Raw genomic sequence first — 60,948 nt, 5'->3', positions numbered from 1 at the left:
AAAAATGACTTACTCAAGATGTCCTGAGTTAAAGGATTGATAGCAACAAGGAATAGCATTTTTTTCTCCTTTTCATAATGATTATTTTCCATGGTATCTCCTTTTCATAATGGTTTGATATGGTACGTGGTGGTAAGATTTAATCTATTCCTTTTAACATGGATTTCTTTTCATACTGGTTTGTCGTTGTATACACAGGCTCTGTTTAATTTCTCTTTTTTGACAATCGTTTTCTTTTCGTAATAGCTTGCGATGGTAGTGGTACAGTTTAATTTCTCATTTCCTCGATTGTTTGCTATGAGAGTAGTATTGTTTAACGCATTAAGAGAATGCCTCTACTTATGAACATATGCCTCTTGAAAATGTATTTGAAAACTAGCTATACAGTATTTTTTTTAAAAAAATGCCTACATGGTGTTTTTTTATACCGATATCGAATTCGATCGTTCATGTTTTCGCGGAGAAATTAATACGTAAGATTGTTTCCTAATTTTTTTTATTTTTGAATAACTATCTATTAATTTGGACCACACAGGAAAATAAAAGCACATACAATGACGCATATATATATACCTCCTAGGTCTTACAAATCAATTTTGTATGTACTAATGTACGTATATATACATGTATGATTGGGTGCACACATATTCTCGATCGCCGGCCGATCGACGGCGACCGGTGCATATGTTCCCAACCGCCCTCCGCCGCGGGTTGCGGTTGTGGAGGAGGCGAGCTCCACGTCTCGCATGGCCGTCCACAATTAACCCGCCATGGTTTCAACTCTTTCTCGATCTGCCCTGATCCCAAACCTACAAAGAACAAAAAAAAAAAAAAAAGATGCATATTCTTCCAAGCACTCCCAAGCTGGGCTAGCTCATCATCTTCTCCATGATACCTAGCTAGCTCATATATAGTCCTCATGGCCCTAGCTTCTTGCATCCTCACCTAGCTAGCTACTCAAGCCTAGCTAGGAGCTTCAGTTCTGAATCTCTCTCTTCTGTCCATGCATGCAGATATGTATGAGCACAACACACACAGTCGTGATTAAGGAGTAAATTAATTGGCTCGAGGGAGAGAGAAGCATATATATAGCTAGACACAGCTGATTGTTATATTTATGTATATATATATATACAGTAATTACTGGATTATAGTTAACTGTATATATATGCATGTGAGTTAATTACCAGCTGGTTTCAGTCACTGATCACCCATAAGGTAGAACTGGCTGTGGTGTCAACGCTGCCTCTGCTGGCTGGTTGTTGATTAATCTCTCTCGATCGTGTACATAGTAAGTCTTCTCTTCGATGATATCACATGCATGCATGTATGTATGTATAAAGCTAATATCATACGTACAGTACTCTTTACATGCACTGAGATCGATATGATAGGGTGATTATGTATATATACCTTTTTGGAATACAGTACAAACGCATGCAAACGTTCGTATAACACGGACACTCAAGAGTGATTATATTATTAATTGCTTGTGTTTGCGCAGTTTCGCCTGGGTAGCTAGCTAGCTGCATATATATACGGCTGCTTCAATTAATTATTCCTGAATATATGTGCAGACAAAGGCTAATGAATTCCCTAATATTGCGTTGAATTGGAAGTGTCCATATATAATATACAAATATCTCTGTCCTATTGCTAACTGCAATTAATTAGCATAGCTGAATTTAGTGCTACTTCTTGTTAACATAGTATATCTGGGACTGCATGCATGCATGCATGTGCATGAGCATCCCATACTCGATATACATATAGTTCATTGATCTTGTTAATTATCAGTATTTAATAAAGCATTCTTTTGCAAATAAGTATAAATCTTAAAGAGCTAGTCATATTAGTTAGTTATAGCTCACACATCTCTTAAAACAAGTTTAATAGTAGAGCTAACCATGTACTAGCTATAATTTATCTAGAAATATCAATTGTTAGAGTTAACATGCATAATATATGAGTTATAAGGTTGGTTATATTTTTATCTTCTCTCCTTCTCACTTATCTAGCTAACTTTTGCATGAGAGTCAAGATATTATTTATCTCCTCCAAAAAAAATGTGTTTATAGTTAGCTTATCATGTTATTTTCTTCTAATTAGGTTATAAATGGATCACCAAGAACTGTGGCCTTTTGGCCTCAGTGTTCTGGTCATTGATAACAACTACTCAAACTTGTCGTCCATGGAAGATTTACTTCTGAAGTGCAGTTACAAGGGTACGTAATAATATTTCTACAACAGAATAATTAGCAAAAACGCGAGCTTAGCTAGCTTCTCACATAATGAATATATCGATCCATATAGATCGACTATACAGAATGCGTTGTGAGTTTTTGTATTTGTTTACTGATTATCCGGTTAAGACAGATCTACACAGATTTACCGATGCGTGTTGTCACATATTTTGTTAGACATAAACTCGTGTTGTATCTTTAGAATTAATATCAACCTGGCTAGCTAATATGCATGACTTGAGATGCATGCCATCTATATATGTGTTACTTATACTGACCTAAAAATGGTTTAAAGAACAAATATACAGGATAATAATTAACTTAATGCACATATTGATCATTAATTTGATAGTGTTTAAATTCATTCAATTTCACATTTTTTTTCCATTGTATATATGCTTACCTAACCAAAAATTACTCTACCTTGGCATAGCAAACAATCAGATGGAAGAGTTAGAATATGTTACGAATACATATATATAACAGAATTTATGTTAATCTGCTGTCACATAAAATGTGTATGCATGATTCTTATTTAAAAACAAATTTAGTAATGTGTTTTAATTAACAAGTACATGAAATATAGTCACTGAAGTCCGTTATTTGCCTTGAAGTTTTAGTTACTATATGATTTGATTAGTCCCAAATATTAAAATAAGACATGAGACTAATTGTATATACCTTAAAATGTTTAATTAATTTTCCCCACTTAATTTGTCAAACTGGACTCCAGGTCCAAGTTTTAGAGATAAAATAAGTAAAACTAAAATGATATTGCTCTCATATTTGAAATGAATTAAAACTTAAAACAAACACTGTTTGTGTGTATACATCAAGAACTATTCCAAAGAAATAGTTATGTAGTAATATTTCCAAATACACATGAAGTTACATATATTTTACGAGCATGTTTACCATGCATCCTAAAGTATTTTCAGGCACTTATTCTCAAAATTTTAGTACATTGAGCTAGGTATATAAGTACATAAAGGTACTAGCTAGCTAGCTCCCAATACTTTTTCAGTGATGATAAATATTCTCATGTAAAATATAGTTAATTAACGTAAAAAAATGATATGCTTATTTCTCTTACATGCAGATACTCCATATCAGCTTTTCTTTTTTCCTGATGTACCTTGTATCCTATCCTATAGAATATTTATTCTTGTTGAAACCTCTCCTTTAATTTCCCTATGACACGTGTCCCTGGCCACCCATACAGTTCCTCGTTTTTCACCGTCGATCAACAGCATTACATCCTGGCCGTCCATCTCCACTCATAGTTGCACGTGTCCCTCCATCTTGACCTAGCCGCCAGATGGTACCCTGCAACTCTCCTTTGATGTGATGATGTCCAACCTACATCAAATTTCGAACAAAGCGCATGTGATTTAGAGCAAGTTTAATACTAGAGCAGGTATAATAGTAGGCTATATGCTATCTGTAAATATACTTTAAAGAGATAAGAGAAGAGAGAAGAGTAGTGAACTACTAATTTGTAGCTAGCTACAGCACGGGTTCTAAGACGCATGGTGTGTGTGATATGTGGGATCATATATTAATGCTTTATAGGTACCTATTGTATAAATTGTCTATTAGATTGACTAAGATGAATTGGAGCTAGTAGTTTTGGCTATACTATTGAACTTGCTCGTATAGCCAACTACTAGCTCCAATTCATTTATAGTCAATCTAATAACCAATTCATATGATAGCTACCTACAAAACATATATTACTATATCGCACCCGTTATACACACATGGTATCTTGGAGTCCGTGCTATAGCTGACTATAAATCTGTAGCTCACTGCTATTCTCTCTCCTCTCTTATCTTTTTAAAATATGTTTATAGCTGGCTTATAGTCTGCTATTGTACCCGCTTTTAGTAATTTTATCTTTTTATTTATCATTATGCATGTGATTTTTAATATATATTCTGCGGCACAGCGTGGGGTGCTAACAAGCTAGTATCTATTATAGTTACAACCTATAAGAATGTCAGAGAAGCTATGTCCTTCATTTTGGACAATCCGCAAAGAGTTGACCTCATAATCAGCGATGTGTTCTTTCCTACTGAAGATGGTTTGCTCATTCTGCAAGAAGTAACATCCAAGTTTGGCATACCTACAGTGAGTAAGTAATTTTTTCCTTCATATATACTGCATCCAAAAAAATAATTTCTGGGTTTTCTGCGTCGAGCGTTTGATCATCCGTCTTATTTAAAAAAATATTAAAAAATACAAAATATTAGTCACATGTAAAGTTATATTCATGTGTTATCGTGTAATATCAATAAAATGTTAACCATAAAAAAATTTAAATAAGACAAAGAATCAAACATCCTATCTAAAAATTGAAAAATTGATTTATTTTTGACGGAGGTTGCACATTTTCTCTTAGCTTTTGAGGATTACGCCTCAGCTTATATATGCATTTCTGCTCGAGGGATTGGGTCAAGTCAAATATTCATTGCTAGTAATTAAGCTAGCTATACCCTATTATATTCATTCACAAGGAACTTGTTATAATTTTTATATAAATTTAACGATCCTTGATAAAATACCGATAGATATTAAATTTTACACTAAATATTTTAATTTCTTAGATACATAGTAAATTTCACACTATAAAACATGCAACTCCTCATATAATTTGATAATTTCATGGAGTATAAAGATAACATTTTTTCCAACAGTTATGGCTTCAAGCAGAGACACAAGTACAGTGATGAAATATGTCGCAAACGGCGCTTCCGATTTCCTGCTAAAACCGGTGAGAATCGAGGAGCTGAGCAACATCTGGCAGCATGTGTTCCGGAAGCAAATGCGGGAGCTCATCAACAAGAACAGCAATCATATGGTAATAACAGCTGGGAATAATCCTGATGAACAGCACTATCCTCCGCTGCTGACAGCAATGGCGGCGTCTTCTGCTACTGATCCAGCTACCACAAGAACGGCCAGTGAAGGCTCGACGCCACTAGAAAATGAGGTCAGAGACGACGACATGGAGCACAGCAATGGCGAGATCACAGACATAAGAGGCCTCAGAGAGTGTAGGCTGAGCTGGACCGCGCAGCTGCATCGTCAGTTCATTGCAGCAGTGAAACACCTTGGAGAAGACAGTGAGTGATCGAGATCGATATATATGATATGATGAAATTGAGCTTTGTTTTTCGGTTACATTAATTTGTTACATGTGCATTAGTTTTTTGCAATATGCATGTATTTCCTTGTCATTTTACTGTGTAGCAGTGTATTTATGTATATACTTGTTTGTTTGCAGAGGCAGTTCCAAAGAAGATACTGGGGATAATGAATGTCAAACATTTGACAAGAGAGCAAGTTGCCAGTCATCTGCAGGTAATTTCAGTGGCTCATTTTACTCCTGTCCGGCCCAGATTCAGTCTTGTGGTTGTAACATGTGTACTCTGCATAAACTTAATTAATTACAAGCTAGCATATAGAATTACGTGATTTCTGACGGTCAGATGTGTCCACGTTGGCACTACAGCCTATCCTGTGAGGGAGAACTAATCATTTTTGTCGTTAGAACTTGTCTCCTGTGAGGGAAGATCCGTATATGGTTCCACACGGTCAGCTCAGGGCCGACAGGGTTAATATTTTTCGTCAGATAAAGTTCCTTTTCTGAATGTGAATTTCCATACGAATAAATTAAGTTCAAACTGTAGGATCGTAAATGGACTTTACCACCCAAAAAACTAGCCATTGAGGTGAGAGGCTTCCCTACTTATATCTTAATTATTCAACGCAAACTAATCTATTGATACAGAAACAAAAAATAAGAAATTCTGCTGCAAACGCAACTACACATTTCGTAGCTGGTTTTTCTTTCCCTTCATGCGTATACATATCAATTTTGACATTCCAAGATGACAACAAATAGATTAAAACCTATATATCATGTTTATTTTGTTAGATTTCTTTATAATGATTTAGGCCACATGCAAAATCGATACAATTGCAAATACCGTCGGGAGTTTAAACCACTTTACAATGTATAACATATATATATGCCCTAAATTTGTTGTAATACGGTTGAACAAATTCTATAGCCATATAGAACCTGACATTCAAACCGGTGCAGAAATACAGGATGCGCCAGAAGAAATCGATTCCAACAGCGAGCAGATCGAAGTGCTTCGATCAAGATGGGTGCATGGAAATCACGGACTACTCGTTACCAAAAGATGACCTCTCGAGTGGCTCAGAGTGTATGCTCGAAGAACGGAAGGACTATCCATCTGAAGATTTGCAAGATCTGCAATGGGATTCAGACAAGCAGGAATATGGACCATGCCTTTGGAATTTCTAGGTAGAATGCATGGTCCCATCATGACTGATGAGCTAAACAACAATTTCTATCTCGACTAGCTGAATGCACACGTGTGTTGATACAGATAAAAAGTAATATACTAGGAGTATATATTACCTAAAATGAATAAAAATATATTTTCTATGAAATGTGTTTTCCATAGTTTTTTTTATAGAGGGGATATTCAACTTAATTTAATTTTATATGTGGCCATCCATTTAGAATTTTATTGTTTTGAATAGCAAGAAGTTGAATGAGTAGTTTACAAAATTTATTATGGAGTGGGTAGAATTGCATATTCAACGCAATCACTAATTTTTTTATATGAGTATAGATATAACCAAGGTTTGCAATTTTGGATTGAGATTTCTGAAATTTCGAAAATTTCGGATTGATATTTCCGGTATTCGAAAATTTCGGTCCCCCGGTAGAAAATTAGAAACCGAAAGTTAAAACCCTGGATATAACATGGAAAGATCATATTGAGTTATCGACAAACATCCGTCGTCTAAATCAATGTCCATATCCCCAACTATAGCAGCATATAGGGCTAGCTACCAAAGTGAAATGAATTAATGTTAAGGTAAACCATCCGTGAGCATGATCTCCATAAAACATAAACTCTTACCAGTTACCACCTGCATACAGACACACACAACAGACACATGTGGATTATAGCTGATCACCTCTCGATCCCATCTTATGATCTTGTGTCTCTCTACATGTAGACATGTCTCGGTAAAAAAAAGACCCCCAAAAACTAGTTTTTTTCTTTTCGATACCGTTGTTTCTGCCGTTTCAAATGGAACTCGGTCGTATGAATCTGACACACACAAGCTGCAAATTAACAAATTTGGAAGAAGTGTTTTGGAGCTTAATTAGTTTTGTTCGATTAATTAATGGATTAGCTGATGGAGATGTGTGTGTAATTAGGTCATGCGAGAAGCCAAAAGTTCTTGTGTGTCTTGGTGTTGAGCAGGTAGCCGGCGTTCTGCCCCTTCTTCTGCACGCTCACGCACACGCACTTGCTGTGCTCGATCAAGAACTCCGCCGTGCTGTCGTGCCCTCGGCTCGACCCGCTCGCGCTCTTCAACCTGCAAGATCAAGATCATCACCACACCAACACGACGATGCGTGCGTGAGATGATCTAGCATCGCCGGCCATCAATGGCGCCGGACGCGTATACGTAGTTACGTACCCGAGGAAGGAGGAGACGCGGCGGTGGCCGATGACGAGGAGCTCGACGCCGCGGCGCTGGGACTCGGCGAGGATGGTCTGCGCCTTGGCCTCCCGGCCCTCGGTGGCGGGCTCGACGCGCACGGCGCGGACGCGGGTGGGCGGGTGCCGCGCCCTGCACGCGGCGCTCATCGTCTCCATGAAATCCGCGTCGCCCGCGGCGGCGCCGAGGAGCGCCGTGAGCGGGGACCCGGCGCTTCCCCCGGAGCCCGTGCGGGACGGCCCGGCGCCCGCGGCGTTCGGGGGCATGTTCACGTGGAGGAGCAGGATGCCGTCCCCCTCGGCGATGGCGTGGGAGAGCGCCCACTCCATCGCCGCCGTCGACTCGCGGCCCGGGTCAGCGATGATCATCACCAGCCGCGGTTTCGCCGGCGCCGACGTCGACCCGCCGGGGCTCCCCCGCCCGAGGTCGATGAACGCCATGCCGGCGATGCTGCGCTGCGGCTGGCCGACGTCGCTGCCGCATGCACGCACGCACGCAGCTTCGCCGGCCGAGCAGCCTAGCCTAATGGGGGAGGTTGGCGCGCGTTTGCCAAGTTTGGGACGGGAGGGGTGGAGAAGACGAGGGGAGAGAGAGGAGGGAGAGGCTTGCAGCAGGCGCGTGCATGGCGTCGCGTGGTGCGGCCATAGAGATGAATTGAACCCTACTTGAGATTGGTTGTGTTTGGGCCTAAGGAAGCAATTTTTTAGCACATAGTTGGATATCCGTCCATTGCTTGCATGGTATCTACATAGTCATAAAAAAATATAAAAAAATTTGACAAGATAGATAAATATGAGTTATATCACTTTATAAATATACAAGTTTAAATTCAACTTCTACAAGTTATAACAAAAATAACAAAAACAATTATGAATATGTGTATATTTGGTTTCAGTTTTGTTTTTTTTTTTTGCTACAACTTGTAGAAGTTGAATTTAAACTTGCGTGTTTGTGGAATGATATAACTCATATTAATCTATCTTGATAATTTTTCATATTTTTTATAACTATTTACATAGCATACAAACACACGAATTATCCACACGTATGCTAAAAACTATTTCCCTGATGCCTAAAGAGACCCAAACCGGCCCAACATATAAAAATGTCCGATAATGTGAAGACTATACTGGAGAAACAAATGCAAGTGACTTTGTAAAACTATAATTACCAAATGATCCAAGATTATATTGTGATTAGCAAAATCTAAATTATTAGCCTTCCAATTAATTCCCTCGCGCGTCGGCACCAACCGAACAACGCCACATGCATGCATGCATGCATGCGCGGAGCACGTCACACATCACACACCGCAGTTACACGTGCGGCTTGTCGCCGACGAGCCTAGCCACCGCCCTCTGCCGGCGCCTCGCCGCCTCCGCCGTGGCGTCGATCTCCAGCGCGGCGCTGAGGTTGAGCGGCGAGACGTAGTCGAGCGAGCCCCTCATGAACTGGCTGACGATGATGCGGTTGGCCTTCTCCGTGGGGTGGTAGGCGTCCCAGAAGACGTAGGCATCGCGGTCGGCGCAGAGGTTGGACGCCGCCGTGCACAGCCCGAGGCCATTGTTGGGGCCCTGGCCGCAGCACGCGTCCCTCGCCGTCGCGAACCCGTACGCCGCCGGGTCGCTGATGAAGTCGAAGTGGACGCGGAACGAGTTGGCGGCGATGAACGTGCCGGGCCGCCCCACGCGGGCGTTCATCTCCGCCAGCGCCCGCGACAGCTGCGGGTTGAACAGCTCCGACGCGCGCATCAGCTGCGGCGCGCACCCGCCGTCCCGGCTCCGCAGCGCGCGCTCCGCCGGCGCGCAGCCCAGCGGCCCCGTCCCCGTCACCAGCACCCTCCTCGCCCCCATGTCGTACAGCCTCTGCGCGCCATGGACGAACACGTAGTGATCTTAGCTTAGCTTAGCTTGTCTGGATGAGGAAGAAGACGCACACAGCGAGCGGCGAGAGGGAGAAGACGAAGTGCTTGCCTGGAGGATTTTCTTGTACTCGGAGATGAGGTAGCGGACGTAGTCGGGGAGGGTGAACTGGCGGGAGCGGAGGGAGAAGGGGACGAGGTAGTAGTTGTTCACGAAGTCGTTGCCGCCGAGGGTGATGAGCACGAGCGCGCCGTTCACGATCCGCCGCGCCCTCGCCGCGCCGACGAGCGCCCGCAGCCTGTCCTGGTACTCGCCGAAGAACTGCAGCTGCCTGCTCATCCTCACGATGTTCACCTGCATGCAAGACACACACACATCACCCCGCCCGCCATGAATGGATGCGTTGCAAGCTCATCGATCGAGATCAAGAGGACCATGAAGCCCCCATTCGATCTGCACGTACGAACTGGATGCCGGTGTCGTTGAGGATGCCGACGCCGGCGGAGGCGAAGTTGGCGCCGACGAGCAGCTTGGAGCCGCGGAGGCTGGGGCTGAGGTACGGGAGCGTCGGCTCGGCGCCGAGGTGCTCGCTGATGATGTCCGGGATGTTGAGGCCGTTGGAGAAGCGGCCGGTGGCGCGGTGCGTCGGGTGGTCGATGCCGTACGGCGGCATGTCGGCGCGCGCGCTCGTCAGGAGGTAGTTGTTGTTGCCGTTGTCCACCAGCGAGTCGCCGAACACGAAGAACGCCCTCGCGCCCTCCGCCGGCGACGCCATGACGACCATCACCACCCCTACCACCACCGCCATTGCCGCCATCAAACACCTCATCCTTCTCCTCTCCTCTCGATCGATCGCGCTCGTCGTTCTTGCAGAGATCGATCAAGATGATGAACTCGTCGAGGTGTATATATAGGCTGGCACTGGCATGCTCGTGATGGTGCACGCAAATCTAGTGAAGAAGTACAGATGGGCATGGGCCAGCGACTGACATGAATGATCGATGGATGATCAATCAATCGCGTCGCATTGGAATTAATCAGGCCACAATCTTAGATGAGAGAGCCACATGATCAATTGGGGGTTACGTGTGTGTGATTAGGATTAACTCGACTGTCTACGTACTCTGCATCAAAAGCTGCCGGTTTGGATCTGTCTGTCTTTCCCTTTCAAGGCTATATATCATCATTAGGGTCAGCATTAAGGTTTGGTTTTCATGGGTCTATCTATCGTCAGTGAGCAATTTTACGGTAATTAAGTAGGTACCGAGAGATACCAAATGAGATTTGCTCCGGTCTAACAAAAAGTATCTCAAGGTACCAAATTATTTCCCACCGTTAGATCTAGCTGAGTAGGATGTGCACGGTTAGATCCAACGATCAGAAACAATTTGATACCACGAGGTATCAGTACCTCAAGGTATTTTTTGTTATTTTTTGTTGGACTGAAGCAAATCTTAAAAATTTTAGTGTAAAATTTGGTATCTTCCAGTACCTAGGTACCAAGAAGTACTAAATATTTACACTAAAATTTTAGTACCTTCTGATACATTCTCAGGAACTGTAAAATTGCTCATCGTCAGTTTCACTGTGAAAGTGCAGTTCAGTGTCATTTGGTAAATTGGTGAATACTGAATTCTAAAAGTTACTTCCTCCGTCACATAATACAACCATTTTGGTCACGAGGATTAAGAAAATAGGTGTGTATGATTAGAGAAAGGTTTTAATTGGTTAAGAGAAGAATGTAGATGATAAAATTAAATGAATAATTGTTGTCATCGGTTGAAATGATGAGGTGAGTGGAGAAATGACTTTATTCTGAAACGAATAGAGTTATAGAAATAACTTTATTTTTGGGATGGATGAGCAGTAATTCACAATGCAATGCAAGTAGTAACACAGACTTTCAGTTTCTGGTTTGGTGCATGTAAAAATAATGTTTATTACAGACTCACAGTTCAGAGAACTTAGGAGGCTTAATCTAGCTTTTACTCAAGTGATTCATTATGGATCTTATGAAAAAGACAGCCTTTTGGTCCTAAAGTTCACACTTTTTTCCTATTATTTCGAAGCAAGTTCTTCCCCATAAACCATCCCGCAAGTCATTTTCCTACTGCTTTTCTTGGCATACATATGTTATGATCTTTTTCAACTGATCTTTGCTTATTCCATTGTTTAAAATCATTTTCCTTGTTTAGACGATGACTAAATCGTTTTCTTGTCATTCCGACCGATAATAGATGAAATCAAGCGTGTAGAACAACTAGAAATCCTGGCGTAAAACAAGCAGCGATAGATCAGAACAGATTTTTTTTTCTAAATAAAAGCACAACAGAAGTACAATACCTACCTAAAAAGTTCAGAACTTTACTTAAGTACAGAACCCTACCTGAAAGTTAGTTCTGAACTTAGGCCCTGTTTAGTTTCCAATTTTTTTTCTAAAAACATTACATCAAATCTTTAGACACCTAAATAAAACATTAAATATACATGAATATTAAAACTAAATACACAGTTATGGGGAAAATTCTGAGACGAATCTTTTAAGCCTAATTAGGACATGATTAGCCATAAGTGCTACAGTAACCAACATGTGCTAATGACGGATTAATTAGACTCAAAAAATTCGTCTCTCGGTTTCCAGGCGGAATCTAAAATTTGTTTTTTCATTCATGTCCAAAAACTTCTTCCGATATCCGGTCAAATATTGGATGTGATGTTTTTGTAAAAAAAATTTAGCGACTAAACGCTGCCTTAATATGATCAGGTAAAGAAATCTACCAATTGCAACGCACATTCTCACAAAGATCCACGAAGCACAGGCACAGCTAGCTACCTCGGGAGCTTCATTTATGGAGTGTCCTTGCTGTAGACAGTATCCGGCACATAGGCAGTACTACACTACACATCGGATTGCAATTGCAGTTGCAAAATGCCAACCGATTAACACGGTGCTGAGACTGCATTAATCATGCAGGCAATGGCAGTATGATCGTCCGATCTACAGGACGCTGCAGCTGCATGCCTCACCACTCACCAACCATGAATGAGACAGCGTCTGGATTTTGATAGCGTTGGTCAGTGGTCACTAGCTAGATTTCCTCTCCTGTTTTGTGCAGAGTTAAATGCAGTGGATGAGATCTAACCTGTATACAAATTAAGCTGGGTCTTTTGTTTGTCCGTGGATTCTGAAGGCTAAACTATCAGTTGAGCCTTGCAAGTAGTTTTGTACTTGCAGTTCTTTTCTTTGGCAGCGACACATCCAGTGCAGACAGCAGGAGAGTTGCAGGTTAATTTTTTGATAAACAAGAGTAACTTCCACCTTCGAGCTTGGTACAAGTGTTGCTGAGTAGTCTATAGTTCAACTTTTTTTTTTCTCCCTGACATTGCACATCTCATGCAAAAATCATAAGGGTGACAAATTCCTTTTTTTTTAGGAAATTAACTTTTATATTGGTTAGATTTTTGTAAGCGTGTAATCAGTGAGATTTTTGTATCAAGAAATTCTACATATAAGTTCCTTGGAATACATTTTTGCAGCAACCTTCCCCGTTCTATATCATAAAACTTTTTGGTACTGGCTAAATTCATCCGTGAATCAATATGTATATTTGGTATATGCATTAAAATTCATTAGCATCTTTATAAATACAAGCAAGAGCAAAAAAATCATAATATAAAATGGAGGAATATAAAACGGAGGAATATGAAACGGAGGGAGTGACCGTTAATTCATCCGGTTATACCCTCAGAATATCATCACGCAATCAGACAAACCAATCTTCCATTCGTCTATTCAGACCAAAAGAAATGGGCCCAAGTTCTTCAAAAAAATTATGAATAACTGCATGAATAACATAAACCCCACCTGGCCGATGCCCAAGTGGAAACCATAACCAACATTGTGTAGACACACGCACAGAGAGAGTGGGTCGTCGGTGACACGGATACATCATACATACAGAGTGCCCTGAGCCTCTGACCAACAAAGGAATTGAAGGGATGGTCGCATCAATGGCCACCTCACTTTTCATGCCATTCAATGGCGCAAATCAGATACACAAACCACACGAGCTAACACCCCCGTCTTTTTCATTTTATTTTCGCTTATACTTATAAACCAAAATATAAATTTTAAATTTAGAGTTAATTTCAAAAGTCTTTTCAGCAAAGTTTATTTATCAGCCTTCGCTTTTAGATCGCTAAGAATACATATAAAAAGCTATTCATAAATTATTTATGGTCTGTAAATGTTGTCTGAAAAAGACCCCTGATCTAGCAGTGCGTTTTGCCAGCTTCTTCAGGCGCTTCGCTTGGCGAGTCGCGGTCAGAGAGGCAGGCGGGAGCAGTAATACGATGTCAGTCTCGTCAGATTAGCGTTAGCGCCTCCGATTAATTGCGAGCGCGGCGGCGGCGGCAAGCCTGATTTCAGGAGTCTGGGGGATTTTTATTAGCAGCTGCTTCTGTTTGGTGGAATGGTGAGGATCTGAGACAGGATTGATGTGGTCCTTGCGGTGGATTATTATTATGGTTATGGCCTGTTTTGCGCTTAAGTTTGTTGTTCTAGAATGTCAGCTTTGGGGACCAAAAGAATCATGTTCGAGAAACTGAGCTCGGGGAAAAAAATATTAGTATTCCGATACGAGAGCATGTCTTCTTAGAGATCTAGGGTTCTTTCGGCTAGCACCATTAAGATTCACGCAGGGCATGTACAAGACCTGTCTTTCGGAGACGTCTTTTTTACTTAAAAAAAGAACTTAGGCTGACGCCCGCCCCGTTGTCTCACAAGGCGGCGGCGAGGGCCCATGCTCCGAGGTGGTTTTGAAAAATTTGTGAACGCAGAAAATCTGTAGAATTAATATAAGCACGGTGCATAGGCTACGGAAATATGAAATTAATAGAAGAATAATTCAGTTGGTTGTGAACAGTAAAAATAAAAATATTCATGTTATGGTCTAAAGATGTCTGTTCCCCTTTTTTTTCTCTTACATTCACATGAAGAACAGAAAGCGATTGGATCATATATGTCACGATTCTCCAGTTAGTTCTGGTTCAGATGGCTTCCATAATGTCCCAGTAGGCTCATCCATCAGAGCAATGCCGAGAGCAGAGAGATCTGTTCTGATCCGGTCAGACTCGGCGAAATCCTTGTTCTTCCTAGCAAGTATTCGCTGTTCGATCAGCTGATGTAATTGTTCTGCTGTCATGCCTGCTCGCTTCAATGCCTTCTCCTTCAGTTGTCTCAGTGCCTGCTATTTTGAAGATTTATTCAGCATGTGCACAAACTTAAGCACTGGTTGGAGAAAAAATATCCTGCAAAAAATAACAAATTTACCTCAGCCAAAGATGACGATGGCATCAATCCAAGTATAGATAGTTTCTCCTTGACTTCATTCTGCAAGGCAACCAGAGTTTGGACATAATCTTCTGGTTTTTTCTGTTGCTGCTTCTGCCTCAGTGACTGCTTCTTTTTCTGATGATCTAGTCTTTGCTGCAACTTCTGCAAATAGAACACGTAATCAGACAAAAAGGTCCATGCAACAACAATGATGAACAAGTATCAGTATTCAAAGCTACTAGTTACATGCCTTCAAATCGCTTAGATTATTGTTTATTGCCCTCAATGGCACCAAAAGGTGATCAAGAACAGCTGTTGTATGCAGATCATCTGACATTTTCTCAAGAAATTTTGAATGGTTCTCGTCGATCAACTTTTGATCATCAGCTGGTATATAGTTTTCCAACTTGCATTCCCTGTACAATGATATAGATTGTTCACCCTCATGTTGAGTCTGGGTAAGATTTATAATAAAAGTTATACAAAAGAATTCTACAAATCCAACACAGCCCAGATAAAGTCTAGCCTAAATTGAAATTTGGCAGATATGAGATACCTGATAAATATAGTATAGACGGCCAGATGCAAACTGAGGTATCCCTCCTCCCTCGGCAAGGAGCTCTAGGTGAAAACCTTATCCAGTCTTTGGATGGATGACAACAGCGTCTTTTAGCATCGCGACCCTTATGAGGGCGTCGTTTTAGAGTCTTCGTGTCGTAGTGGTGTCGCTAGCTCGGTGGCGATCGGTCTCGTATAGCGATAGCCGGTTCGGTGCTTGGTTTTTCTCTCTGTAGTGTGTGTTTTGGACAGTTGGCACATGGTTTGGGAAGTGTGCTCTGGTGCACATCCTTCCTCGACAACCAGCTGTCGATGTAAACATCCTTCCTCGACAGCCAGCTATTGATATAAAACTTTTCTTGTAACCTTTTCTTCCATCTTAATTATATTGAATGACCTCCTTCGGTCATTTCAGCAAAAAAAAATGCAAACTGAAGGGCTGTATCAGAGTGGTTTACATCTGATCTATAATGTGTACGCATCAGAAATAATCTTAAAGCCATGGGATGGTACAGAGAAATAATCTAAAAAAAAAGCAATATGTCAAAAAAAAAGACGCAATATGTCAAAAAAAAAAAGACAAGACAGGTTGGAAATCTGAATGAAGAAAATTATATTTACGCTACATGGAGGCGCATTCACACTTACATCTCTGATGGTGAAGAAGTTTTTATCTGCTTTAGCCATTTTCTGGCCATCCTTGTTGACAAAACCATTATGCATCCAGCATTTTACCTCACTCTCAGGGTAAGCTGCTTGGCTTTGTGCGAGCTCATTCTCATGATGAGGAAAGATCAAATCTTTTCCTCCGCCATGAATATCAAAAACCTTGCCCAAATAATGAGCGCTCATCGCACTGCACTCAATATGCCATCCTGGTCTGCCAAGAGGCCCAAGACCCCAAGGACTCTCCCAAGATGGTTCACCCTCCTTGGCAGACTGAGTAGACGATCCAAGTTTAGGAAGGATGCAAGAAAGAGGAAAGAATGGTTAAATTTGGGTTGAAGTTAAAGCACGTCACCTTCCACAATGCAAAGTCTGCAGGATTTCGCTTTCTTGTATCAACGGTTACCCTTTTCCCTGGAAGGTTATGGTCTACCTTCCTTCCAGATAAACTCAGATAATCAGGGAAGTTATCGACAGAGAAATACACATCCCCTTCGATAGTATAGGCTTTCCCATTGTCCATTATCTGTTCAGACGCGTATAAGAACATGAGACAAAGGTGTTAACATCAAGCAAAATGAGCCAGATATCAGTGATCCATGGCATCATGACTACGATAGAGATTAACTGGTTCTTATTATGAAAATCAGAAAATGAATGCGCATTGCAAAGTACTAGAGACAGTGAAAAGAATCAATCAGTTACACTTCTTTGTAATAGTTGAACGGGAATAGTCGTTATAACATGCAGCTAAGTAATACCTTGGTTATCAAATCAATTATCTGCTCAATGTGCTCCGTTACGCGTGGTTCACGAGTAGGGGGAAGGCACTGAAGTTCAGACATATCATGAAGGAACTCATCAATGAACCGGCTGCTCAAATGACTTGCATCTTCACCAGCTTCGTTTGCCCGCTTAATAATCTGCACAAACAGCACAAGCTCTGGAGTCAATGCCACATGCCAAATGGCATTCCAGTAACTTATCAAGAGAAATTTGTACCAGATATACTTTCAAAAATTAATGGTAGTTTATGAAGATAATTCCTACCTGGAGAACTTCATTGTAAAATTTAAAATAATAATTCCAAGAAAAACTAGAAATAGCAACCTAAAATATAGAAATGCATATCCGATAATAAATATAGCACAAACTATATATCCAAACCAACCAATTCCATCCTGAAAACAATAGCTCAAGAGGACGCATCCATCTGGTGGTAAATACCTTATCATCAATATCAGTGAAGTTGCGCACGTAATTTACTACTTCAGATACCTAATAAAAATCAATTCAACTTGGTGAGAGCCATACATAACACAAAAGGCTCATAGCAAGTACTATAATTACTGGAGAAAAAAATCACAAGTATTTCCCTGGACATATTGATATAGCCAAATACGAGATTGAAATAGCCTAGTGAACAAAAAGAAAAGCTTTAAACGGGAAAAGGTAAGGAAAAAAGCCGCGTTTGCCATTTCCAGCAGGCCGCACAGTTTGGGCCGCTTTCGTCACACGGCAGGCAGCGTTCGTCGGAGAGGAAAGGTAATAGATTAATATATGATTAATTAATTATTAAAAAATATAAAATAGATTAATATTATTTTTTAAAATAACTTTACTATAAATTTTTTTAAAAAAATATATCATTTAACAGTTTGAAAAATGTGTCCACACGAAAATAAGTGGCTTAGTTAACTTATCGTCCCATGGCCGAACGCAGAATAAGGGCCTTGGTCCATAGTCGAACTGGGCTCAGGAAAAAGCCGACCGGCACCGGCGAACTCGTCGTCTCCGTCTCCGGCTCCGGCGGCCGGATCATACATTCAAACGACGACTCCGGCGGCCCGGCGGCGAGAGTGGATCCTGACTACCGAATCGCGCGACTCTGCCGTACTTGGATCAATCGGCCGGCGCGTGGGTGTGGGGTTTGGATGGATCAAACCGGGCGGGTTTACCTGTAGAGGACGTCGAAGGCGACGTAGGCGCGGGCGTGGCTGAAGTCGTAGGGGGTGACGCCGCAGACATACATTCCAACCTTGCCCTCCACACGCGGCTTGAACGGCACCGCCGCCTTCGTCCTCGTGTGAGTCGTGTCGAACAGCCTCAGCTCCGCCGCCGCCGCCGGCCGCTGCTCCCTCCCCTTGGATCTCTCTTCCTCCCCCGGCGACGATGATCCCGGTGGCGGCTCCCCCATCTCGGGGGCGAAAGAAGACGAGAGCAGCCGAGCGCGAGGCGGAAGAGGCGGGCGGCGGAGCGGAGACGGGACGGCGGCGGCGGACGCGAGGGCTCGTGGGCTCATGCACGTCGCGGCGGCGCCGGCGCAGGTCAGCGAGACGGCGAGCAGTTACGACGGGCCGGGCCTTAAATAATGCTTAGAATTCCGGATATTTGTACAGCTCCTGCTCCAGTTGACCATCATCTCTCGACTTTGACTATTGCTTTTATGTGATTAATTGATGATTAATGAAAATCGTAATGCACTCCCTCCACATGCTTAATCATTTTACACGTATTTAACCATTCATCTTATTTAATTTTTTATAAATATATGAAAATATACAAAATATAGTTATAATTAAAATATTTTTAGTAATAAATCTAATTGCAATAAAATAAATAATAATTAATTAAGTTTTAAATAAGCGTTAAATGTGTCTAAGAATCAACGGTGTAAGAAGGCAGTAACACAGTATTGAGTATACTAAAAAGAGGAAGTGTTTGATAAAACTTCTATACCTTTTCGTTTGATCTACTGTAGAAAATGTAATCATTTGCTGAAGCTAACTTGGTTGACAAGATTCTTTTGAATGATAATTGACTCAAATCAATTCACAACACAGAGAGACGAAGTCAAATCAATTATTCCAACACACACCCTATGTCCCAAAAGGATTTTAATTAAAATTTAAATCTCCATATGAATTCTTCGAAGAAACTCCCTTCGTTTAAAAAGACTTTATTTAACTTAATTTCCACATAAACTCCTCGTAAACAAGTGATTGAGACTTAAAAGTAAAATTTTCATCTTAATAGTCCCATATTCCCACCATTAATTTCTGGCTCTAAGGGATTGTTTGGTTGCTGCTCGATCCGGCCATATGCAACCGAAATCGAATGCCTAAGAACAACCGCAAGCAAACAAGATCTCAACTACTCCTCTCCTCCCAAGTTTATCAAACAGGCCGTAAGCCCGTAATGGCTTTTTCCAAATGCAGGATGGCAAAATTACAGGAAAGGTGAACACAGGATTAAAACATCCATCTATTTTTTTCGCTTATACTTATGCTTATAAAGTAAAATATCAAAGTTAATTTTAAGATTTTTTATCGTAGCTAAAAACACAAAAGTTTTATCATAAATTATTTTTAATCGTTAAATGAAAAGGTTGCACTTATGTTTCTAAATTGTCAATTGCTCATTTCATATTTATGGAAAATATGGAGTGTTTCATTTGAGACGTAGGATTCAAAAAACACATGGTTTAGGATATCATGCCATGAGCAGGAAAATCATAAAGAATCTAGGGAAAGAGAAAAATTTTCCATATACACATACATTTTTTCGTTTATGCTTATAAGATAAAATTTAAATTGAAACACCCAAACAATAACCCTTAAGCTCATAGCCCTTTAAAATTCATATCTTTTTCTATATTCCATTCATAAATTTTAAAGGGTCCGTTCCTTTAATCCATATTAGTGTGTAGGAAATTCTTCAAAGGATTCATAACAATTCCTTTGTTCCAAAACCCTGAGTGGATATTTTGATTCCTGTAAAATTCCTATGTTTTCAGAGTTGTTGCTACATTCTTCCTTCCGCTCGATTCCTAGAAAGCAAACGCATAAGCAGTGCAAAATCCCGAAATTGTTAATGCTACTAAAAACCTTCAAAAGTCCTAAACAAGCACACCACTGCGCTCAGGGAGAAAATCGTAATACTTTCAGATCAGCTCATAAAAGGTTCCGGCACAAGGGGTCAAACTTAATTTTGATCCAGTACATCTCCAGCTCATGAACTACTAGCTGAACTAAAATTTTATTCGTTCAAACAAATAGCTCCGTTCGGAACCGAGAGGTCCTACCGCCAGCGGAATCAAAATTGTCCGACAACCACCTCATCAACAAGAGCAAAAATTACATCATCGACGATGAACTTGCACCGCAAAAAATTATCCTAAATCCATATGTTTTTGTTTACTCAATTATATTGTGGGTGTTGATTTTTGTTTAGTAGTCCATTCCACCCATGCCTCCCATCGCTGGCGCCTCTTTCTCTTCCTTGGGGATCTCTACAACGATGGATTCTGTGGTTGTCATGAGAGATGAAACGCTGCAAGAGAAAGGCGAGCATAGTTAGCACCGAAAGAAGCTAGAAGTAATAGCAAAATGGCTGCGAAAAGAAACTGTACGGTCAATCGTCAAACACACAAGAAAACAAGCTGTTTTTAGACAATTTGCTCAGATCATGTCAAATTGTGGTAATGAGAAATAGTACTGTAACAAACATATTGGTGTGGCATGCACTGACGCCATCGACACGTCTTCTCTCAAGTTCAAGAAATCGTTAAGCATGTTAGTAGAGAGCATACCTTGCAGCATCCACCAAGGCAGTTCTGATCACTTTTAGTGGGTCAATGATACCGGCCTTCACCATGTCAACATATTCACCTACAGAAGGTTATGTCACAGTTCGTGAATCAGCAACAAGCTTAAGGTGAGAATCTTAACACATTAGGATTAAGAAGAGAAATGGTCAAGATCATACCTTTAGCAGCATCATAGCCAAGGTCAGTATTATCTTGTTCCAACAGCTTACCCACAACAACAGCCCCTTCCACACCTGCGTTGGAAGCGATAGTGTGCACCGGTGTCTGCAAAATAAGTTAGATCATCAGCTTTCACCCAGAGAAGAAATCGGCAAAACACAAAATGAGATGTTCTTTCCCCTCCCAAACCTTCAAAGCATTCTGGATGATTTGTACACCAATCTTTTGATCAAAGTTTGCAGTCTGCAATTTATCCAGCTCCTTTGATGCATACAGAAGTGCAACACCTCCACCTGCATAGTAAGACATCAAGTCAACATCATCAGGCATAACAAATTGAATACAAGCCATCATCAATGAAGTAATCAGTAAAATTGGTGTGCTCGTACCTGGTACAATACCCTCTTCCACAGCAGCTTTAGTTGCATTCAATGCATCTGTCACTCTATCCTTCTTCTCACCAACTTCAGCTTCACTGGCTCCTCCAATCTGTAGGAAAGATCATGTAGTCACAGGTCAAAATAGGCATACTTAAGGCTGCCACTCGTAGCAGCACAATGTTAAACTCTCATTCACTCAACAACATTGTGTCCATGTGTGAGATATCTGAACTTCCCACGCTTTCATATTGATAAAATAGTGTCAAATGCTAGGGCTTAAACTGTAACATAGGCTTCCATTGTTTCGCAGTTGCAAATGCTTATAAGTCAAAATTTGAATTTTAGAACTTAACTTTGTGGTTTTTTCATCATGGTTTGTTTTACAGCTTTTTGCCTGAGTCACCATGAACACACGTATATAGAAGTTCTACCCACAAATTATTTTTCATTTTTGCCTTTTCTTCTAAAAAGCAAAACGATGTGAGCCATAGAGGCCTAACAACATCAGCACTTCAAGATGGTTTATTGAACAACGTTATGATAGAAAGTCTGCTAGCTGAATCAATATAATTGTGCAATGGAAACATAACATTATGAACCTCACCTTTAGAACAGCAACACCTCCAGAGAGCTTTGCCAACCGCTCCTGAAGCTTTTCCTTGTCGTAATCCGAAGTGCTTTGCTCAATTGCAGATCTAATCTGTAACACACCATTTATATAAGCTATCACAAGATCACAACCACAAATTTGAATGTAAAAAGTCACAAACAATGTAAACAAAAGTTGTACGAACATGCTCTGCCCTCTCTTCAATGGATTTCTTGTCTCCAGCCCCATCAAGAATAACAGTGTCATCCTTAGATACAGTTACCTGTCATGGATACGGGATGTTACTCAAACCATTGGAACAGTCTACAGATCTTCCACATATACAGTATGTAAATCCAATTTCCAAAAGAGTTAACATTACATCTTAAATGTTTGAGTACAGAACTGATAAAACATCAAATAAAACTATCTCCGAAGGTACCAAAGCTTATCCACCAGCCTTCTAGTAACCAACTAATCATACCTTCTTGCATGTACCCAACATCTGAGGCTCAAACTTCTCAAGATTCATTCCTAGCTCTTCCGTAATGACCTGAATCATTAAAGATGCAAACTTTAACCATGCAATCGTTTAACTATATATACCCAAAGGTGGAGAAAGGGAACTTTCTAAACTTACTTCTCCTCCAGTAAGGATAGCAAGGTCCTGCAAGTTTGCTTTCCTGTTCTCCCCAAAGCCAGGAGCTTTAACAGCACATACCTAAACAGCACATCCCACCATTAGGACAACTACAGATTCAAATGACAAACGCCAAGTAAATGAAATGCCCAGTATTTACTGACCTTGATGCCTGCACGAAGCTTGTTAATAATCAAAGTACCCAATGCCTCACTTTCTACATCTTCAGCAACAATCAGCAGAGGCCTTTGCTTCTGTTCAAGGCAAGAGTTAACCAGTTAGAGCAAGAAAAACAGTAGCGCCACCAATAACAGGCAGTTACTTTGTATAGGTAAATGCATACCTTCAGAGCCAACTCCAAGACTTTAACTACAGCATGCAGGTTCGAAACCTTCTTGTCATGTATCAGGATCAAGGGGTCATCCAGTTCCTGTTAAATCAGAGCACATGACTGAAATAGCTCCAGAAATAACTGAACATATTGGTCCCACAACAGAAATTAAAAACTTACACATTTCTGGGTCTTTGGGTTGGTAATGAAGTAAGGAGAGATGTAGCCTCTATCAAGTTTCATGCCTTCCACAACTTCAAGCTCATTATAAAGGGTGTTACCATCCTAGCATATGTTTAAGCAAACAAATTAAACAAAAACAGAGTGTTGGCATAAGCATCAAGGGAAGTCGCCCACCCAAATAGAGATAAAGAGGGACCAATCTCAGTTTTAACTTGGTTCAACTTACCGCAATGGTGATTACGCCCTCTTTGCCAACCTTCTCCATAGCCTTTGCAATAAGCTCACCAATTTCCCTTTCCCCGTTTGCTGATATTGTGCCCACCTTTATATATGAACATAAAAAAAAGGGTTTAGGGGTCTGCAATAAATTACATGAAGAGATCTGCAATGAATCAAAAGTATTACTTGTGCTATTTCCTCTGATGTGCTGATCATTCTAGCCATGCCCTTTAGATTAGTTACAACAGCATCAACAGCCATTGAGATTCCACGCCTTAGATCCATTGCATTCATGCCAGCAGCTACAGACTTGCAACCCTCAGTAAATATTGCTTTAGTCAAAACAGTAGCACAAGTGGTACCTGAATATCAGAACATCAGAATAGCACAGTTAGAGCAAAGAAAATATGCAACTAAGCAAATCCTAAAGTTCAATTCAATCCATGGACAAAAGCAACTATAAGACATCATAATTCAAGGTAGAATTGTTAAATCTTGAAAATGCAAGGCTGATGATTGAAAATGCTCAAACAACAATGGTTTACTATGGCAAACAGCAAATTAAATATAGTCAAATGCAACTTTATTTAAAACTAAAATAATGAACATCCATGCATAGGTTCCTATGCCAAACCAGATGTGTTGAGTAGTTATGTACCAAATAGACAAAACACTGAAGAAACTTCATCCCAGCTCTAGTTAATTAAATATTTCAGGAAGGCAAATCATGAGACACTCTGGAGTTGTTTATCAGATAACCAAAGTCTAGTATACTTTGGGGGAAAAAAGGGACTAATTATTCTGAACAGTAGGGTATAAGCATGCCCATACCATCTCCAGCAGTATCATTGGTCGCATTAGCAACCTGCTTTACAAGGCTTGCACCAACATTCTTAACTCTATCCTTGAACTCAATGCTCTTGGCAACAGTCACACCATCCTTTGTGACTTTTGGTGCACCAAAGCTCTGCTCAATAACCACATTGCGTCCCTGTAAAATGCACACATTAAGCCCAATCTGCAAATAGCTAACACAAAGCAATCTGAAAAATAAGAACATTAAAAAATGTATTTCCAATTAATACTGTACTGCAACAACGAAAGAACCATAAGACTAATTTTTTCATCCAAGAACAGGCACGCCCTGATTATGACAGTTATTTTCAATAACCGAAAGATGCCTTTCCATGAAAGGAACTCTGTTTATGTTTCTATATCCTATATAATGGCAACCAAAACTCAACATGCATTGAACCACACCATCTAGAAATAGTATCCGTTCATGCTTTGATCAACCATTCATATGTCATGTGCATTTACAACCCACCCAATATAGTTATTGCTATAAAATTGAACATTCATTAAGCCACATTCTAGAAATAACAACCATTGGATCTCTCTAATGTTTGCTCATATCCATCCACTGCAATTCTCCATCAACTGCTATAGAGCTCAAAATATTATCCTTTTATACATTACAAGTAAACATTTTTTTAGATTGTTTTCTTCAAGTTTTCTTGGAAATATTTCTAAATTTTCCAGTGTGACATGCGGGGCATCCACTAATATTTCACATCAAAGGAACTCCATTTATAATAGCTATACAACCATTAGCTATTCAGAAAGTATAAGCACAATGGCACATTTATGAATTAGGCAGAATGACACATTTATGTGCACAGAATTGTACCTTAGGGCCCATTGTCACTTTGACTGCATCTGCCAACTCCTCAACACCCCTCAGCATCAAAGCACGGGCCTCAACTCCAAACTTGATATCCTTGGCAGCATAGTTCCTGCTCCAGGCAAGCCTGCTTCCAACCTATACATCATCACATAGAAGGCAAGCAAGTAAAGAGGAGCTCGTTCCATTAAGGACTACCCTAACAGCCACCAACTCAAAACGCATGGTTGCAGGATAGTGACAATAACTGCTCAGTTGGAGCAGAATTGCATTTTCAGCTTATCAGCTAAACAATACCGGGCACAAAACGAGTAACTAACTCGCCAATAGTTTTCACTAACATCTAATCTAACAGGTAAGCAAAACCATTTTTTTTTCTTTTTTAAGACGCGGCAAGCACTGATCTGGCACTTGGAAGGAACAGATTCGACAAGATAGCAATTGAATGAGAAAATTGCTATTATAGCATCCTCAAAGTGTGCATTCGCTGGTATACCATCCTATAGTTTGCATTCGCTAAAACGCCACTCAAACAAGCCAAGCTCGTCAAAATACCATTTATCCCTTTTGCTGCAAGTAAAAAAGGTTTAATCCATATTTTCATAACCGTGTTGACCAAAATACCCCTAGCTGAAACGATTGAATTGTAACGTCGGTCTGATTTAAACTTGAGTACTAGTTATCTCTATTAGATACTTATCTCCATTAGAACATGATTTAAAATACTCGGTACAAAATGATGAAAAAAAAAAGAAGCCACGCTATAGAATTATTAAAGAAACCAATCATAGCATTTAAATACTTCACATAATTTACGGTCAACAAAAATGACATCTCACTGACCTCAACAAAATGCATGGCTTATTCAACTAGGCTACAACACGATGAAAAAAATAACTAGTCTACAACACGATGCAAAAAAATCAATCATTTCTAATAGAAAAAACAATGATAGCTAGCTCAATTATTTTAGACAGGGGTATTTTGGTCAGCATAGTTATGGAAATGTGGATTACACATTTTTAATTTGCAGCAAAGAGGACAAATGGTATTTTAACAAGCTTAGTTTGTTTGAGAGTGGTATTTTAGCGAATGCAAATTGTAGAATGGTATACCAGCGAATGCACACTTTGAGAATGTTATAATAGCAATTTTCTCCAATTGAATACACCGAAACTACTTATCCCTAACCATCAAAATGGACTATATCAAATTTCAAGTGCACCACTGGATTCTAGCAATCCAAACAAATTCCACGAAGCCCAGCGCATAAACCATACAGATCTCACACCAATCACCGAGACACGCGCAAACTGCCCCCCCCCCCCCCCCCACACACACACACACTAATCCTGTAACCCAAACAACCAAAACAGAGCAACCAACACAGCACGCAACAGCGACGACAAACCCCCCATTCCATTCGGCAGTAACCAGCTCACCTGTCGAGCGCTGCTCCCGGCTTGCCTGCACCAACAGCAACAAAGCACACACGCACACACACACACGGCGAACAGGTCAGCAACCAACCACCATAAAACAGCACGAGAATTCAGATCGCAATGCACCATGCCGAAGCGCGGGCAGAGGCAGGCACAGGCACTCACCGAGCCTTGGAGGCGAGGCTGGCTGCCGCGCGGTACATGGCGGAGTAACCGGGGTAGGAGCCGACGCGAGGGGAGGAGCTACCGGCGGCGAGGAGGCGAGCTGCGAAGCCCTTCTCTCTCTCTCTTTTTTTCCTTGGGGAGGAGGAGAGAGGAGAGGGGAGAGGAGGCGGGGATTTGAGGGGGGGAGTGGAGAGGAGACGAGGAGGCTCTAGAAGCATCCGCTAGGGTTTAGGGTTTTAAGGCGCGGCGGGCGGGCGGCGGCGCCGTGATGGGCTTCGGTCCAAAGTTGTCTGAACGAGACCCGGCCCAGCATGAGTCAGACCGGTCTAAGGCTCATTCGTCTTTTTGTATGAAGAATTTTAATTTCTAAACGAATATATTTTTGCCGGGCCGACCAAAGAATTAAGATTTCCAAGAGAGATTATACAAGCTAACGAATAATTTATATGATTGTTATTTGGTTTGTTGGAAGGAAGCACGATTGTTATTTGGTTTGTTGGAATGAAAGTATAGAAAAACCAAAAAAAATCCATATACTATGAGTGATATAGAGAGAGAAACAAAGGGAAATTTACATCAACTACAGCATCTTGGAATTCTTTCTGTGAATTGGTGTATATATGAATTACTACTAAGTGGTTGTTTAGATCCAGGGACTTTTTTCCTGATCACATCGGATGTTTTGACGTTAATTATAAGTATTAAATATAGACTGATAACAAAAATAATTATATAAATAAAGGTTATTTCATTAGCCAAATTTTTAAGACTAATTAATCTACGATTAGCAAATGGTTACGGTAGCATTACATTCATTAATCATGGACTAATTAGGCTCAATAGATTCGTCTCGCGAAATAGTCTAGAGAATAGGGTGACTTTTACTAATAGTATATATTTAATACTTCTAATTAGCGTCCAAACATTCGATGTGACAGATAAAAAAAAGTCAGAGAGAAACAAACACTCTCTAATCCTCCACGATTAGTATTTCTATGTTTACAATTCCTCCAAACCGAACAAGTCGTTAGCTTGTTGCCGATTTGAACCTGGGCAAAATTCTGCGATATCAAATTTTCGTAATATCAAACTTTGGTGGGGTAATAATCCGAACAAAATTTAGCCAAGGCAATATTACTAAGATCTGGTAATTCTAAACACTTCTGTTTTTATAACCACTGGTAAAATTTTAGTAAGGATTCAAATCAAATGAATCCAACTCTAACAAATTTTGCAAAGTATGCGAATTTTGGCATCGCCAGGTATTGGTTGTTTCCTAATTCAAATTGTTGGGTTGACAGCAATATGGTTTATTTTTAGTTTTAGATCGCTGAGAACATTTAGGTAAAAATGTAATTACGTTAATTTCTAAACGCTAATAAGTTATTTTGCTTATGCTTATTTAATTGAAAAGATGATGTTTGCCAAGACAAAGGTCTCATCTGGAGCACACTATTTTTTCCCGTATAAAACTTTCAGCAACATTTTTTCGTTTCTGTTTATGTTTATAAGGGAAAATTTAAATTTTTAAATTTAATTTTGGTCTTTTTTTCATCATATTTTATTTTTTCCTAGACTTCTAAATCAATAAGAACGTATATATATAATTTTTATTTATAAATCATTTTTTATTTGTAAATATAACGTTTGACATTTTCATAAAAATACCAAACAATCACCCCCTCAAAATTCCTATCGGACGACAAAGCTTCAAACGATGTATGAAATGGTCAAGCCTGTACTAGAATGTATGCAATTCCCATATTCCAAGCAGGATACATCAGTGTAGTGGGATTAACAAGTAGAAGAGCACGTTCCATTTCATATATCAAAACTGGTTTGTCTTGTCTACAAATGTATCGAATGGAGGGGGCTGACTGATGCATGATTGCATGGGGTAACAAGCATGTTGCGTGTAAGATCTTCTGAGCTTGTAATTATACATCACTGCCAAAGTTGATCGTGCAAGCTCAAGGCGATGATCCATGGAATGGAGCTGACAAATCTGGTGCTGGATCACCAGCTTCACAGCTGCAAAGGGGCTCCTTGTTCTAAGCAGATTACTCCTCTTCCTCTGCAGGTGGTGGTTGGAGTGCAGAGTTTCCAGACTGTTTAGCAGCAAGCACCTTGTCCAAGGTCTCGTCGGGTACCTTGATTCCATTCGTCTCCATTTCTGCTACCACTGCAATGGCTGCATCGATTTCCTCCAGATCAAGGCACAGCAGGATCACCTCGTCGTACAGAGAGCTGAGTCCAGTGCAGAAGAACAAAAAAAGGTCTAAGGCTGTCAAGTTTTGCGTATAAATTTAATTCAGAAACTACAGATAACTCTGTTGATGTGGGTTGTAAGCAGAGAGGTAAAGCACCATGTTTGACGGTGTAAGCAATGTATCAAATCATAAAGAACAGTCTGAACTTTTAATTTTGTTTAAATACAAGAATTTAAGCTAAGTATTGCAACAATGCAGCAGCCTACACAGTCATGTGCATCAGGAACTGTAGTTAATCCTGCGCAGCAAGAGCTATAGGAAATATGCCATAGGAGTTAAAAATTATAGTGTTTTATTATAGATTCAAAACTTTCATCATTATATGGGTTTCAAACTCAAAACTTATATAGCAACAAAAGCACTAGTGAAGATATATATATATATATATATATATATATATATATATATATATATATGGTGAGCCCAAAGTGTTACCTTCCAAATTTATAGCCAAGGCTATGCGTTGTCTGCAATATTGTCATAAAAGCAGATGGGATTGGTGCTCTCATTGCAGCCCGCAATATAATGGCACAATCTCCAATCGTCGGGTTCCCACCAAGCTCTATTACCTAAATGTTAACATAGCAGACATGGCACAATTCAGAGTTCAAACATAAAAAGTTTTGGTGAAAGCTTAAGACACACGTATCATGTCATAATAGGCTAACCTAGAAATACAATAACAAATGGAATGTAAATTGAATATAATTCGAGTAATGGAACTAGTCTAAATTCAGCATCCCAAAGTATGCAGTGATCTACAGCTCCATAAGAGAGGATGGTTAACCAAACAGACACAAAGTCAACGTGCAATGCCAAACCAATATAGTACCTTATGCATTATCTTGATAGCCAACTCAACCTCCCATTCTTGTGACCACTTGCGTGGCATCTTATTTTTAATCTCCCTTTCCCATGTCCATCCCCAGGCATCTGCGGTAGTATACATATCTGACACATCGAACAACCTTGTCTCGCGCATAACCTTAAAAGCTTCAATAGGATCTTCAGGAAACCAATCTTCATCATCGTCAATCTACAAGGGCAGCACATTGACTCAAAAAATGTAACGGTACTGAAATACTAGCACTTAACATAATATATAGCTGATGTAAAAAATTTAGAAAATAAACAGATATTCTTGTGATTGATTGTCTACAGTCTATAGCCTAAAATTCCTAGAGGATATATTCCAAAACATCAAAAAAAATACATTCAAGTTATATGGGAGTGTACAGATGTAGGAGTATACAATATGCACCAAAATTCTGTTCATTTGCATTGAATTTTATAGTTGTTAACATGGCATGAAACATTAAATTCAGATGATTGCAAGTTTCAGAAAAATGGGGGAAATTAATTTGCAATAGAAAGATCAATCAGGGAATAGCCATAGTTGCATAAAAGGTGTGCATAAGAAGTCAAGACAAACATAGATTGCACATAGCTGTACTTAGTAACATGAAATGTCACTTTCATACCTCAGGTACCCTTTTTAACTTCTTTGATGAAACTGGTGTCTTTTCTAGATCCTTTAATAATTGGACTCCTAACATTTGAAGATATTGCTTGGGCCCTTTTGATGGTTTGTCCTTAGTTTCATCTCTGGCTTGATTTTCTGTTTGTTCAACAACATCCTCCTCATCGATCTCATCTTCTTCTCCTTTTGTGGCATCATCTTCATCGTCATCGTCATCATCATCATCATCCAACTCATCATCTAAATCTGCATCTTCTTCATTATTATCTTCTTCACAAAGATAATTTCGAGTTTCTCCCAGAAAACGACGCTTCCAAAACTCTGTATTCCCATCTTCTAGCTTGATTCGTGAGATCAATTCATCTATGTCTTCATCAACCTATCAGGAGTGTTATACTTAAATACATCCAGCAAAAAATAGCAGGCTTGCAGGTAACACCCTCATGGAGTAACAACAACAGATAGGAATAATGCAGCAAATATTGTCAAATTACATACCTCTTCCTCATCTTCCACAGGAGGAACCCAAAGTGGTATGCCACGTGAACGATTGATTCTCCTAGCCTTTTGAACCCGCTGGTAAAGTACCTGCCTAGTTCCATCTGTAGGCAACCCTTGTGCCTCTAGCTCAGTCTTCAGCTCAGATACTACCATTTTGCTAGCTGCCTTGGGCTTAACAACATTTTTCTTTGGCCCTACAACTAACTTTTTTAGTCTTTCAACAACTCTTCGTACATCATCTTCAGAAACATCACCTAATATACCAGGGCCTTCATTCCTCAGTGTTATTAGGAGTTTACGATGATATAACTTCAATTCCTCAAAGCAGCGCTGTTTAAACGATATCTCTATAGGGTTTGAATAGGCAAACCCAAATTCATCTGGATCTAAAGGAGTTTTCCCTCTTCGAGGCACCCAGCGTTTGCGCTCACCTGTAAGACCCCCTTCTTCAATATATCTACAAAGATAGTATGAATGAAACAACTAATACAGATTACATAATTAGGGAGTTTTGTTGGCAAATGTGAATATGTGATGGACAAAAGCTGACATGTCATCTTGTACATTAAGAACATAAACCTCTCAAAATCATACCTGGCAACATAATCAATTTCGAAACCAACATCTGCTTCTTCTTGTAACGGTTCTATCCAGGTGCTCACCAACGTGCGATATTTTCTGTTTAAGATCATTGCTCTGGGTGCAATAGTCTGACCATCGTTAGCCATTGCCTCTAATGCCTCGAGCAACTCATCAGCTCTTCCTGGTTATAAAAATAAGTTACCTGCTCAGGAAAGTATTAAAAGTTCATAATAGTGCAAAATCTCTAAAAGTACAGGAGACAAATTACTTATATATTGAGTACAGAATATAGAATAGAAGTATGGAACTACAGTTGTGTTTAATGTAACCATGTAATTTTCATGAGCGTGTTTTGATGTTATTGGTTCCTATTGCCAAGAGCTGTCAAATAAAACAAGAATTTAGAAGGTCAAGGTATTACAAGCTAGCTATGCATATAAAAAATATGCAGTTATGCACACAAAGAAATAAAATAATAATTAAAATAGCTATTTCACTTTCCTTTACCTTTGTCTTTCAGAGGATTAATGATAAGAATAAGATAACCATTTCAGAATAACATTATCAAGGTAAAACCACGAAATATGCATTTAGCAGGTCAAGAAAAAAGTGCATGACAGCATGAGCTATATGCCTCCATTCTAGGTTCTTGTCCTTCTGTGCAGTGAACCCTTGCCCACCAGTAGAGATCGTAAACAGTTGCATGACATAACAAGTAAATTTTCCATCTTAAGGATAACACAGAAGGGGCAAGGCTTACCATCAAGGCAAAGAGATCGTAGATATAAAGAAAGCGGATCACCACAATTCCCTTCATTGTACAAAACTTTTGTTCCACCAGGGATTCTCCGTAAGGCGCGAAAATGTCTTATTGCTTCGTTAACCATACAGTACTTGGTGAAGCACTCCACTAGCAACCTGAGAATAGTACTTGGTCATCACAACAGTGTTTTTCCAAAAGAGAAACATACTGAAAATGATAAGAGTCAGCAAATAGGGATGGCTATTGATATTCAGAAGTCAAACTTGACAGTGTGCTTGCTTCCTCATTATATACTATGAACTGTTGTACTAGTGACTATCCTTGTAGCTTTGTAAGATTGTAACTCTATGTACATACGCATATGTTCTTGCATTAGGCTGAATACGTTTGTGGTCTTCCACCATCATGCCTAGTAATTCAGCCACATCTGCTGCTCTGCAGACAAAGTACATTGTGAAATTAAAAAACAACAGAGCAGTGTAATACTTAAATCCTGATCTAACAGAAAGAATTTAAATATGGAGAAGGATGTAGAAAACTACAACAAAAATAAGCTATGGTTTACAGTTTTCACAGCATGTTTCTTCTGAATAGTTTTAATGTTGAAGACAGATAATGCCTAATAAGAAGCATGTTGTTACCATTCTTAGAGCTTTCCCTTCATGTTCCATGGAGCTATGACTATTGATATGCTTATGTTACATCAAATCATTGTGTTCAAGCAGTTGGTCTTGGTGCTAACAAGTATTCGACATGAATCCATTATTGTATAACTGTGTAGACGACAGACTAAGTTCAAAAGGAGCGAACAGAACATAGCAAACAAATACTGCAGAAAAAATTGCCATTAAGCATACCTGTCATAGGATTTAGCTCTAGTAAATGCTTGTATGACCCAATTATAGGACTCGGTATCCGGTTTCATATAGTCTAGAATGAGAAAACAAAATCAGTATAGAATAGTAAAAAAAAAGGAGTAAAAAACATCAATAGTGCACATGTCAATTCTTCAAGTTATATGTACTGTGGAATCATGTTGTTGATAAATTAAATAACAGTAAACAAAATAAACAATGACGTCAAGAAGAAAATCAGAGTAAATGATGACCTACCTTCACCTCCATATTCCATGTTTTCAAATGTTGCAAAAGCAATCTCAGGAATTCCACAAGTAGCCTGAATCAAATACAAACTTATATACAAAGGAAAAAAGTGACTATATTTGCAAATACAGGACTTACTAAACTATGGCCCCGTTCGAATTCGCCCACTAGGCTGGGATAATCTCTCGATTACCATGAGCACGTTTCCCATGCTGCTAAATGGTGTTTCTTTTTTGCAAATACTTTCTATATAAAGTTTTTTCATAAATTCAGATAAATCTATTTTTCAAGTTTGTATCACCTCCATTTCATACTATAAAACATACACATTGATCCATGGATAAATCTAGGTAAGACTAAAACATCTTCTAATATGGAACAAAGGGAGTAATGGGTAATGCTTAATCAATATTGCGCAAATAAGCTTCCTCATTGTGTATGCCATGGTTAAGCTCAGGTGAGAAGCTTGTTTGAAGACAGTCTATGTTCTTGAACAAAACCACTAGTTTTTCTTTGGTACGCAGGCTGCAGGTGCAAGTGTTTATGTGTTTGGGGAAACAATCATAGCACTCATGTATTCATATTACCAAGCTGCATTAGCTAACAATGTGCAGTACATGCAGAGCTCTTATTCTATCCGGAATTTAATTGGCAGCTATATGTTTCTTTTTCATTATGGAATGTTGATAGGTTAGCTAAGCAAATTAAGGCAGAAAAGAAACTGTAATAAACATTTGTTCATATGCAAATCAAGCTCATAGTCTCACCTGCACACTTAGGAGGCAATTGAAATGGAATGTGGTTGCCATTCTTCCATCAGCCTCCATTTTGTATGCAACTGTAAGAGCATTGGAGTGATCACCAGCTTTACAATCTTCTTCAATCAAAAGATCGTAAATTTCATCAGTCCCTCGTAAACCACCTTCTGTTCCTTTCAGAAATACTGTATTGGCGTCCTCCAGATAGTTATTCTTGACTAGTTCCTCTGTTCCATAGAAGGAAGACTATTATAGTCATTAAAATAAAGAAAATGATATATGAGATGTAGACCAATTTACATACCTACAAGAATTAACCAAGCCTTGCGAATATCATACTTATATCTCTCCATAGCAGCGAGAATCTCCATGCCCCTGGTAGCAAGACCCTTCTTGGCGAAAACACGGACTAAAGCCACAAATGTTTCATGTAAAGGGCGCACCCCAGAACTTAGCTCCCTTCTAAGAGATTGCATCTGTATCAAAAAAAAGATATATAGCATTACCATTACCATTTTGTAAAACCTGTACATGTATCTCATAGAAGAAATATATTTATGTTTACTTCGAGTATACTTATTATTCATGAGATGTGAGAAAGTTCTGCAGGCATAATTAAGAACCTAACACAAACTTAGGACTTGTAGGCCTACAATAAGTTTGGATCCATCACCTAAATAAAGCACATATGACCAAAGATTCAACTTTCAGCATGAGTGGATCCAAAACAAAAGGTGCTCAGCCACTGAGCCACAACTGGTCGTATGTGCCTACCTGACACTAAATCAGATATCGAAATAAAATTGCATTACATACAAGCTGCTCTAGAAGATGATTACAGGGAAGAAAATTTTCATGTGTTGCATTTGCAGAGAAATGGAATTACGTATACTAGGGCTGCCCACTGCTCCTTTGATGTTTGCTCTTGCGGTTCTAACTTCATTTGGTGCTTGTCTTGACATGCTGTTTTCTTTTACCTTGTAGGCCAGCTCAAAAAGCTTTCTGTTTCTGTTTCTGGAATGAAAGTAGGTTCCAAATTCTCAAGAAAGATGCAGTAGATACAAGCCTTACAAACCCACATTATATCCGATCAGCTAAAAGCAGCCAAAGACATAATGAATCCTTGTATAAGTTGACTGCACTGCATAACTCCAATACCTTATGCATCAATTCCAAGGTAAGATCAAAAAAGGGGCAGGGCATTTACTAAACGTGATGCAAACCCAAGTCGATCCTAGAATTCGAACGAATTGGGTGGAGTGTTTAAACAGCCTCGTCTCGTTACCACCGTATAGTTTGCACTCTTGCACCTCCACGTTGCACAAACCCATCACGGAACATTCAAGCAAATCCTCACAACTTTGACATTTCCATGGACTCGGCAACATAAACTCGACCAACAAATTGCCAAATGCTCAATTCCACAACGCAGCACACACGACGCACTTCATCAAACACGCGGAATTCCCTAACCCCACAAAATTAGAGCAGCAATCTGAGAGGAGAGAATGTGCTTACGGCGCCCTCTGCGTCGCCGGCGAGAACGTGTGCGGCGACGAGGCCGTGGAAGGAGCGAGGCCCTGGGGAGAGCCCCGCGGCGACCATGTCGTAGATGGCGTCCGCGACGCCTGCGGCGTCCGCGGCGCGCGCGCGCTCCGCGAGCTGCTCGAGGAAGGCGAGGCGCAGGCCCTTCTCCACCGCCCCCGCGGCCGCCGAGCGGTCGCCGCCCGCGCCCTCGCCCAGCCGGCGCCGCCGGGTGCGGCGCCGCTCGACGAGGGCGGACGCGCGCGTGGTGGAGCGGGGGAAGCGCGCGGTGGCGGCGGTGAGGGGGAAGGCGGAGGAGGCGGGCGGCGCGGGGGAGGGGGAGGGGGCGGGGGCGGGGCTGGAGGGGGTGGCCATCGTGGGCGTGGGCGTGGGTTTAGCGGAAATGGGAGGGAGGGGTTTTGGATAAGGATGATGGTTCGGAGTTTTGGAGGGAGAGGGAAGAAACGGAAAAGGCTTTTACCGAACTGGGATACCCTACACGAAATCCAGATTCTCTCGGTTAAAGAACATAACAACATACGGTAAAATAGTCTCGTTACAGTACTGTTCACCGGTACCGTAACGAGATGTATTGGTTGTGAATCAAATGACTGAAAATATATCTAAAGTCATAACACTCTTCATCTCTAACCTTTTAACAGAAAGTTAGAGGATCTCTTTGCGATGCTGCTGTTACTTTCCTATATAAATATATTCTTTGTTTTAAGAGAGAATTCACATTGTGGGACTGAGATTGTTATCGATGAACGATGTACCACTAAGATTGTTACCGATCTTATAGTATTCACTTTACCACATTCTGTATCGTACCATTGTCTTTTTCTACGTATGTCACCGTCCGTTAAGTTTTCGTTAGTATTGTACCATTTAATCCTAATGACCAAAATATCTTGTGAATAAAAGTTTTTAAAACTTGGGGAAAAAACTCTAGAATATGATATCTTAAGTCTTTTGGCCAAAGTTTGGATATATACAATCTTATGTTTACAATTTGATATTTCAGAACTTTTGCCAAAAATTTAGAAGTTTCTGTTCTAGCTGTATTTGGTCATTAGGATAAAATTATATACAACTAACAGAGACTTAACAAACAGTGCTAATATATTGTGTAAGTTAAACAAAATAAGATGATGAATTATAGATTGTGATAAAATCAGAGTTGTATTTGGATAGGTGGCAAACTCACTTGCACATAAGGGATTCTCTTGTTTTAAAATAAGATTATTTTTTTAGTGATTATTGAATTGGAGCTTGTGAATTTATAGAGAAATATATTAGAAGTAGATAGAGCAGGGAGCAGGGACGATTGCATTCAAAGCGAGGATGATGGTATGGAATTTGATAAATTGAAGGTTATATTATACTTCTCCATTCCAAAATATAAGCATTTATAGAATTTAGATCATGTGTCATTATATAAGCATTCGTGCACTGATTCTCATGATAATTTCAATGATTCTAGAGCCAGTTAGATGCTTAGAAAAAATTCTAATTGATTTAAAATTCAAAAATTGGCCATTGAGTGACTAAAAGACAATCTTTTGGCATCTCTTAGTCTATGCTAAACAACCTATAAATATTTATATTTTAGAATGGACGAGGCAGTCTTTTGTATTCATATTGGTATGTCTATGGTGGGTAAAAAATAAAGTTAGTTTAAAAAGATGAAAGGAGAACTAGTAATAAACATGCATTTTTATATATAATAGAGTAAATTGAATAAATATACATGCTCCCTCCATTCTACTCCCATGGTAAAAAAAAATCAATTTTAGACTACCTCATATCGATTAATACAAAGCCACAGAGATTATAATAATCTTCATCTTTTTACATAATCATAATTCATACTTTTGGCCCCTACTTTTTCAAATTTCAATACATTTATCACTCATTTTATTAGAATCTAATGCAATAATTGCTCAAAAATAAATTCATTTTATAATGATTGAGAAAAGCTAGAAATAAAGTTTTTTTTATATGAAGGTAGTAAAATGTAAGCACTGTTAGAATTTAAATCTATACCATAGTACAAGCATTCTAGCACTTTATAATACTACTTCTCACATCAACCAATCATCATTCAAAATTCTTTTTATTTTATCCCACATATCTTTTCACCCATTAATTCCTCATTTATATAACCATTTGTAACAATGGAACCCATGAGACATATGTATACACTTCACATTTATATCAAATCCTTTTTCTATTAATAGCAGACAGAAATTGTTGCACGAACGATTTCAGCCGTCGTCGCCGTGATTTTTGCCACGTCCGTTACGCTGTCGTACGTATAGAACAGACATGTGCATGTATGACTGCACACGTAACGTTATACCCATGCAAGCTCAAAGACACGGAAACTAGCGACACATCCTAGATCTTACTTAAAAAATATTAAAAGTTCACCTACATGTACATAATATCCATGAGTGCTAGGATTTAACTTAGGTGAGTGGAGTCATATACCCACAATTCCACACCACAATCGTATGTGCTTCCCTCACATTCTTATTACATCTTATCAAACTTAGTGGTGAACTTAGCCAATAAGAAAACAATAATTTACAAAATTATGTAGGAGAATATAACACCCTCGTATTTTTACTTTTTCTTATACTTATAAGCCAACAGTTGAATTTTTAACTTTAAATTTAGTTGATTTTGTGGTTTTTCACCGTAGTTTATTTTTTTTACATTGGCTTTTAGATAATTAAGAATACGTATATAAAAATTTTATTCACAAGTTATTTGTCATTTGCAAGTTATTTGTCATTTGCAAATATACTGTTTAGGTTTTTTTCCATAAAAAGCTAGACAATCACCCCTAGGTATCACTAAATACAAATTTGAATAAATATTGGTTGTTTGGCAAACCTCTAAATCTAAAATAATTCTACAAGTATATTCTTAACTTTTTAATAGCTATAAGCTGATAGATTCATCTCCTAGATAATTATATCTTACAATAGGCACAATGTCAATTTACTAGCATGGGTCCCAATGTTAGGCATTACTCCCACGGTCGTAAGATATACATGTTGCACTGGTTCATTTCCACGAATGCTAAGAGCATCTTTAGCGTATGTTTTATTAGTAAGATATAAATCTAGACATGTCATAAGATGTTAGTTTAGTCTAGTGTACTCAAAGGTTTAGACTTATAAGCTTAGACTAAGATAAAATTCACTAAGATAAAAAGATATTATCCTTCTCACCTTTCTCTACCATACAATATTACATATTGAGCTATAGTACTTTTTAATCTAAGCATTAGTTGCCTAGATAAGCCATAGGTGCTTAGAAAATTTAGCTTAACACATTTCCTCTAATGTATAGCATCCATCTTATATATTTCTTTCTCTTTATGCACCTTTTTAAAAACACAAATCGTAGCTGCTCTAAAGCTTTCTACAGATGCTACCGTTCACAATTGAGAAAACAAGGATTTTACGCAAATTTGAGACCTGGCCTACTGCTTGCTAGTCTTTTTCCCTTATTACATTCACGCACGCACGCACGCACACCACACTCCCATATCCACGAGTGCACCTTCGACACGAGCTCGCTCGGAGGAAGTCTTATCGTTTTTCTGACTTCAGTGGCACTCCCTTGTACATGCCCACACGCTGCTTCAGGTCATCTCGGCGTGGCCTGGCGACCGTGTTGTTCGGATCAAAGAGAAGCACCTCCTCGAATGCCTTGAGGGCAGACTTGAGGTCTTTCTTTTGCTCAAATGCGTCCCCAAGGTTGTTCCAAGCTGTCACATAGCCTGGCTGAAGCTCGACGGCCTTTTCGAACTGCTGGATCGCCTTGTCAAGTTTGTTGTCTCGCTTGTAGCTGACTCCCAGGGCGTTGTACACCTGACAGACAAGGAGAAATAGTTAAGAGGGAGCATGAAGGATTCTACTTTAGGCCTCATTTGGATGGTCCTACTCCTGTACATGTTCAGGATTTTGGACCCTCCAAATGACGCCTTACGCCCCTGATGGATCTTCTCATCTCAGATGGACACATTTCAACTTTGGTCAGAAAATTCTACATGATTATGAAAACAACACACATCATTTTTTTTACAATGCATAAACATCAAGTTGTATTTTTTGATATATGTAACAATTTTCTCATGATGACCCAGAAGGCATTGGATGATAACGTTGCTGCTAGTCTTCCCGTAATTTCTGTAACTCTGCTCCAGTAGGGTATAGTTAGCTGTTCTTCAACAGCTTTTTTTTCCTTTTTTCTTCCGCGACCTCTGGTCGTTTGTACTTTGTTGTGCATTCTCTCCTTAATGAAATTTCGGGTGGCTTTCCTTGCCAACCCCGGCAAAAAAAAAAATTCTCATGATGATAAGACATCTGTTGACTAGATTGCAGGATATTGCACCTAGCAGTTGAGGATATCTGACCTGTGCGAGATCTTGCTCATCTCTATCCCATTTTTGGATCGCTTGCTGTAGATATTTGATAGCAGCAGGGTAAAATTTTCTCCGTAGCATGACTGCTCCAAGCTCAAAATACTCAGTAGCACTTGCATCACCACTTCTCACTTGTTCCTAGTAAAGTTTGATGGTAACTTTCAGTCCATCCAACAGATAACAGAATAACTGATAGGCCACTGTATAGGACATGGCAGTGATGTCCATTATGAAGCAAAGGAGCATCAACTATAAATTCATTTCTACAAAGAAAAACTGTTCCAGGCTTTCAGGCAACTCTTATGAACAAGTAGCATCAGTTATAGGAGGATTTTCCCTACAATGACCTCGTGTTACCCTGATATGAGAATTTATACTCTATGCCTCCTGTACAACATTATAAATACTTGCTAATTTCTTCCATTGTTCATCGTCTACAACAAACTAAACTTTTATATTTCAAAGTGTATTTTGATTCTGACAGGTTTTGAATATAGAATTGACCTGTGGTAGTACTGTTAGACGCATATTTACCTGCAACTCTTTGGCAGAAAGATCAAGCTCTCTGCGGACAAGAACCTGACGAATGACAAAAAATGTACCAGCACCAAGCAGACCAAGCAGTATGAGAAGATAAGACAACTGAATTCCAAGCTCAAATAGCTCCCCAACCTCATAAACCATGTTTATATTTGTTCCTTCATCAGCCTGTGCTGTTCGTGCAAAACTTAACCATGCCATAGTGGAACATGGAAATGTACCGAGTTGCAGCAGCAATTTTCTGTATATCTTCGTGCCGAATGCTTCTGGTGAAAAGGCACATCATACAGACATATATCAGCAAAACAAAAGTATACCCAAATGGGTGGTGGCTAGAAATATTATTGAGGTAAATTTGTTTTCTGAAACAGGAGGGAGAAGAGAGCCCAAGCTTCATTTCTAGGAACGCATGAACACTTGCAGAGTTATTTTATTGAAGTAGACAGTGGCCTAACCAATTTTGTTTTATATACAGAAGCTAGTAATATTCATATACATCTCATAACATTCTATTTAGCTAGTAATGTTCATACACACTTTATAGCATTTTATTTCAAGCAGATAATTTAACACCAAGAAGGACAGATCTATACATAAGAGGAGATTTTTACCTTTAGTTGACTAAACAAACATGATTTTCCAACTTCTACCTTTTCTCTTTCTATAATCTATAATTTAATGAGTATACATTATCCATGAGTTCTATACGAGAGAAAGATGAAGATATTGAGAGCGTCAGATTATACTCAACAGTAGCACGGAATTATGGTGCACCAACACCATTAACTACAATCAAGTAGTATGATAAAGAACATATATTATCCATTCGTTGATAATTATCCAACCTTAAGAATGAGAACTGCTTATATGTGCAGCCCCAAATAGAAGAAACTTACCTTCTATTTTTGCTGGACGAAAAACATCCGCTCCTTTGTTGATGCTCTGCCTTCCTTAGCAATAAGGAAACAAATCCCAAATAAGATTGGTTGTGAAATCGAAACATGGTGAAAAAGTTAAGATTGGATCTGAAAAGATAGGTGATTGAAATGATCAACTTTATGTTTGTGAAAGCAACCATACAAGCTCAAGAACATGCCTAACATGTTAAGTAAAAAAATCAGGCTTACAGTCTAACTATATTATTCAAACACAGAGTAGAGTTAGCAGACATAACAATTAAAGATTGCACTACCAGAACAGTAGAACACAGAATCTCCCAGCTACCTTTCTAGAAGATAACCCCGAAGACAGGTAATTATCCTGAATCAGAACATGTAGGTTTGCTAATTTTCTTCACAGAAATAAAAACAGGCAAGAGTATGACAATACAAAGCTGAGTGTATGCCTTTATGTCAGGGATTGTTGGGCTGTGCCAACCGTTTTCCAAGCCCAGCCCAAGCAAACCCAAGAGGGAAACAACAAAACAACAGAAGCATCACTCCAGGAGGGCATCGAGCAGAAGGACTAGGCGAGCAGAAGCTCTGGGCGGCGGCGGCGACCTGGGCGGCCGGTGGGCACCCCTTGTCAATCTCTCTCTCTCTACCTTCCTCTTCCTAGTCTAGAAGCTTCCAGAACCTTCCACTGCTTGTATTTTCCTATTTCTGTGTTCCTTTCTCTTTTGTTGGAGACTGCCACTTGTACTGGATGTTGGTGATTTGAATTGGTGTTGAGGATTTGAGAACTGGGTTGCTAACACTTTAATGAATTCTTGATGGCAGTGCCAGACACTGCCGCCACAATAGTCTACTGGCCAGTTCCTTCCTTGTCAGTCCTTATTGTGCTTGAGCTCATTCTTCATCTCCATGCACGAAGTTGGAGTTGAACAAAACAAGCTTGGTGCTGCCTCTTATCAAACATACATCTACAAGCCATGTTACCATAATGGACAGGAGGAGGCTACTGCTTGCTGTGGAGGCCAGTGAAGTGGGTGCGTGATTTGAGCTTGCAGATGCCCAAGATGGGGATCAAGCATTCAAGCTTGCAGACGCTCCGTGACTCACGCGAGCAAGTGCAGCGTCCATGAAACACAAGCACATTCGCATTTGACATCTCAACAAGCACGCAGACTTCTCTAATCCCGCGCGAGTGCAGCGTCCACGAAGAGAAATCTAAACAAGAGGGGGGAGTGCACTCACGTCGCCGGCGAGAACGTGGGCGGGGGCGAGGCCGCGGAAGAAGCGGGGGCCGAGCGAGAGGCCAGTGGCAGCCACGCCCATGCCTGCGGCGCCGCGCATCCCCTTCTCCACCGAGCCCTCGTGCATCCGGAGCCGCCACGTGCGGCGCCGCTCGGCGAGGGCGGAAGCGCGCGTGCCGGGGGCGGAGGGCCCTCGGGGAAAGCGCGCGGCGGCGGCGGCGGCGGCGGCGGCGAGGGGAACGGCGGAGGCGGAGGTGGAGGGGGTGGCCATCGTGGCCGGAAATGGGAGGGAGGGGTTTTGGATAAGGATAGCGCGGCTTTTGAGTTTCGACGAGAAAAATCGACAAAAATGCCAATTTCTCAGATTGTGTGTGATAAACTCACAAGGCACTCATAGTTCAACAATGATGTTTCTTACTTTCTTTTTCAATGAACTGTTAGATAATTCAATTCAATCATAACACAATAGATTACGAATTTAAACCCTAATCAGCACATGATCACCAATTAATTCAAATGCGAAAAACTAAATAACCTGTAGGTGAAACCATCTCATTCCCTTCTTTTCTTTTCCTCAATTCCGTCTTCTTTCCTTCGTCTCCGGCAAGATTAGGTCGCCGGTGATCTGATTTGAATCTCCGACCTTCGGGTCTCCAACGGCACTGCCCTGGAATCGCCGCACGAAACCCTTCCAGCGCTTCTCTGATCGGGAGAGCTTGATTTCGAATTTCTGGTTTAGAGAATAAGCGACACGAGCGTCCCCGTGGGCTCCTCTTCTTTTTATATAGCACTGGTGAGCCTCGGGGGCTTTTCCTAATCCGATTCTGACCCGTAACCACCGATCGCAGTTACAGCCCATAAGGGTTACGAATTTCAGAGTTAGAGATGGATTACGGATAGGATTACGGTGGTTATATCCTTTCCTAAATATCGGCTAACCGATAAATCAACCAACATTCTCCCCTTGATTTAGAGGTTAATTACAAGTTCATCATACAATACAGCTCCCTAAAGCAATGTGTCACAACAACATTTCGCATCATTGAGACGACAAGACTTATAGTTCACAATATCATACGAATAAACCCTTGATTAATTAAGCGGGTGTTGATTGAACTTAATTGCCCCAGTTTCCAGGATCTTTATTCAAGGTCATTACACAATCCCATGTTGGCCACATGTTCTTTGAACAAGTTGGGAGGTAAGCCTTTAGTTAACGGATCCGCAAGCATTGATTTAGTGTTTATGTATTCAATTTTGATTGTTTGATCCTGTACTCTATCTTTCACAACATGGTATTTAATGTCAATGTGTTTGGCAGCTTCACTTGACTTGTTGTTACTCGTATAGAACACTGCGGCCTCATTGTCGCAGTATATCGTCAGTGGTCTTTCAATGCTATCAACCACTTGTAATCCCGGGATAAAATTTTTAAGCCATACAGCCTGCCCCGTTGTGTGATAACATGCCACAAATTCTGCCTGCATTGTCGACGATGCAGTTAGTGTTTGTTTAGTACTTTTTCATGAAATGGCTCCCCCCGCAAGAGTGTATATATAACCAGAAGTAGATTTCTTGGTATAAACACCCTGCGAAGTCAGCATCCGAATAGCCTATAACTTCAAGCTTATCAGATTTTCTGTATGTGAGCATGTAATGTTTAGTTCCTTGCAAATAACGCAATACTTTCTTTACTGCCTTTCAGTGGTCCATACCTGGTTTAGACAGATATCTGCCAAGCATCCCGGTTACAAACGCCAAGTCTGGTCGCGTACAAACTTGAGCATACATCAAGCTTCCGACAGCTGAAGCATATGGTACCTTAGTCATTTCTTTTTCTTCCAATTCATTTCTCGGACTTTGGAATGAACCAAACTTGTCCCCTTTCATAATTGGAGCAGGTGATGTCGAGCATTTGCTCATATTATATCTTTCAAATACTCTGGAAATATATGATTTCTGTGATAAACCTAGCACCCCTTTGGACCTGTCTCGGTGAATTCTAATACCCAAAACGTATGATGCATCACCGAGATCTTTCATATCAAATTTCGATGACAAAAATTCCTTGGTTTCTCACAGCAGATTCTTGTCACTGCTTGCTAATAAAATGTCATCTACATAGAGTACTAGTATAATGAATTTCCCACCTTTAATTTTGGTATAAATACAGTTGTCCACCTTATTTTCCTTAAATCCGAATTTCTTGATAATTTCATCGAACTTATGGTTCCATTGCCTTGACGCCTGTTTAAGTCCATAGATGGATTTCTTAAGCTTGCATCCCATATGGCTCTTTCCTTCCACAACAAAACCTTCCGGTTGAGCCATGTAAACATTTTCATTTAAGTCGCCATTTAGAAATGCTGTTTTCACATCCATTTGATGGAGTTGTAAATCATAATGTGCCACTAGCGCCATGACAATTCTGAATGAGTCTTTCTTAGAGACAGGAGAGAATGTTTCATTGTAATCAATTCCTTCTCTCTGCGAAAAACCCTTTGCCACAAGCCTTGCTTTGAATCGTTCGATATTTCCTTTGGAGTCCAATTTAGTTTTGTAGACCCATTTGCAGCCTACTGTTTTTACTCCTTTAGGAATTTCTACTAGATCCCACACTTTATTTTGGCTCATTGATTTGAGTTCATCTTCCATGGCTTGAACCCACTTGGATGAATTTTTACTGCTTATGGCTTCTTTAAATGAGGTGGGGTCGTCTACCTTCCCAATATCTTCACCCATGTAAATTTCATAATAATCAGGGATGGCAGATCTCCTGTTCCGTTGTGATCGTCTTAATTCTTGATTTTCATTATTGACCACAGACGGTTCAGGATCAGGTTGCGGAATCTCTTCTTCATTATGTATCACAGGACTCTGTTGAGGCTCATTATTTTCATGGGTTTCAATATTTTCCTCAGCAGTAGCCGTAGCGCCAACTGTGGGAACTACAGTTTGTGGTACATTATGAAAAATAGGGACATTATTCTCTTGGATTTCCAGAGGAGAAGAAACACTCACCCGAATTTCCTCGAGATTAATTTCCCTTTCCTGTGAGCTCCCCATTTCATAATTTTCCAAGAAGACAGCGTGTCTGGTTTCTACAAATTTAGTGACACGGTCTGGATAGTAAAATCGATATCCCTTAGAATGTGACGGGTAACCGATAAAATGACAGCTCACAGTCTTGGGGTCAAGTTTCTTCAATTGGGGGTTGAATAATTTCGCTTCTGCACGGCAGCCCCATACTTTCAAATAATTTAATGTCGGTTTTCTTCCGGTCCACAGTTCATACGGAGTTTTCGGCACGGACTTGCTTGGAACTCTGTTTAGTATGTGTGCAGCCGTTTTTAATGCCTCAATCCATAATTTATTTGATAAGTTGGAGTGACTAAGCATGCTCCGCACCATCTCCATGAGTGTGCGGTTGCGTCTTTCTGCCACTCTATTTTGTTGAGGCTCCCCAGGCATGGAATATTGTGCAATAATCCCATGAATCTGAAGATATTGAGCAAATGGACCAGGACTTTGCCCAAATGAGCATGTTTCCCATAGTACTCACCACCACGGTCTGATCTCACTATTTTAATTTTTGCGTTGTGCTGGTTTTCAACTTCTGCTTTGAATATTTTGAATTTTTCGAGAGATTCAGAACGATCGCTTATGGGGTAAATATATCCATAACGGGAGTAATCATCCGTAAATGTAATGAATGAATCAAAACCATCTACAGATGTCACTGGGAACGATCCACAAATATCAGTGTGAATTATTTCTAGTGGACTCGTGCTCCTAGTGGCTCCTTTCTTAATTGATTTAGCAAATTTTCCTTTAACGCAATCTATGCAATGATCAGCGTCAGAAAAATCTAAGGGGAGTAATAATTCTTCTTTAATGAGACGTTCGATTCTCCCCCTAGAAATGTGGCATAAGCGACAGTGCCACAATTTCGATGAAGTCTCATTTTTATCATTGCAGGCATTTATGACATTCATCACAGTATGATCCAAAGAGAACAAGTAGAGTTTGTCTCGCACGAAGGCAAGACCAATTACTTTATTTAGATGCTTAATGTAACAAGTTCTCTTGGAAAAATAACAGTCATATCCTGACTCTGCTAGGACCCTGACTGAAATAAGATTTCTTTTAACGGAAGGAGCAACTAAGACATTATTAAGTATTAAATTGTAGCCACTGGGAAGCTTGAGTGCGAGGTCTCCAACAGCCTCCACTTCAATCTCTGCTCCATCAGCTACTCCTAGGATGTGCTCCCCTTTTCTTAGCGTCTGGACGCCATTCAATCCCTGTAATGAATTAGTAACATGCACGGTGGCACCTGAGTCAACCCACCAAGAATTCCGGGAAAACTCAATATATAGGGATTCATTAACGTTGGAAATTTCATTAATTTCATTTATACCTTTACGGGCCAACCACTCCTTGAAGCGGGGGCAGTCTTTGTGCCAATGTCCATCACTGTCACAGAAAGTGCAGTGAGGATTCTTGAATTTTGGCCCAGCTGAAGGTTGAGCAGTTGATTGAGCAGCCTTACTCCCTCCTTGTTTCGGAGGATGAGGTGGCTTGCCCTTTTTCTTTGATCCAGAGGCTTCTCCTTGATGGAACTTCCTCTTGCCCTTAGAGTTGACGAGGTTGAGCTGGCCAATGTGTTTCTGCCTTTTGGCCTTTTGACGCTCTTCCTCTTCCACTGCGTGGGAGATAAGCTCTAAAATGGTCCACTTTTCTCTTTGAGTATTGTAGTGAATTTTGAACGGATCATAATCAGAGTTTAGTGAGTTCAGGATGAAATGAACAAGATAGGCTTCCGAAATTTTCATGTCCATCGTTTTTAGTTGATGAGCCATGTGTGACATTTCCATGATGTGTTGTCGGATGCCTTTCTTTCCATCATAGACAGAAGAGCCCATTTTCATGATAAGAGTACTGGCATAGGTTTTGGTACACGCCTTGTAGTTCGATTCAATGTTTGCCAGGTACGTCTTAACATTGTCAGAGTCAGCAATCCCCCCTATAATAGAAGGAGAGATGTTGCTCTTGATGTACATTAGGGACACTCTGTTTGATTCCTCCCAAGCGGGCCACTTTTCATCGTAAGCCCACTTGAGATTGGTGTATTCCTCATCATTCTCATCCATGAAGTCAGCTAATTTTGGCTTCACGGGTGGATCCTCTCTAAGTGCGAGATCATTTTCCAACAGCCCCAAATTCAGGAGCATGTTGTTTTTCCATTCAGCATAATTAGCCCCATCAAGTGGCTCAATCCTTTTGAGCTGTGACAAAGCTGCAGATGACAATTTATACTATAAAACATTTGATCAAAATAAAATAATATGTGTATAATACTTCTCCAAATCTAATCACCGTTGGGCAGAAAAGACTTAGAAAAATAAAATAAATCCTTAATTATATCACCGTTGGGCAGAAACAATCAAGGAAGAATTAATCAAATTTAAATTGACGTGAAATCATAAATAACGTTGGTCAACAAATAACTTCACATCATAAATTCTTTCTAGCAAACTTTCCGTTGGTTCCATTTGACTAGAAATAATTTTCTGAGCAATAAAATATATTTTATCAATTTTTTTAATTTAATTTTAAACAGCCCATAACAAGGTATAAACTAATTTATGGAATAAAAAATAATCATTTTTTTATTATTTTTTTTAGCCTGTCCATTTATCGGGCCGGCCCACGAGAGGCCGGCCCATTAGGCAGCGCGTGCGTAGGGGCACCGGCCCACATGGCCGAGTCGGCCCATGAGCGCCGACGGCCCTTATGATGGCGGCGGCCCAGGAATAAGGGCGCTCGGCCCGTGGCCGTCTGATCTGATCGGACGGCCAGGATTTGGTGCGACGAGATCAAAAAAAAACCCCGCGACCGAAACCCTAACCCTAGCCGCTTTTCACTCTTCGGATTCCTCTCTCTCTCCTCTTTCTCTGGCGGCGGGCAGCGAGCGCCCGGCGCTGGATGGCGGCGGCGGTCCGGCGAGGAGGGCGCACGCCCGTCGCCCGTCGGCTGGGGGGGCGAACGCGCCCGAAGGCAGCGGCGCCCAAGCCGGCCGTTTCCCGTCGGTACGGAGGTCCGGCGACGGTGACGGCGCACGTGCGGCGGAGCCGACGTGGCCGGAGGAGGAGAGCGGAGGCGTCGGCGCGGCGGTCCGGCGGGGAGGGCGCGCGCCGGAAGCGTGGACCATCACCCACCGGCTGGGGGGGCAAGCTCGCCCGAAGGCGGCGGAGCCCAAGCCGGCCGTTCCCGTCGGTACGGAGACCCGACGACGGTGACGGCGCACGCACGGCGGAGCCGGCGTGGCCGGAGGAGGAGAGCGGAGGCGGTGGCGCCCTTGCGCCGGCGCGCGGCAACCACGCACGCGCGCGTGCCACGCACGGGTCGAAGCCCGCTCGGCGGCGGCGGCGGTGGATGGCGGCCGATCCCCGGCGCAAATAGCGGCGGCACCGGCGCACGCACGGATGGGCGAAGCCCACCCGACGGCGACGGCGACGACCGGCATTGCTCCGGTGAGCTTTCTTCAATCCGAAGCCGGATCGAATAGATTGGTTGACTGTAATTTGATCTAGGGTTTGAGGTTTTGATTTCTCGGTTTGGAATTCGAATCAACAACAGTGTATGCAGCTAACTCGAATCCTTCACCGATTAGATTAATTAACAGACCGAAAAACAATCAATTGATTCATAATCAATCAGTGATGGGATCAAATCCGATTAGGATTGCTCTGATACCACAATGTTAGATAATTCAATTCAATCATAAACAATAGATTACGAATTTAAACCCTAATCAGCACATGATCACCAATTAATTCAAATGCGGAAAACTAAATAACCTGCAGGTGAAGCCATCTGATTCCCTTCTTTTCTTTTGCTCAATTCCGTCTTCTTTCCTTCGTCTCCGGCAAGATTAGGTCGCCGGTGATCTGATTTGAATCTCCGACCTTCGGGTCTCCAACGGCACTGCCCTGGAATCGCCGCACGAAACCCTTCCAGCGCTTCTCTGATCGGGAGAGCTTGATTTCGAATTTCTGGTTTAGAGAATAAGCGACACGAGCGTCCCCGTGGGCTCCTCTTCTTTTTATATAACACTGGTGAGCCTCGGGGGCTTTTCCTAATCCGATTCTGACCCGTAACCACCGATCGCAGTTACAGCCTATAAGGGTTACGAATTTCAGAGTTAGAGATGGATTACGGTGGTTATATCCTTTCCTAAATATCGGCTAACCGATAAATCAACCAACATGAACAAGTCATATTGTTTCAATAGATGGAAACTCGGTTTCATGGTATACAACGAAATGTGTTTCAAAGTGTGTTTTGATTGTTTCATCATCTTAATAGTTTAAACATTTTTCAGTAAACAATGCAACATATTTTTTATATGTGGTGAATAAATCTACCATTTGAATAGCTTGAACATTTTTCCAGAGATAAACAATGGAACACTTTCTTTATATGTGATGAGTAAAAATCGGGCGTCCAATTTGCAAAGGGCCCACAAGAGTATGTCCAGATTTGTAGGCAAAATTAGGGGTTGTTTAGACGGGGCTAAACTTTTTAGCCCCATGTCACATCGGATATTTGGATACTAATTTAAAGTATTAAATATATATTAATAAAACACCAATTTCATAAATGAGTGGTAATCCGTGAGATGAATTTTTTAAGCCTAATTAATCTATAATTAGAGCATGTTTGCTGTAGCGCCACATAGACTAATCATGGATTAATTAGGCTCAATAGATTCGTCTCGCGAATTAGTCCAAGATTATGAATGAGTTTTATTATTAGTCTATATTTACTATTTATAATAAGCGTCCAATCATTTAAAAATAAATAAGTTTCTTATCCCAAACACCACCTCAATGTCTCTTTGGAATGGAGGTAGATAGTCTCCTGGAACTATTTCATGTCCAGTCAAGTTGAGGCCCTTAAAAAACCTCTCAAACTACTTCATCTGTAATGCCTCGTTCAATTTGCATTTTTTTTCAAAAACATCATCTCGGATATACGGACACACATTTGAAGTATTAAACGTAGTCTAATTAGAAAATAAATTATAGATTCCGCTAAGAAACGGCGAAATGAATCTTTTGAGCCTAATTAATCCATCATTAACACATGTAGGTTACTGTAGCACTTATGGCTAATCACGTACTAACTAGACTCAAAAGATTCGTATCACGATTTCTCCCATAACTATATAATTAGTTTTATTGTTTATGTATATTTAATGTTCTGTTTAAATGTCCAAAAATTCGATACTAAGTTTTTGTAAAATAGAAACTAAACATGGCCTTGTGGTATATTGGTAAACCTACAGAAAACAGCTGGATTGCATATACATGCATTGAAATTCTGTCTTGGTGTCCGAACGCCTGAAAATCATTTACTTGACATTTCCCCTATACTAGGGGTTGCTCCTTTTTTTTCAAAAAAGGGGGAAAAATAGTTACTGGCTAACGCCAGCCTGAATTATATATATTGCACAAAGTCTCTTATAATTCAATGGCACTAGTTATCAACCGGATCATGAACACTTTGTGCAATATTACCCTAATTGTGTTCGATTAGCACAGAAATGAAGTTCCACTTCGAAGCATTCAGCTGCCATGCATAGAAGAACTCAAGTTGCATCCATTAGAGTTCATCTGAAATTTCTCAGGAGCAGAAGTATGAGTCATGCAGTTCGTTGCATACGTAACAGCACAATAGTTTACCGTTCACCATACGACGTCCAGCCATGAGCCATCCAAAGGTTGAGGATAGGTTACAGGCCCTCGAATTTAACAAAATAACTACCACCTTACACATACGGTACGCATGTCCTACTATGTTACAGACCATGAAACTAAAGCTTAAAAGTCCACCGATGTTCATAGCTCATATATAGCATCCAGACAAAAGCCTCTTGCTATCACGGTTCATCAGGGTCAGGAGCAATCCTAGGCCTGTTTCTACGAGCTGGCGATAGCAACACTACGATTACTACTGGTTATGGTTACTGCTACCGTAGGAGTGTGAATTTCACCAAACTGGGAACAGAGGGCCTGTACATCCCTTGTTACCGTCGGGGACGCTGTTGTAGCGGTAGAGATGGTTGGACAGCTCCCAGCTCCAATCCTCCTTCCTCGACACCTTCATCGGCGGCCACCGATTGATCCTCACGTAATGATCCCTGATCTGCCCATCGCCAGCAAAGCTTGTTATGATCGTGTACGTGCACTCATGGCCACCCCATACAGCATCATGAGGATCTGCGCTGTGGTAACCATCAGGGTGGAAGTACCGTCGCATCGGTGGACCAGTATGTTTCCATGACGGATCAAGGTTTCTCCAGTATTCTGGCGCTGCCTGCACAGGCAAAGGAAAAATGGACTATGACTTCATGATTAAGTGAATAATTACCAGAGGTGTAGAATGTTTAATATTTTGGCACTACGCAGGCAATTATAGTATTACAACTCATTTGCAAAACAAAATTTTAGCTCTTATTAAAAACTAAAGCAAATGTGTTGGCTTTAAGCCCTTTTCTGGTAATGCTTAACTATATCATCAAATGATATACTTTGAACAGATATCTGCATGTTGCGCACAGTGGAGTGTTGAATTTAAATTTATGGTCATGTACATGACAGATTTTAAGCTCGAAATAAATTTATTCATCAGATCATCATGTAGTTGCTTAGTGTAAGAGAGACAAACACAAGGAGCATTAATGTTTTTTTAATTTTTTGGCGATGTTAAAGAAAAATCAATAGTCAAATTTCACCCTTGACTAGACAAATCAATGAATCAAAGTATACGACCTTTAATTGCCACCATGAAGCATATGCATCAACTCTCCCTCATTGCATTGGGAAGCTAAGACATCTGAAGAAGCTAGACCAGATGCTGACAGTTGTCATGATTCCCATGCATCCATCAAGTGTGGTTGACTAAAACCAGGTGAACTAAAAAACTAGCAAGTCAGTTGTGCAGTAGCAACCACTAGCATTAAGATTTGCAGGCTAATATAAGCACGAATCTAAAAACGTGCAAATTGGATGACATGTTAGCAAAAACTTACTATAGTGAAGCGGAATTCCCAATCATGATCGCAGAGGTCCTCTTTTGTGATCCTAGTCTGAACAAGAAAATAAGCAAAAACAATATAATTTGTCTTGAGAAATATCCTCTTTGTTATTTTCTGTTTGAGGATAAACCAAAAGTGGCAAGCAAATAGAACTCCCCCAAGCCAATATTTTGCAAAGTATGGAACAAAAGAAACAGAAATAGACAAATTATATAGCATAATACTGTCACTGCTTTTGGATTCTGGAAAAAGAAAGGTAAGCAGAACTTGGAGGCCAATTATGATTGATATTCAAAAAGTTATCCTGTTTGTTTAGTGGTGGTGAAAGTACCAGTACAGCCATACTAGTGGCACATCAGCACAAAGCATCGTCATCTTGATATAATGCGTCCATTAATCAGAAGAATAAACTGCTGCCTTGCTGCACTCACCCGTTTGCCATCCATGATGGCCATTGAATAGGTTGATAACCTTGATGCAGTGGGTATCATAGTCAAAAGAGGAATATGTGCCTTTCCCGCCAACATTTCTGCACACTGCAGATGAAACAATGGTCAAGGTCCTATGCATTACTGTGTCAGCAAAGAATGGTGTATTAATCATAGGGACCGACTCGTTAATTAAATTACGGACTTACATTACCTAGGTAAAAAATGCAATATTCCCATACCTTCGTTATTTTAGTATTGGAGACCCACACTTGGAAGCTAAATAAGGCTTTAATTAAGGGATTACTGGGTAGAGTTGGCTGCCGCAGTGCAACCACAGCTGCCGCACGAGCCAAGCTTGCTGCTCTACTGCAGCTGCGGTGCTGCCTCAGCCAGCACAGCCTAAGTCTTTCCATTGGCGTGAGGCATATGACCAACCTTTGACATGAGTGACTTTATTTCCATTGGCGTGAGCAATAAAATCCAAGGAAATTAAAAAAACAATATAGAAGAAACAAATTAAATATATGAACTTTCATATGTATTGGTACTAAGAAAATTCAGGACAATCAATATGAGTAATGCTGAAAATGATGTTCAATAAAAAAATCACAATTATGCTACACCAAGATCTATTGATTGTTAAAATATGAAATATTCACAAAATGCTACCACGTACACCCAATATTGTATGAAAAATAAGAAGGATCACAGCTCAAATTTAGGAATACACAGAGCAAAATGGTAGAAAATCTTCAGAATGATTTTTGTCCCTCATCTGGGAATTGAAGAAACATAATTATCCCTGTCTGAAAGAAAAATACTTGATTTCCTGTTATATCAATTTCACAAAAAAATTGTACGTTTGTCACACACCAGACTCCGTACGTACCTTATCTCGCGCAGCCACAAGCATAATCAACAATGAAGATTTTGCAGCCTTGTCTTTTTGCTTTTGCTCGTGTTTATAAGCCAAAATTTGAATTTTTAACCTTAAAGTTAGAGTTGATTTTGAGACTTTTTCATCGTAGTTTATTTTTCAAACTTCGCTTTTAGATCGCTTTTAACACGTATATAATTGTTTTTATTCATAAATTATTTTCGTTTGCAAATACACCGTTTAACTTTTTCACTAAAAACCCAACCAATCAGCTCCTTGGAATTTATAGAACGACCTTGTTATAAAACCGCCCCGAAATCGTCACCGGAAACTGAACGCGAAAGCACGTAATTAACGACGACACGGTATTATTAACGACGACCTTATTGGTATAGAGCGGTATTAACATACTAAGCGAGTGTGTGCTCTTCTCAGCGGACGAGAATTCTAGAGCTCCTAATTAACGCCATCTAAAATACGACGCTCGATCCTAACAGAGGGCACGAGGGCAGCCAGTGGTCGACGAACCACTCTAGAAGGAACCCCCGAGGCCCCTCGCCGGCAATTCGTCGAACAGAATATGTGCAGGGCTCCACCGAGATGGCAATGAAGGAGGGAAGGAGGGAAGGCGAACCTTGGGTGCCCAGAGGCGGTCGTCGGCGGCGACCCCGCGCCAGGCGCGGGACACCGCGGTGCATCGTGCCACGCTGCGTGCGTCCAGGAGCTCCATCACCCGCCCCATCACCTCCTCCCCGAGAACCTCCACGGGGTCCCTTCCTCCCCCTCCCCTCCCCCTCCTCCTCCCCCTCTTCCGCCTCTCCCACTCCTCCGCCTCCGCCTCCCCGCCCGCCCGCCTCCGCCTCTTCCTCTCCGCCATGGGGGGAGGAGGAGAGCAAGCGAGCGAGCGATCCCACTCAGCTCAGCGTGGGGCCAGCCAGTGCCGCGGCGCGCGTCGCTTGCCTTTTTCGGAAGGTCGCTGGGGGGTGGGGTGGAGGAAGCCGCATTTATTGCCGGACGGACGGCCGGATGAGGGCGGGCTCCGGCGATCCGACGGCGGAGGAGCGGCTGGCGGCGAGGCGAGCCGAGGCGGAGGGGGGCGAGCCTACGTGGCGGCTAGCGTGTCCGGGTGCGCACGTGGGCACACGCATGCGTGGCAACGCGCCTTTTTGTGGGCGATGCTTAGCTCGGAAGTCTGGTATATATACTGATCAGTGCACCGGTGCACTACAGCCGCATGGTTATCACGCTAGATTGGTAGCGTGGACGCTTGCGGGTTCCCGCTATGCGCACACAAACAACACGCTCCATCCAGGGGTGGATCAAGTAAAAATAAATAAATTACAGAGGCTGAACAGCTGCCCTGCGCGAGTACACCCCTACCGCCCTTCACCGTGCCACGCGTGCCAGTCTCCCTGCCACGCCGTTCGTCGCTGTCAACCCCTACCGTGCGCGCAGACCTCCCGCCTCGCCACTCGGCCCGTTTCGTCGTCCATCGTCAGCCGTCGCTCCGCCACTAGCCGTTTGGGATTGGGTAGATGTGAGTGAGAATTAGGTTAGTGTGGTGGGGAGGAGGAGGTGTGAATTAGGATGAGAATGAACGGTTTGGATGGAAACAGATGAAAATGGACGGATGGATGTTAATGGTTGTGTTCCAAGTGGGCTGGGCCAAGGAAATGAATTTACTAGGCTTCATTTCGTAACGGCCCAACTAACTTCATCTTCTACCTCTAGCCACGAACTGAAGAACTCTGTCCCCATCCTATAGAACCATGGAAGAAATTTTTAGGAGGGGCTTCATGAGATTGGCACCGGTAGCGAGGACTCACGACCGCCGTCCCCATGCCACCTCCACCGCTAGCTCCATCTGTTTTAAAAATATAAACATGTATGTAAGTACGTTTAATCATTTATCCTTGTCGGGGAGTGAATTCTTAAGTGTTAATTCATATACGTGCCGTGGGATGTATAGGAATCAAATATGGGGAGGTCAAAGAAAAAAATATTTCTTACAAGTAGATATAAAACATAGAATATAAAATTTAGCATCCACTCAAACCTCTTAAAATTTTCAAATAGATTGATGCATATATGCATTCATATCCCTCCAAGCTGGACAGGGCGTAGCAGCTAATATGGGCCAGTCATGGACCTTGATCCATACGTCATTTTACAACTCTACTTGCTGACAAAGTAGCTCTGGTTAAGTGGATAGGGATGGGCCTAGAATAAATCTAGACACATATTCAAAATATAATGTACAAACACATAGCTCTGGTTAGGGATGAGTATGGTTACTTTTTAGACTTATTTAGATTCATACATATAATAATAAATCTAGACACATATATAAAATATATACATTAATAGATGAATAAATCTAGATAAATTCAGAAAGTCTTATAATATAAAACATTCCTCAACAAAGAAAATGACCTGCCAAATTTAACTGACCGGCATTCAGTAGGGATGGTCGTGTGTCGATGTCGACTCTAATTCAACTAAATAAACTAAACTATATTAGTGAAACTTAGTTTATTTTGTTGAATTAAAGATGACCCTAAGTTACCTACGGGACCCATGTCCATCCCTAGCGTTCAGCAAAAACCCGATTCTGAGAAAATGGCAGCGCGCGGCCGCGGCGGGCGAATTTTGGCGGAGCACGAGGAGATATTTCGACATCGGTCAGGATATACATACATGATACATATGCCGTACAGACGTCGCGGATGACGCGACAAATCAGCAAACGGACGGGGCGTGACTCCCGCCGGTGCCACCGATTTGTCGTCTCTTCTTCTTCCGCCGCTAGGCTGCCAAAAATCCCCAGCCCAACACCAGGAGCAAGCGAGCGAGACATACGTCCGGGACTCCGGGTGCCCCTGCCCCTGCGCGCGCGACGACGACGCGACGAGAGTGAGGGTGAGCCCGCTGCCGATCCCGATATATGCCGGCGTCGGCGGTGGCGGCCGGCAACGGGCAACGCGACAACGATGGCTTTCTCGCCGGGCGGGCAACGCGACAGGCGGCTCCGTTCCCGCCGCGGTGCAATGCATCCATCCATCCATCCAGGGCTAGTGCGTTGCTGCGCCGCAGTCAGGTTTTGCTACGAAAACTCTCTTCTTTCTCGTGATCTTAAGGGCTCTTCCGGCGTAGAACTAAAAGATAAAAGATAAAAGATAGTTTTTATTTGTATTTATTGTTATGTCATTTAAAGCAATTTGTTGAAGTACATGTTATTTATTAAAAAAAGAAACACAAAAATGAAAAAAACTGGTTCATAGTCTGACTGCTTGTAAGAGAGACAATTGGATCATATGATAATAAGATATAAAAATTACGTAAGATAGTTTTTTTACACGGTATTAAACCAAGATAGTTTGTAATACTGTAAGTGGCCTAAATACCTCCTCGCCTCATCCCATTCACTGCTGCTGATATATTTTACCCATCCTTGCCATTTGGCAACGTGCTACCATATTTTTTTCCCCCTCAGGAGGTTCTCTTTTCCTTTATTAGAAATAGTGTTGAGATATTGATGTGATTGTAGTGCTATGTACTGCTTGTCATTATGCATATTGTTATTATACTGTTGCTCATCAATGATGAATTAATGTTATGTCGATTGCATATATACATCACATTCAATTATTTTAATTCGTTTCTATACCAAGTCCGCACCACTTCCGCCATCAAAAAAATCCGCTCCACATCCACGCCTGCTCTAAATCCGTTTAGAAATATGATTTAAGATATGATATGACTACTGTCAGTCTAAATCCAATATATTTGCACCCCTATAGGTACCAATTGTCTTTCTTAAATTAGAAAGCAAAATATCTAAAATTAACACCCAGTCATCATGTCGACTAAATTTCGCTTGCATCACTATCAGAAACCGCGTCGAATCAAAGTATAGGATAATGTTGAGCAAAGAGACTTAAACCAGAAGAAATTTTACGGTATTTGATAAGTACCTAGAAATATATATTCCCCCACTCTATATTATAAAATTTTCTGGCTTTATTTAGATATATCCATGTATTAAATGTATATATTTTAGATTCATTAGCACACATATATGAATCTAGGCAAGACTAGAAAGTCCTATAACATGGAACGGAGAGAATACTAAATTGTTAGTGCAAAATTTTAGTATATATGGTTAACTAGTATATAAATTTTGAGTGTAAATTTTGGTATAAAAAGATATTTTTTTTAGGATGGCATTGTACCCTGGATATCTTTTTAAGAGTGATAAAACGAATCTTAAATCAGTTATTGGTTTAGATCTCGCCACTGCGCTAAGAGGAAAATTAAGAATAGGCTACTCAATACAGTTGGCTTTCATAAAATGCCATCAATTAGAATGTAAGTGCTAAAATGGCACTCAATAGGTTGGGGTTCTCAATAAAATACCACTTTGGGGTGTTTGGAGTTTTTTTAATTCTTTTTCACAGACCAGCCACGCAAAAAGAATGAACTGCCCTGCCTCCTTTCTCCTATCTATCAACACCACACAAGCCCCGCCACGACCGCCCTCTCGCGCCGGCGACGCCCGACGAACCCTCACTCGTCGGCGATGCCCGGCGGTTCCCTCCTCTCCTTAGCCGAGGCCGACCTCGACGTTGGTCGCCTTCACATCGCGCATAAGCACGCCTGCTCCCACAGCCCCGCCGTGGTCGCCCTCCTGCGCCGGAGATGCCCGGCAACCCCTCGCGCCTCCTCTCCCTGGCTGAGGCTAACCTTCACGCCGGCTGCCTCCACGCTGCCCGCCCCAACAGCCCTGCCATGACTGTCCTCCTGCGCTGGCGATGCCCGGTGGCCCCTTGGGCCTCCTCTCCCTGGCGGAGGCCAACCTCCGCGCCGCGCACGAGCACGGCTGCTGCGTCGCCCGCCTCGGCTCAAACTCCCCTTGTCTCTGAAGTTCCCCCTCGCCGACGGAGGTCGATGCTGCGGCAACAATGGCAAACCCACTATCCTTTGGTGCAAAGGAGGCAAGGGCAGTTCTGTCTTTTCACGTGGCAGATCTGTGAAAAAGAATTAAAAAAAGCTTCAAACACCCAAAGTGATATTTTATTAAGAAACCCAGCCTATTAAATGGTATTTTAATAATTATATTCTAATCGATGGTATTTTATGGAAGCCAACCGTATAGAGTAGCATGTTCTTAATTTTCTCCTGCACTAAACACCTACTCCATAGTACATGGCTAGAAGAAAGTATTGATCCCATGATGGAGATGATAAGACAAAGCACTCACGTGTATGCCCTGAATCCGAATGTATAGTAAAAGAAAAGTCGGATTTCAAATCGATTGGTGTACATGGGATTTCTTTATACTACCGCCTACTAGATTAGGGTTGTACAACCCGGATCCTCGGACTTCTCTCGCATCATACTAAGATTTAAGTTCTATTTGGTTTGGAAAATTTTCACAAAAATTTTAGAGAAATTAAACTATACACTGCAAAAATCCCCAAAAATTCATGGGTTACGACCAAGCAGCCCATAGTTTTTGTTTTCACCAGTTTTCTTCCCATGTATGTCTAAGAGAAGGTACAATAGCAACTATAAATATTTTAAAAAGATAAAAGAGGAGAGAATATTAGTTGACTATAAATTTATAGCCAGCTGCAGCACAGACTCTAAGACACATGTGCATATGATAGGTGAGACCAAATATTAACTGTGTTGTATATGTTTTTAGATAACTATTGTATAAATTTGACTATTAAGTTGACTATAGACGATTTGAAGCCAACAGTTAGCGATAGTATTAAATTTGCTCTCATAAAGGTCCGGGAGCCTGGGAAGACGGGTGCATGTGGTGATACAGGTTGCTTTGTAGATTGAGCTTTTTTCAACGTTGGGTTAAATTAGACGATGATTCGGCACAGCTTTATAGAAACTGATCGCTGGGCTGCTTGATCAACACATTTGACTTATTACATTCTGTGAGGATATAGTAGGAGCTAGAAAGTATTGATCCCAAGACATAAAAAAAAAGACACTTATATGACGTGACTGTATGGTGAATGAAATTGAACTTCAGATCAATTTTGTGCTGTATTCTTCAAGAAAAAAAAAGGAAAAAGTAATGATACTATGGTGCTGAAATGTTTATGTACACTATGCCACTATGGTGCTAACATTAGGCAACAATGTTTATGTATACTATGGTGCTGCCGATGTACCCAGTGCGATGTTACAATTTTTATTATATCTGGAGTTCAGTTGATCGTCTGACATTTGAATTCGATTAGACGGTACAGATGCCCCCCAGAAGTTTTCAGTGAAATTGGACAGTATTACACTTTATACCATCAAATCATTTTAGTAAAAATGTTATTTTTTTTAAAAAACCGATAACAACTTTGTCTTGCTGTTAGTTGCTCTTCCCGATTATTTTGTTTGATACCGTTACTTTTTAATCTACGTTTAACTATCTTATTAAAAAATTATATAATTATTAACTATTTTATTATAATTTGGTTTATTAGTAAAATAACTTTAAGTATGATTTATAATTTATATATTTGGACTTGAATAAAACAAAAGTTCAAACGTAAATTAAAAAGTAAACGACGTCAAAAAAAACCAGAGAGTACAAAATTTGGTCAAATTTTCAATAGAAAACCTTACAGTCATGAATCTCGTGAAAAAAAAACTCGTCTCAATCGGATCCTCCTGGTCGATCGATCTCACGTACTTTCATTAATTTCATGTCTCCGCCGACTTGATAATCTCCTCCTAAACTCGAATTGATTAACCAACACGATTCCCTTTAGCAAGCTGACTTTGGATTTCTCAACCCGCAT

At 40.8% G+C, this 60,948-nt stretch overlaps 9 protein-coding genes across 11 annotated transcripts; 1 reads left to right on the top strand and 8 right to left on the bottom strand.

Annotated features, from left to right (window-relative positions):
* Window positions 1-2,116: 2,116 nt before the first annotated feature.
* Window positions 2,117-6,655, top strand: LOC102713941 (two-component response regulator EHD1-like). The gene is made up of 5 exons (XM_006661774.2): window positions 2,117-2,225; window positions 4,225-4,377; window positions 4,940-5,368; window positions 5,530-5,606; window positions 6,352-6,655. The coding sequence occupies exons 1-5, from the start codon at window positions 2,117-2,119 to the stop codon at window positions 6,577-6,579; spliced, it is 996 nt and encodes a 331-aa protein (XP_006661837.1). The 3' UTR covers window positions 6,580-6,655.
* Window positions 6,656-6,992: 337 nt separating this feature from the next.
* Window positions 6,993-8,378, bottom strand: LOC102709682. Its single transcript, XM_006662357.3, has 2 exons — window positions 7,779-8,378; window positions 6,993-7,673 (listed from the first exon to the last, which is right to left on the bottom strand). The coding sequence occupies exons 1-2, from the start codon at window positions 8,237-8,239 to the stop codon at window positions 7,514-7,516; spliced, it is 621 nt and encodes a 206-aa protein (XP_006662420.2). The 5' UTR covers window positions 8,240-8,378; the 3' UTR covers window positions 6,993-7,513.
* A 430-nt stretch (window positions 8,379-8,808) lies between these two features.
* LOC102713668 (GDSL esterase/lipase At5g33370-like) lies at window positions 8,809-10,490 on the bottom strand. Its single transcript, XM_006661773.3, has 3 exons — window positions 10,125-10,490; window positions 9,773-10,015; window positions 8,809-9,664 (listed from the first exon to the last, which is right to left on the bottom strand). The coding sequence occupies exons 1-3, from the start codon at window positions 10,488-10,490 to the stop codon at window positions 9,116-9,118; spliced, it is 1,158 nt and encodes a 385-aa protein (XP_006661836.2). The 3' UTR covers window positions 8,809-9,115.
* A 4,054-nt stretch (window positions 10,491-14,544) lies between these two features.
* Window positions 14,545-17,082, bottom strand: LOC102709403 (cysteine--tRNA ligase CPS1 homolog, chloroplastic/mitochondrial-like). Its single transcript, XM_040528010.1, has 7 exons — window positions 16,982-17,082; window positions 16,576-16,746; window positions 16,203-16,493; window positions 15,987-16,078; window positions 15,247-15,412; window positions 14,994-15,158; window positions 14,545-14,907 (listed from the first exon to the last, which is right to left on the bottom strand). The coding sequence occupies exons 1-7, from the start codon at window positions 17,063-17,065 to the stop codon at window positions 14,686-14,688; spliced, it is 1,191 nt and encodes a 396-aa protein (XP_040383944.1). The 5' UTR covers window positions 17,066-17,082; the 3' UTR covers window positions 14,545-14,685.
* Window positions 17,083-20,433: 3,351 nt separating this feature from the next.
* Window positions 20,434-26,774, bottom strand: LOC102709114 (chaperonin CPN60-1, mitochondrial). Its single transcript, XM_006662355.3, has 18 exons — window positions 26,622-26,774; window positions 26,457-26,481; window positions 25,021-25,152; window positions 24,162-24,321; window positions 23,517-23,692; window positions 23,338-23,433; window positions 23,109-23,213; window positions 22,941-23,027; window positions 22,762-22,851; window positions 22,598-22,678; window positions 22,442-22,510; window positions 22,163-22,240; window positions 21,973-22,068; window positions 21,378-21,477; window positions 21,178-21,281; window positions 20,988-21,093; window positions 20,812-20,890; window positions 20,434-20,552 (listed from the first exon to the last, which is right to left on the bottom strand). The coding sequence occupies exons 1-18, from the start codon at window positions 26,657-26,659 to the stop codon at window positions 20,450-20,452; spliced, it is 1,725 nt and encodes a 574-aa protein (XP_006662418.1). The 5' UTR covers window positions 26,660-26,774; the 3' UTR covers window positions 20,434-20,449.
* Window positions 26,775-28,322: 1,548 nt separating this feature from the next.
* Window positions 28,323-35,977, bottom strand: LOC102708836. The gene is made up of 13 exons (XM_040528511.1): window positions 35,597-35,977; window positions 34,383-34,554; window positions 34,088-34,305; window positions 33,330-33,393; window positions 33,075-33,147; window positions 32,575-32,652; window positions 32,215-32,372; window positions 31,467-31,635; window positions 30,870-31,329; window positions 30,373-30,750; window positions 29,724-29,927; window positions 29,327-29,460; window positions 28,323-28,868 (listed from the first exon to the last, which is right to left on the bottom strand). Exons 1-13 carry the CDS (start codon window positions 35,975-35,977, stop codon window positions 28,682-28,684), a joined length of 2,676 nt encoding a protein of 891 aa, XP_040384445.1. The 3' UTR covers window positions 28,323-28,681.
* Window positions 35,978-38,955: 2,978 nt separating this feature from the next.
* On the bottom strand, window positions 38,956-43,021 carry LOC121055618 (tetratricopeptide repeat domain-containing protein PYG7, chloroplastic). The gene is made up of 5 exons (XM_040528512.1): window positions 42,719-43,021; window positions 41,480-41,525; window positions 40,578-40,849; window positions 40,035-40,181; window positions 38,956-39,489 (listed from the first exon to the last, which is right to left on the bottom strand). Exons 1-5 carry the CDS (start codon window positions 42,986-42,988, stop codon window positions 39,208-39,210), a joined length of 1,017 nt encoding a protein of 338 aa, XP_040384446.1. The 5' UTR covers window positions 42,989-43,021; the 3' UTR covers window positions 38,956-39,207.
* Window positions 43,022-46,763: 3,742 nt separating this feature from the next.
* LOC121055604 lies at window positions 46,764-47,787 on the bottom strand. The gene is made up of 2 exons (XM_040528477.1): window positions 47,138-47,787; window positions 46,764-47,021 (listed from the first exon to the last, which is right to left on the bottom strand). Exons 1-2 carry the CDS (start codon window positions 47,778-47,780, stop codon window positions 46,966-46,968), a joined length of 699 nt encoding a protein of 232 aa, XP_040384411.1. The 5' UTR covers window positions 47,781-47,787; the 3' UTR covers window positions 46,764-46,965.
* Window positions 47,788-51,311: 3,524 nt separating this feature from the next.
* LOC102712936 lies at window positions 51,312-55,220 on the bottom strand. 3 transcript variants are annotated; one of them, XM_006661770.3, is made up of 4 exons: window positions 54,765-55,220; window positions 53,254-53,358; window positions 52,817-52,873; window positions 51,312-52,101 (listed from the first exon to the last, which is right to left on the bottom strand). In XM_006661770.3, exons 1-4 carry the CDS (start codon window positions 55,005-55,007, stop codon window positions 51,775-51,777), a joined length of 732 nt encoding a protein of 243 aa, XP_006661833.2. In that variant the 5' UTR covers window positions 55,008-55,220; the 3' UTR covers window positions 51,312-51,774. The 3 variants fall into 3 exon arrangements, 2 of the variants coding, with proteins under 2 accessions (XP_006661833.2, XP_015697180.1); XM_015841694.2 differs by lacking the exon at window positions 54,765-55,220 and adding an exon at window positions 53,493-53,888 and having other exon boundaries at window positions 51,619-52,101; XR_005812653.1 differs by lacking the exon at window positions 54,765-55,220 and adding an exon at window positions 52,557-52,700 and having other exon boundaries at window positions 52,016-52,101; window positions 53,254-53,898.
* Between the last annotated feature and the right edge of the window lie 5,728 nt (window positions 55,221-60,948).

This window comes from Oryza brachyantha, chromosome 10, assembly GCF_000231095.2.
Source record: "Oryza brachyantha chromosome 10, ObraRS2, whole genome shotgun sequence".
In the NCBI taxonomy this organism is placed as follows: Eukaryota; Viridiplantae; Streptophyta; class Magnoliopsida; order Poales; family Poaceae; genus Oryza; species Oryza brachyantha.
Note: the sequence above shows the minus strand (reverse complement) of the source record. Positions and strands in the feature narration are given on the sequence as shown.

Excerpts from the sequence above, each read along its gene's own strand:
- LOC102709682 (XM_006662357.3), bottom strand. The coding sequence starts at position 8,239 with ATGGCGTTCATCGACCTCGGGCGGGGGAGCCCCGGCGGGTCGACGTCG. Across the intron at positions 7,674-7,778 it reads CGCGTCTCCTCCTTCCTCGG|GTTGAAGAGCGCGAGCGGGT; the intron begins GTACGTAACTAC and ends TTGATCTTGCAG.
- LOC102712936 (XM_006661770.3), bottom strand. The coding sequence starts at position 55,007 with ATGGCGGAGAGGAAGAGGCGGAGGCGGGCGGGCGGGGAGGCGGAGGCG. Across the intron at positions 53,359-54,764 it reads ACCGCCTCTGGGCACCCAAG|TGTGCAGAAATGTTGGCGGG; the intron begins GTTCGCCTTCCC and ends TTTCATCTGCAG. Across the intron at positions 52,102-52,816 it reads GGGAATTCCGCTTCACTATA|GCAGCGCCAGAATACTGGAG; the intron begins GTAAGTTTTTGC and ends TTGCCTGTGCAG.
- LOC102708836 (XM_040528511.1), bottom strand. The coding sequence starts at position 35,977 with ATGGCCACCCCCTCCAGCCCCGCCCCCGCCCCCTCCCCCTCCCCCGCG. Across the intron at positions 31,636-32,214 it reads ACGATCTCTTTGCCTTGATG|GAAGAGCTGATGAGTTGCTC; the intron begins GTAAGCCTTGCC and ends TTTTATAACCAG. Across the intron at positions 28,869-29,326 it reads CTTGGCTATAAATTTGGAAG|CTCTCTGTACGACGAGGTGA; the intron begins GTAACACTTTGG and ends CACTGGACTCAG.
- LOC102713941 (XM_006661774.2), top strand. The coding sequence starts at position 2,117 with ATGGATCACCAAGAACTGTGGCCTTTTGGCCTCAGTGTTCTGGTCATT. Across the intron at positions 5,369-5,529 it reads GAAACACCTTGGAGAAGACA|AGGCAGTTCCAAAGAAGATA; the intron begins GTGAGTGATCGA and ends GTTTGTTTGCAG. Across the intron at positions 5,607-6,351 it reads AAGTTGCCAGTCATCTGCAG|AAATACAGGATGCGCCAGAA; the intron begins GTAATTTCAGTG and ends AAACCGGTGCAG.
- LOC102713668 (XM_006661773.3), bottom strand. The coding sequence starts at position 10,490 with ATGAGGTGTTTGATGGCGGCAATGGCGGTGGTGGTAGGGGTGGTGATG. Across the intron at positions 10,016-10,124 it reads ACGACACCGGCATCCAGTTC|GTGAACATCGTGAGGATGAG; the intron begins GTACGTGCAGAT and ends TCTTGCATGCAG. Across the intron at positions 9,665-9,772 it reads AGTACAAGAAAATCCTCCAG|AGGCTGTACGACATGGGGGC; the intron begins GCAAGCACTTCG and ends CATGGCGCGCAG.
- LOC102709114 (XM_006662355.3), bottom strand. The coding sequence starts at position 26,659 with ATGTACCGCGCGGCAGCCAGCCTCGCCTCCAAGGCTCG. Across the intron at positions 25,153-26,456 it reads CCGGGAGCAGCGCTCGACAG|GTTGGAAGCAGGCTTGCCTG; the intron begins GTGAGCTGGTTA and ends GATGATGTATAG. Across the intron at positions 22,241-22,441 it reads TGTTGGGTACATGCAAGAAG|GTAACTGTATCTAAGGATGA; the intron begins GTATGATTAGTT and ends TATCCATGACAG.
- LOC121055604 (XM_040528477.1), bottom strand. The coding sequence starts at position 47,780 with ATGTACATCAAGAGCAACATCTCTCCTTCTATTATAGGGGGGATTGCT. Across the intron at positions 47,022-47,137 it reads GGAGTGGTTGGCCCGTAAAG|GGATTGAATGGCGTCCAGAC; the intron begins GTATAAATGAAA and ends AATTCATTACAG.
- LOC121055618 (XM_040528512.1), bottom strand. The coding sequence starts at position 42,988 with ATGGCCACCCCCTCCACCTCCGCCTCCGCCGTTCCCCTCGCCGCCGCC. Across the intron at positions 40,850-41,479 it reads TCGTCCAGCAAAAATAGAAG|AAGCATTCGGCACGAAGATA; the intron begins GTAAGTTTCTTC and ends CCTTTTCACCAG. Across the intron at positions 39,490-40,034 it reads ATGAGCAAGATCTCGCACAG|GTGTACAACGCCCTGGGAGT; the intron begins GTCAGATATCCT and ends CTTGTCTGTCAG.
- LOC102709403 (XM_040528010.1), bottom strand. The coding sequence starts at position 17,065 with ATGTCTGAACTTCAGTGCCTTCCCCCTACTCGTGAACCACGCGTAACG. Across the intron at positions 16,494-16,575 it reads CAGACTTTGCATTGTGGAAG|TCTGCCAAGGAGGGTGAACC; the intron begins GTGACGTGCTTT and ends TCGTCTACTCAG. Across the intron at positions 15,413-15,986 it reads CACTCTGATACAGCCCTTCA|GGAATGCAAGTTGGAAAACT; the intron begins GTTTGCATTTTT and ends ATCATTGTACAG.